The 72,089-nt window shown below is 36.6% G+C and overlaps 3 protein-coding genes and 1 long non-coding RNA gene across 4 annotated transcripts in view; 1 reads left to right on the forward strand and 3 right to left on the reverse strand.

Moving 5' to 3' along the window:
• LOC149619020 (uncharacterized) overlaps positions 1 to 1,410 on the reverse strand; it is a 3,271-nt gene extending 1,861 nt beyond the window's left edge. The window contains exons 1-2 of the mRNA XM_089854547.1: positions 550 to 1,410; positions 1 to 486 (exon numbers count right to left, since the gene is read on the reverse strand). The exon at positions 1 to 486 is cut by the window's left edge and continues 367 nt beyond it. Coding sequence (XP_089710673.1) covers positions 1 to 315 — 315 coding nt within the window. The 5' untranslated portion in view covers positions 316 to 486; positions 550 to 1,410. The remainder of the gene's footprint in view (positions 487 to 549) is intronic.
• A 12,712-nt stretch (positions 1,411 to 14,122) lies between these two features.
• On the reverse strand, positions 14,123 to 27,398 carry LOC149619021 (uncharacterized). Its single transcript, XM_089854548.1, has 6 exons — positions 27,324 to 27,398; positions 26,314 to 26,475; positions 25,956 to 26,076; positions 24,311 to 24,552; positions 16,772 to 17,025; positions 14,123 to 14,468 (listed from the first exon to the last, which is right to left on the reverse strand). The coding sequence occupies exons 1-6, from the start codon at positions 27,396 to 27,398 to the stop codon at positions 14,123 to 14,125; spliced, it is 1,200 nt and encodes a 399-aa protein (XP_089710674.1).
• A 2,653-nt stretch (positions 27,399 to 30,051) lies between these two features.
• LOC149619022 (uncharacterized) lies at positions 30,052 to 32,092 on the forward strand. Its single transcript, XR_016375286.1, has 4 exons — positions 30,052 to 30,228; positions 30,298 to 30,349; positions 30,424 to 30,475; positions 30,534 to 32,092. It is a non-coding gene; the product is annotated as an uncharacterized LOC149619022 (long non-coding RNA).
• Positions 32,093 to 43,415: 11,323 nt separating this feature from the next.
• LOC149619023 (uncharacterized) lies at positions 43,416 to 52,356 on the reverse strand. The gene is made up of 6 exons (XM_089854549.1): positions 48,722 to 52,356; positions 47,021 to 48,650; positions 46,862 to 46,924; positions 44,061 to 44,353; positions 43,830 to 43,940; positions 43,416 to 43,491 (listed from the first exon to the last, which is right to left on the reverse strand). Exons 1-6 carry the CDS (start codon positions 52,354 to 52,356, stop codon positions 43,416 to 43,418), a joined length of 5,808 nt encoding a protein of 1,935 aa, XP_089710675.1.
• Positions 52,357 to 72,089: the final 19,733 nt, after the last annotated feature.

The following is a 72,089-nucleotide window of genomic DNA, read 5'->3' on the forward strand; positions in this document are numbered from 1 at the left end:
ACTAATATTAGCATTATCATTTTGTACATTATTGGGTTCCTCATTAATAGATATGCCTACGCTTACGGTACTTTCAATAGAGCTTTTATTTAATGCGTCATCTTTCGCAGAATCATGGCCAACTGGCCTCGCGGTAGGACCAACATTGGGTGTGCTAGAACCTGTTCCCGAAACAGCCTTTTTTTCAGCTGCTAACACTCTTCTCCTTTCATTTTCTCGTTTCCTAAATTCAGGATCTAACCTTTTTGCCCTCATTCTTTCCCTTGCCTTTCGTTTTCTGATTTCCTCTTTACTTAAATTATTATCTTCCTCCATTTACTTATTAATCAGTTAAATACTCACAAACGTTGGCAAAATCAATCTCCTTAAATACTCACACAGGTTGGCAAAATCAATCTCCTTCAGTAATACGTAAGGCTTAATTAAATTATTTGCCGAACAAAATTAATCGAGCAAATCTAACACTTAACTTCTGCCTTCGAAATTCTATCAAAGAATGAATCAACTGTTTAAAAAAAGGTTTTTTTCGCAAATAGGGCGCTATCATACCAACAGCAATTCCGTCATATTTAAAAAATATACATTGCCAACACTTTTTTCAAATAAAGAATGATAAAAGTGCGTAAAAAAGGTCTTTCACAAATAGGCCTAGGGGGCGTATAAACTAAACAGCAACAACGCTCTACAGCTACACTAATCTTACACAAACAAGGAGTACTATAAACCCACTACTAGAAGCGGTATTTTTATTCAAACGTAAAACAATTTCGCTTAAGCTTAACATCTCTAGACATCGGTAAAAATGTCTCTATCACTCCTAGGTAACTGTATGCACAGGATTTTACGACATTATAACTCAAATTCATCTGATTATGTTTTAACAAGGTTAAATCTAACTGGGAGTAAGATGAAAGGAGTAGAAGCTTATCTGTCTTAGGAAATATGAAATTTTATCTTAACAGTTCGTTAAATCATAAGTTTATAACGAAAAAACGCGGAAGGGGAAAACGAGCAGACAACAGCGATTTTTGGGGGTAGAAGGTTAAGAGCGCCATCTGTCGTCCGTGCCAAAGTTGAACTTCCACTCGAAACGCAATGAGAAAGTGGATAAAATAATGCCATCAGCTATTTAACTGCGTCGATATATTTAACGACTTGACCCATGACATGCCTCTGTGGTTGCCAGCGAATTATTTTTGCGAAATAAATATTATTATAACACTGGCTTCTATGAATCCTATATATTCTTGGATGCTAGGAAACTTGGTAGACGTAACAGTCTGTACCAAGTACCCAAGCATCCTTCAATAAACGCCTGGCAACATTGTGGTACGCATGGTACAACTAAAAAATAGGATGTGTATCTATCTTTCCAGTCACTCCAAGTCGTTAAGCCCTCATTACAGAGGATTTGAAACACTATCGTAATTCCAAGTGTCTCGAATCTCTACGTTCCTGTCCATTATGAACAGTGCTGAGAGAATGATACATCATAAAGAGCCATTCAAATCGAATTGCCGAAAATATTATCCATATTTTCATTTCATATAACAAAGAAAATAAATTATTATGGATACAGGAGGCAATGTAGGAAATATAACGCAATGCACGGGCCTAAAAAGATATAAGAGACAATGTACGAAATATAACGCAATGCACGGGCCTTGATAGATATAGGAGGCAATGATTTAACGACTTCGGTACTTGGGTTTATCTTTAATATTTAAATAAATATAATTATTTTTAATTATTTTAATCGCCAGTAAATAACTTTAAAAATAGTTAAATCGTTTAAAATAAAGTTGTTCCTATTATCTTTCGAAACTTTGCTAATATTGACGTTTAAAGTGAAGGGTACCCCTCTTGCCCGCTTTTTTCAAATTTTGGGGTATATATACGTTTCGTTTCCATTATAATAATAGATAAAAACGCATTCGCGTGAACCTTTGGTGGAAGCCCTGCCATTGGGAGGCTAGACGTTTCTCGTAACCCTAGCCGATCGCCGCGTATATCTTAAAACCAAATAATAGATAAAAACGCATTTGCGTGAACCGATGGTGGAAGCCCTGCCATTGGGAGGCTAGACGTTTCTCGTAACCCTAGCCGATCGCCGCGTATATCTTGGAACCAAACGATGACGGAGGAAAAGAAGCCAGAATGGACTGACTGGCGTCCATGTGGAATGGACAAAAGACCTGAAGATGGTGGTGCATTGAAGCTGGTGTCAATGTGGAATTGACGAAGAACAGAAGATGGTGGTGCATAGAACCTGGTGTCAATGTGGAATTGACGAAGAACAGAAGATGGTGGTGCATAGAAGCTGGTGTCAAGGTGAAATTGACGAAGAACAAAAGATGGTGGTGCTTGGAAGCTAGCAAGTACAGACTAGTGTCCATGTGGGATGGACAAAGACTAGCAGATTGTGGTCCTTAGAAGCCACTTAGTAAAGACTTGTGTTGGTAGATGAATGGCCAAATTTCCGTGAACCGCGAACGCGTTCCGGAAATCGGGTATTTGTTTGCTCCAATACGCAAACTGCGAACGCGGTCACGTGGGGTCTGACAGACACACAGACAGACACACAGACACGACCGGTGTAATACCTCTCCGTGACATACGTCACTCGGAGAGGTAAAAATATAATGTACTCTGATAGAGGAAGTAATCAATATGCATTAGAAATGCAAGTCGTTTCCTTTTTTTGGGAGTACTTGGAATTGTGTGCTGAAGTGGGAAGTCAAGTGTCACTTGAAGATATTTTAATTTTCTCGACTGGTGCGAGTTCTATCCCCCCGTTAGGGTTTAATACGCAACCAAGCGTTGGTTTTGTTCGAAGGCCTTTAGGTTACGTAGAACAAGACGATTCTTTGCCGTCAGATCCAAATAGTGAAGTCCAACCTAAGCGATATTTACCAACAGCGAGCTCTTGCAGTTTGACAATCAATTTGCCAATTTACAGTTCTTTTGAAAAATTCAAGGAAAATATGGATTTTGGAATTGGAAACACAGCTGGCTTTGGTATGCCTTAGGGTTAACAACGCAATTTACGTCATAAATTGTGATTCGAAGACGCAGAAAAGGGCGTTACTGCTTTCATTGAGATCTGGAAAAATGTTTTGCAAATAAGTTATTTGCCGTAATTTTGGTACAGAAATGACTGTCTCGCCTGCGTCCAAAATTTCAGACTAGATGTGATGGTATAGGAGGATATCCGCTTCGAAATGTTGGATGTGAATGAAACAGTCTATTATTATGTGGCCAATTATAGTCTCGCCATAAAATTATTCAATTTGTTTTAAATACTGTAACCCCCTATTTTTGCAATTTCAATAACTAAAGCGACAATGGAAAGTTCCATTTGATATTGCTCTTCTGAACAAGCATTTCAACTTGACAAGTGTTCGAGTTTTTTTTGGTTTTTAGCCATATCGTAGTATACGATAGGCTCTTAGTTTGACCCGAGCCGTAGTAGTAACAGTAGTAACAGTAGTAACAGTAGTGGCCGGAGTTTTCGCTATCGTTATCGTTATATTTTAGCTTAAAAGGAACTTTATATTACCACAACCCACCCATAGGGGTAACTGGGCTCGGTTAGAGATTTAATTTTAATTAAAATTTTTTCAGGTCAGACCCGGGAATCGAACCCGGGTCGCCGGCGCAGCAGACAGAGATTCTACCACTGAACTATAGAGACTTGATAGAAACCCCGAGTTTTTTATTATTTATTTTTATCTCTAAAATGTCGGGGTGATGTGGGGTGGGGTCCAACAACCTTGGGGTGGGGTACCTCTTAATCTGTGGGGTCGGATACTTTTGAATTTTTATCTGTGGGATCGGATACTTTTGAATTTTTATCTGTGGGTCGGATACTTTTGAATTTTTATCTGTGGGGTCGGATACTTTTGAATTTGTATGTTTGGGGTCGGATACTTATGAATTTGTATGTTTGGGGTTTTTATATTTATTTTCTTTTTATGTATGTGTTAATTAAATAGATAACGATTTTCCCCGTTTCCTACCGCGCTTCTCATGTGTTTCGTTGTGGTTCGGTAGCTATCGTCATCTATGTTATGTTTGACTGGAACGTTTTGGCGGTTAATTCAAATGTGGGTTTAGATAGAGCTAACATAGTGTTAAATGAGCGTTATGCGTTTGATCATTTTAGCATTGCTAAAGGTAATTCGAGGGGACAATCACTAAAATGCGTAATCACTATAACTAAACTTTCTCTTTCAAAGGTTTCTGGGCATAAGTCCTTGTTAGAAATTTATAATATGCGATAAGTGTGAATCGGCATAAGTCTATGTTGTAAACTCATCGAGGGGATTATCACTAAAACTACCTGTTCTTCGATTCGCCGGAATATTAGAATTACAGCATAAGTAAATTTATACGGTTATAATTTTATCACTGTTTAGAGTAGGGAATCGAGGGGCTATTAACTCTAATTTTATGCACGGTACATCATTTAAGCATTGAAAAAGATAGCGCTATACACTCATTAGGGTAAGGTATAGAGGGGTTATCCACTCATTAGGGTAGGGTATAGAGGGGCTATTCACTCGTACGATATGGCTACTATTACGAGCCCTTGGGCCGTCTTGTTTTACCTATTTCTTAGTTTATAGTAGCGTTATTTTTTCCTTCACTTATAACAAAGTTTTTCAAACTAGACAACTGGTCAAATGTCTTTTCTGCTGTACTTATCTATCCAAATGGACATTTAAACGAAGTGAATATTAACAAACATTTCAGAAAATACAAGTACAAATACAAATAAATCAAAACATATTTTTGCAATGCTAATTGCAAAATCTATTTAGCAATACGGTTTCAATATAAATGTAAAGCACAACATTTAATAAAGCTACATTTCACTTTGTTTATGTGTATGATAGCACTGAAGCATTATTAAAATAGAAATTGATATAAAGAACCAGACATCAAAACCTATTTGAAATTTAAGTATACGATGTGGTATTTTGAAATATACTACGTCTCTACGACAAAATTTATAAATGTAAAGTTCTTATTAATAAAGCTAAGGAACATTCATAAGTTAAACACTACAAAGAGTATTTTAAATATAAGATTGGAAGGTCGAGCCCCTGGCAAGACATTTGAAAAGAGGAGCTGTATTTTTGTTGTTTCTAGATCCGGTTATTCGTCACTGTCTGTATCACAAAGCTTGGCACTGAATGAGATATTGTGTCTACTTTATTGTGTTACCTTCGTTAATTAAGACCTTGCGTGGCGCCAGAAGTAAATGAACCGAAGTTACTTAAGACTCTAAAAACTGTCCAACACATTTGACATAACGCGGGGCTTTAAAAAAGCAGAACCTTTCATCCCCCCTTCGTCCTTGGCATAATTATTGCAGAGGATTCTGGGACCAAAGACTATAAGTGACTGTGCCATTTAAGCCCGACTATATAGTCTTTGTTCCGGTATTTCAGTTGTTTTGAAAAAGTCGTCTGCTTGATCGAATTGATCTTGACGTCCGAGGCTTAGGCTTAGTACCTGTTGTTTACTTGCCGTTTCGGAACTGTATACTGTGAAAATGTCTTTCCCTATTGGTTTTAAAGGTAATCCGGCATTGTGCTTAGATGAATTTCCCTCGGAATCGTCAATATTAGAATTAGATTTCACCGTTTTTTTAGTCAAAGATAAATCTCCTAAGAAACATTGCGTGGCAACGGTGGCTGTGTTTACACTATGCAAAGGCTTATCTTGAACTTTGATTTTTTGGCGAGATTCGACTCTATTTGTTTCTATATGACACATTACCGATTTATTTTTTTGTTGAACTTTCGCTTCTAATAGCGAATTCCACTCACTGCTCTCGGAGCGCCCCCATGGAGCCATATAAATGGGAGAAGTAGTTCTCGGCTTCGTTAAAGACTGTTTTTGCTAAATCAGCGTCTCCTATATTTATTGCTCCATGGGGGCGCTCCGAGAGCAGTGAGTGGAATTCGCTATAAGTAAAAATTGCACTGGGTGCTAACATTTTTGAACGACAAAACCATATCTTCTTTCAATTCTTCATCGATAAAGAATAAATCTTCTCGGAAGGAATCCGCCATTTTAAAATATACAAATTTCCGACAACCGACTTCCGTTTCCACACAGCGACCGTTTGGTGGCGTTTTTAGAATAACGGCGCTTGAGAATGGGGTGCAGGAATGGGGGTTAAATAAGGGGGATTATAAGTAACTTGTGTTTAACGAAGAAGCAATGGGACTCCAGTAACTTCGGTTCATTTACTTCTGGTGGCGCCGATTTTAATTTTTCGTTTGGCAATTTAAGTTGCCGAACTGAGAGCGCTGTTAGCTGAACTTAAAGAATTTGAAATATTCATTTTCTCGCACTTGGAATTTAAAATGTTTATTTTCGCGCGCTTGGAATTTTAAATATTGATTTTCGAGCGCGTAAAATAGAGTCTCGTTTCTTAAAAGTCGCCCCCTTCGAAACTACCGCGAACAGGCCAGATAAACGTAGACAACTTTAATAGTAAAGGCAGTTAGGGCAAGGAAACTAGTGGTTTAAAATTAGGTCAAGTGCGTACGGTTTTTAAGTACTACAATACATATACCAATTAAATCTTCACAAAATTACGATTATGGGACTATAAATTAAATAATTACCAACCTGAGAAAGCTTAGCACATGATCATACAGAGTAGACGGGCTTGACTAATTTGTAAACATCTTGTATCAGATCTACCACGTCTGTACTATTAAGCTAATTTTTGCACCGTGTATCTAAAAAATACTATATAATGTAGGTCCGCGGTTTTGTCAAACAGACCCTTTTTTAGTCTACACTATTCAGAGCTAATTAATTCGGCAAAAGTTCTAAAAAATAGTTGGACGGTCTCGATCGTATGTAATTTTGAATATCCACTGTTCAGATTTCATTCTTCTTTTGTAAGAATTTTAACTTTTATTAGTTTAGTAAACGATAACAGAGTCTACAGATTAGTCAATCACAGAGAAGATATTTATAATAACGTCAAGACACCGGAAGAAGAAAAGTAATACTTATAGATCCATTTAAAACGTACCCTTGTACTCCAAATTCAAAAGGATTTTAACGATGAGTATTTTTGAATTAAATGATGATTTCAAGAACATTTGCGGCACTTTTAATTTAATTTCGGCGTGCTAACGTTTTAAACAAACTTTAACCTCGTTCAAACGCGAAAAAAACACTAAAGAAAATAGAACAGAGCGCGCAGGTTGTGACTCTTCCTTGAGATACGCCTATGCCAAATTCTCCCGTTTGGTGACGTACGAGCGTTATTTTCGGGAAGAAGAACTACAAATCTGATTGGCTGATACCATTTGAAACACCTCTCGCGTGCTTGAGCGTCTCGAAATGCATGTCAAGCTAAGGCAATGGCAATGGCAGGAAAATATGGCAGTCCGACACTTTCCCCTACTTATTTTTGATAATATTTGGTTCAATTACAATGTTTAAACTAATAGATGCAATTAATTTTTAATTTACAGCGAAATGATTAAAATTACAGGTAATTTACCATGGGAAAATTATTTAATACTATTAAGCGTTAGTGAATTACATCAATATTCACAAAGTGATTGGTGATATGTATTGCACATCGAAATTACGTATGTGCAAGTCGATTCGATCGTTGTAAAAAACATGTTTTTCAAACTAGTTTTGAATATTTTACCCTAACTAAAGCTAATTTAACTAAAAAATATAACTCGGAGACGTTTAATTTGGTTTCCCAATTAGGTTTTTCCGATATGATAATACCTGCTGCCTTCCTCCGCCTCTTGTATAGCACGATGCATAATTACCTCTCCGTGTGACGTAGTCCAGGAGAGGTTCTGTAACGGCCGTGTCTGTCTGTGTGTCTGTCTGTCTGTTGTTACACCCACGTGACCGCGTTCGCAGTTTGCGTCTCGGAGCAAACGTGTTCCCAATTTCCGGACCGCATTGACAGTTCACAGAAATTTGGAAAATTGTATTTTTCTCCGTTGGCTACTCTATACTTGAGTTCTCACACCACCATGTTTGGTCTTCGTCCATCCCATATGAACACCAGTCTGGTACTTTTCTGGCTTCCACCACCACCATCTTCTATTCTTTGTCAATCCCACATTGACACCAGTCTGCATTTACACTGGCTTCTAACACCACCATCCACTGGTCTTCCGTCTATTCCACATAGACACCAATCTGTATCATTGGCTTCTAACACCACCATCCACTGGTCTTCCGTCTATTCCACATAGACACCAATCTGTATCATTGGCTTCTACTCCATTATCATCGTTTGATTTTAGGATATACGCGGCGATCAGCTAGGGTTACGAGAAACGTCTAGCCTCCCTAAGGTGGGATCGCCACCAAAGGTTTTCGCAATTGCGCTTTTTCCTTACTATTATAATGGAAACGAATCGTATAAATACCCCAAAATTTGAAGAAAGTGGGCAAGAGGGGTACCCTTCACTTTAAACGTCAATATTAGCAAATTTTGAGATGATAATAGGTATAACGTTATTTTAAACGATTTAACTATTATTAATGTTAATTATTGAAGAATAAAATAATTAAAAATAATTATATTTATTTAAATATTAAAGATAAACCTCTCGTGCAAAGAGAGAGATTATCATCGCCTCCTATATCTGCCAAGGCCCGTGCATGCGATATATTTCATTCATTGCCTCCCATATCTATCAAGGCCCGTGCATTGCGATATATTTTTCAAAACAACAACCAAAATGGGAAGCTCCTCTCAGAAACATAATAATATCTTTTCTCTGTATATGAAATGAAAATATGGATAATATTGCGCTCCTTCTTTAATGGTATCAATCCTTGCCTGTCTATTAATATTTTACGTAGTAGTAATACGTTTTTAGCGAAGTCTAGAGAGGATAAACATAAGCGAGATTGTTTCGGAAAACAAATACTGCTTCCACTAATGGGTTTATACTCCTTGTTACTCTTTTTGTCTGTGTGTGTCCGTCCATTGTTACACTAGTGCGTCGCGTTAGCAGTTAGCCTTGTGTTGATGTGTTAAGAAATCATACAGAACCTTAATATTCCCTTTTTCCATAATATAAAGTGAATATGTGGAAGTATTTTTCGTAATTATGATGCATTTAGTACTTTTGTAGCTTTAAAGCTTTGTTTCATTTTGATATTCCAAAGATTTTTTTAATATTGTTATTTGAAATGGCTGTTTATATATTACTTAAGCTATACTACATCTGTATATAGAATAATCCTTGGTTTAGTGATTTCATGAAGAAAACTAAGACCTAGACTCCGGCGCGTATAACAAGTATTATCCGCAATAGGCTTAGTGAAACAAAGAGTAAATAATTGAGGCCTGAGGTAAAGTAAACTTATGGCTTTGATTTTCGTGTCTGAAATGCACAGACATCAACGGTTCAGAGTGAGCCGAAAGTTAAATACACTCTTAAATAATAATAAGATTAGTAAAAGGGCTAATGGTAAATGGGTAGTAACTACAGACTTATTATTCTCTTTATGGTGCGCATTGACTATTAGTGCGTCTAGCTACAATTTAGCTTTGGTGTTATTTAATGTTAACATTCATGTTGGCAAACTAAGAATATTGTTGAGGTGAGACGAGACGATAGTGTTTACACTGCAAACCAGTTGTGAATGTAGCTTTCAGAATATAGGGTTAACAGCTGAAGCGTAGACTTCATTTCCTGTTCTTTTCCCCATTGACTGATTTCCATGTGTCCAAGATTTATCCTTATTGGATGTGAAATGTCGTCTGTTTTACTGTACATTCGCTATGTTTGGAATACTGCTTCAATATTTCGTAAATTTTTACTTCAAAAAAGTGAAATAATTCCATATCTAGGTAAATACGTTTGTAGTAGTAGACCTCTTGACACGGAGAGGTAATATTTTGGTTTTCCCAACTTGTTTTATTCATGAGATCGTAAGATGTGCTTACGTACGATGTGTTTACGTCACAACTAGGAGTGCAAAGAATGAGCCCAGCAAGGAGTATCAACCTTACCTTTCAAATTATATGTTTTAAAAACCTTAAAGCAAAAACCCAAGAAAAGTTTAACTTTTGACCGTGACTGTAAATTTAGCGCAATAGCAAATGGTAATTCTAATAGCGCCTTCAATTTTGAATTGTAATGTTCTATAAACTTCCCAAAGATTCTACCTCATGACTCATTAGTCTCTCTGTACCTAGTCGCTTGTACTCTTTGTCATACCTGTCCACCATCGCTTGGCCTCAGCTCAGCTCACGTTACTTTTTAGAAATTAACATCGAGCTCACCTCAAGCTCAAAATTGAAACAATGTTTCCATAGAGATCATTGTGAGCTCAAGCTCAGTTAGTTTTTATAAATGAGCTCACCTCGGGCTCGGGTTCATTCACAAAATTTTGTAGGGCTAAGCTCGCGCTCAAGCTCTCTCAAATCAAATTCAAATTCATATTTATTTTAATATAGCATTTATACATTGGGTGGCGTGGGGCTAAGTCACTTCGTGACTTGTAAGCCCCACACTTGCTCTACTTGTATTTAGTTATTTTATATTTAATGTAACAAAAACCAGAAATATTAACATTACAGGATAAACAGGAAAGAAAAATAGAAAACATGAGTAAGTAATTTTACATATAATAATTTAAAAAATATAAGTTAGAATATCAAAGCCTAAAATTATATTAAAAATACAACTTAAAAAAAATTAAAATAACAAAAGTTAACTTAACAAAAAAAGAAGTTATGAGTTGAAAGCAAAAGTTATAATCAGGGAGTAAGGAACGTTAGAGGGAGTGTTGATCTAATGCTAAAAAAACCGTCATACAGTGGCAAATGGGAAAGAAAGTGGGGGGGGGGGTAGGAATTTTTATCTCCGTTCCTCAATTTTAGCTAACGCGCAGGTGCGAGTGACGTCGTTTACTACCGCCAGCAGAGAGAATTTAAAAATTCTCTCTGCCGCCAGCGACAGCTTCCGCTTCCATCGACTGCTTCCCCACTCACTCTGTTCAACCAACAATCAACACCAATCTGCAACATTGGCTTCTAACACCACCATCTACTGGTCTTTCGTCTATACCACATAGACACCAATCTGTAACATTGGCTTCCACTCCATCATAGTCGTTAGGCTTAAGATGTACGCGGCGAGCGGCTAGGGTTACGAGAAACGTCTAGCCTCCCTAAGGTGGGATCGCCACCAAAGGTTCACGCAATTGCGCAATTTCTTACCACTGAGTGTGAATCAATCGCCTTATATACCCTAAATTTAAAAAAGTTCTGATATAGGTGTTCCCTAGAGGTATAACGTTAAAGATAGCTATATTTAAAATTATTTTAGGAATTAAGTTTCTTAAACCGACTTAACTATAATTAACGTAAAAAACTGACGATTAAAATAATTAATATCAGTTATATTTAATTAATTATTTAAGATAAACTTCTTTCTATGTAATGGCAAAAGTGAGAGTTTATATAGAACGAGAAATGAAGATTGCATCCGAATCGAAACACTACACGCTTATCAAAGTTAATAATAAGCGAGTAGGATGATAAGATCTCTTACTAAACGATAACATTTCCTTTTTGCAGAATATTAAATGGAAATATTTTAAATAATTTTCGGCATTACGATTCTTTTAGTAGTTGCGTAGCTATAAAGCTCTGTTTCATCTCAATATTCCAAGAACATCTTTTATATTAACATTTCAAATTTGGTGTTTACTTTTTAATTCAGCTTTACTACATTTATATATAGTGTAAACACAACTTTTAGCTTCACTACTTTATATGGGTTTTAATACTTCGGCCCTCTATAAGTGTTGAAGCTATTGGGCCACCTGGCTATGATTCTGCAAACCCTCTTAAATATACCTAGTCTCTATGGGAGTAGTTCTCAGACCATCCGCTAGTGGCGCTGATTAGACATATGGCCAATTTGAACTACGTATTTCCGGTTTTTCTCACTGGCTGGTGGACCTGTGTTTATATTAGAAAGTAAATTCGTCTCGGCTCGGAGAGGTAATATTTTGGTTTTCCCAACTTGTTTTATAAATTCTATGCCTAGTTTGATAAACTTTTCCGTTTTTTAAGCTTTTTGCGCATAGCAAAAGCTTTATACGGAGAGCAGGCTGGCTGGCTATAGTCTGTCAAACGAAAGAAGAGCCCTGAGAAATTTGTCCAAATTGGTGTCGCCACCATCGACCCCATAGTACTTTATCAACTTGTTTTGTTTTGTCAATAGTCGTCTGTAATATAGTCTGCTATAAACAGATAGGCTTAATCGCAATAGAACCAATACATTTTGCAATATATGACAAGTACTTTTACTTATGTCATTAAAATATATTGCAATGCTAGTTCAACAAAGAAAAAACTGGTGTCTTGTCGTTAATTTTGTTTTATATTCTTTAATACTCGATGATCGTAAAAAACCATGAAACATAAACATATTAAATATATATTGCAAAATGTATTGGTTCTATTGCGATTAAGCCTATCTGTTTATAGCAGACTATATTACAGACGACTATTGACAAAACAAAACAAGTTGATAAAGTACTATGGGGTCGATGGTCGCGACACCAATTTGGACAAATTTCTCAGGGCTCTTCTTTCGTTTGACAGACTATAGCTGGCAGGACGGCTGGCTGTTTCGCGTTCGCGTACATTTTCGTAAATTTAAATTACGCGGCAGAGCTCGCCGGAATTTGATTCTCCACCGCACTAGCGACATCTATACTAAATTCGATCATATTTTCGACGAGAAAATGCGGACTCTCGGAGGTAGCGGGAATCGAACTGACGTTGCCGGTGTGGGATGTGGATACTTAACGTCTGCGCCACTACGATTGTTGTTTAGTTATAGATATTTTTCCTTTACCTTTCCACGCCTTTGCTTATTGGTAGCGGGAATCGAACTGACGTTGCCGGTGTGAATATCCCTAATTTCGGGTTTTGTTAAAGACAATATCACACTGCAAAAAGCGTTACTATGCCTTGGGGCATATCTTTTCTTTAAACATCTTGTTTTGCACAGGATGTAAGATTTTTCTGTTTATTTCAAAGTTTTTTTTATTATTTCTACATAACATTTTCCTTTTTATTTTTTCATTAAACATTTTGTTTTGCAAGGGGGTAAAAATTCTTAACTTTTCTCGATCATTTATTGCTTAATTTTATGTCGTTCAAAGAAATTCTGCTTCACTTTTCCAATCAAATAATGCGGTATGATTAGCCACTGAATATAACGTTTCGAATTTTTGCTTTTTTGAGACGTGTAAATTCCGCTAAGCGATTTGCCCCAATTAGTCAACAAAAGGGTGATTTCAAATACAGCCATAGTTAGTTAATATTTATAAAATATTTCACTGTTACGCAATTAAAATTATGATTAATCCAAACTGTATATTTATTTTGATCAAATGTTTGGCTCTTTTTTGAACTAGTATACGAATAGATAATGATAACAAAGATGGATTTGTTTATTAGCAAGCATCATCCTCACTGATTCATTAAAAAAAAAAGATAATAAAATTCAAAATCCGTTTATTTCAGTATGCTAAGAGCACGCTGTAAACCTCAGCTTCTATTAAACTTCCTCTAGCGTTTGGGATCGTCCATGTAATCGTAGGGGTAGACTTGTTTCCTGAGTATCAGGTCTACCTCTTCGGATTGGTACACGGAATTTTAACATTTAAATCTGTCCCGCCCGCTCTTGACGAAATAACCGACGATCGTTTCCAAGGATACCTGTCACGTGCGCTGGTATGGTTTTGCCAGCCCCATACTGCCCTAACACCCTTCACTAATTACAGCTCAAGAGAGACGGCAAAGGAGAAGTGAAAATGTATATACACAGTGGAAGTTAAATATATAAACAGGTAGATTACGTGAATAGTGTCGTTATTGTGAATGCTATTGGGCAATTCCTTTACTTCAACCACATCAAAAGCCAAAAAAACTATATATATCTCTATCCTAACAGTAGCTTTTCAGACTTAACACCAGTAGCTGATCCAAGTGGTGAAAGTAAAGGGGTGAATTAAGGCGGTTGTTAAAATAAAAGGCATATCATAGCGTTTTTCAGATACTATTTCCGTTCTAAGGAAGCGGCACGGTATAAGGGGAGTGGTCTAAGACGCAAGGAATGGGAAGGGTTATATTCGTGCCCTGTGGTGTTTCCCTCCTTCCGTTCCGCCTCTTGACGAACACTAATTTGCGTTTTTCGTGAAATACTGGCTTCCGTAAAAACAATTCAATTAAAAGCACAATAATGGTTAAAAGCAAGCCTCCAATTGTTAAATTGAATATCCTTTTCAAATCTATCATTGAAATATACGACGTGCCGTCAGTTGGTTTGGTTGTCAGTTGACGTTTGATCTTCATTGGTCTCAAAGTTTCTTCCATCCATTTGCGTAAGAGTCCCGTGTCCCTCAGTAGTAAAATTCTTGAAAGATAATATAAAAATTTATAGGACATTAGCACACTTCGAAGATCAATTAAACTTTTTACCTCTCCGAGTGACGTATGTCACGGAGAGGTTCTGTAATGATCGTGTGTGTCTGTCTGTCTGTGGGTGTGTGTGTGTGTGTGTGTGTCTGTTGTTACAATCACGTGACCGCGTTCGCAGTTTCCAAATCGGAGCAAACGTGTTCGCCATTTCCGAACTGCATTCACTGTCATGGAAATGGCTCATCTACTTGAGTTCTCACACCACCATCTTTTGGTCTTTGTCCATCCCTTACGGACACCAGTCTGTACTTACTGGCTTCTAATCACCACCATCTTTTGGTCTTCGTCCATCCCACATGGACACCAGTCTGTAAATACTGGCTTCTAATCCCCACCATCTTCTGGTCTTCGTCCATTCCACTTGGACACCAGTCTGTACATACTGGCTTCTAATCACCACCATCTTCTGGTCTTTGTCCATTCCACTTGGACACCAGTCTGTACATACTGGCTTCTAAACACCACCATCTACTGGTCTTCCGTCTATTCCACATAGACACCAATCTGTCTCATTGGCTTCTAACTCCATTGTCTTCAAGACATTCGCGGCGATCAGCTAGGGTTACGAGAAACGTCTAGTCTCCCTAGGGTGGGTTGTCCACCAAAGGTTTTCGCAATTGCGGTTGTTCTTGCTTTTAACTGTAGTTCGACACCCTTATATACTACCTATTTCAGTAAGGCGATGCAACCGGCGTATGTTTCATTTCAAACGCCAATATTAGTCAAGTCTCTCAAGAATGTTTATTTGTTCTTTATCAAAACGATGTAACGCTCAATAAGGCGGACAACTAACGAAGAAAATATTTAATATTAATTATATTTATTTTAATATTTAAAATAATCTTGTTTCTCAACTCAAAATTAATACGAAAAGAGTTAAAAAGCAGTCTATGTTTTTGTCTGTGTGTGTCCGTCCATTTTTACACTAGTGCGTCGCGTTAGCAGTTAGCCTTGTGTTGATGTGTTAAGAAATCATACAGAACCTTAATATTCCCTTTTTCCATAATATAAAGTGAATATATGGAAGTATTTTTCGTAATTACGATGCCTTTAGTAATTTCGTAACTTGAAAGCTCTGTTTCATTTTGATATTCCAAGGAAATTTTTTAATATTATTATTTGAAATGGGTGTTTATATATTACTATATACTACATTTGTATATAGAATAATCCTTGCTTTCGCTATATCAAGAAAAACTCTAGGGCAAGTCTTATCCGTAATAGGTCTAGTGAACTAAAGAGTAAATAATTGAGGCCCAAGGTGTAGTAAACTATGGGTGTTGATTTTCGTGTCTGTATTGAAGAGACATTAACGGTTCAGAGTGAGCCGAAAGTTAAATACACGTTTAAATAATGATGTATAGATATTATAATAGGAGAAAAGATCATGGTGGCAATTAGACCAGTGAAAGGACCGTCTAATAGTAAACGGGTATTAGCTACGGACTTTTTATTCTTTTTATGGTGCGCAAGACTTTCTGTGCGTCTAGCCACAAATCAGCTTTGGTGCATGTTGACAAACTAAGAACATTGTTGAGGTGAGACAAGACGATAGTGTTTACACTGCAAACCAGTTGTGAATGTAGCTATGAGTATATCGGGTAAACAGCTGAAGCGTAGACAATTGGGCCTTTACAAACACATAAAGGTTATATCTCTCAAAAATTTATACACTTCATTTCCTGTTCTTTTCCCCATTGACTGATTTCCATGTGTCCAAGATTTATCCTTATTTGATGTAAAATGTCGTCTGCTTTACTGTCTATTCGCAATGCTTGGAATACTGCTTCAATAATTCGTAAATTTTTACTTAAAAAAAAAGAGAAATAATTCCATACCTAGGTAAATAAGTTTGTAGTAGTAGACCTCTTGACTCGGAGAGGTAATATTTTGGTTTTTCCAACTTGTTATCTCATGTTCAGCGACTTGGTTTTGATAATACGTTCAATTTGAGCGATGGACATTTTATACAGACTGAACCAGCTCCATTTGTTTTTCACATCATTTAGTACATAGTTTGCATATCATATAATAAAGTGTTTAGTGTTTCGTTTTTCCCTTCAGAAATTATTAAGCTGTTGAAAATCCATCAACAAACTCACAATAAAATAAAAAAAAACGATTCGAATAAACTATCAACATTGTAGTTCCCCTTTTACGCTGCTCCCCACACGATTATTCGAAATCTATACCAATTAACGTCACTTTCGATAAGTAAAAAATGGTTTAAATACTTGCATTTTAGAAAACGGCTTTACGCAAGTGAAATTTCTTTTGGTTGCAATTGCCATGTACTGAATTTGAAATGGTTCTTCCACTTTGTAATAGGAGTTCAACTCTTTTTCCATATTGTAAATGAACAAGTCAAATCCATCAAAGACAGACAAAAGGGCAATTTTTCCTTCCGTGAAATTGGGCCAGAAGTCCAAGCCATTGGTTGCTATTAGCGATTTTTGAAATATTTTCCCATACTCTGTACCTAAACCTAGTTGCTATAAAAAAGATAGTAAATTGATAAATTAATAGCAAAAGTATATAAGGGGATAGTAAAGCTCGAGGATGGTCCCCCACCTTTGACTGTGGGTTTCCTCTAAGTTTAGAAGCTCTCTCTCCTCTCCCTTACCCCCTATGCGAGTTAGCCAATGACGTTTGAGAAAACACCCCAACCCCTTATCGATTTTTTGAGGTAGTTCATAGCGACGGTATCGTTCCTTTCAACCGAATTCCCAATGGACCGAAATCCCATTCGACCGAATATCCCGCAATGATTTTAGATTTCCAGCCCAATGGCTATATTCCCGATGGACCGAAATCCCAATCGCCCGAATATGCCCCTAAAAATACATGAATATAACTTGAAACACTGTAGCCGTCAGCGATTTGGTGGTGTAGTGGATACGATGTTGGACTGCAAAGTGATAGGTTGTTGGTTCGAATCTTCGAAAGGTGTGTTAATAATATTACAAGTTGGGAAAACCAAAATATTACCTCTCCGAGTCAAGAGGTCTACTACTACAAAGTTATTTACCTATATATGGAATTATTTCTCTTTTTTGAAGTAAAAATTTACGAAATATTGAAGCAGTATTCCAAGCATAGCGAATATACAGTAAAGCAGACGACATTTTACATCCAATAAGGATAAATCTTGGACACATGGAAATCAGTCAATGGCAAAAAAAACAGGAAATGAAGTTTACGCTCCAGCTGCTTACCCTATATTCTGATAGCTACATTCACAACTGGTTAGCAGTGTAAACACTATCGTCTCGTTTCACCTCAACAATATTCTTAGTTTGCCAACATGAGTGTTAACGTTAAATAATACCAAAGCTAAATTGTATCTAGACGCACTGCTAGTCAATGCGCACCATAAAGAGATTAAAAGCTCTGTAGCTTAGCCCTACTAATCTAATTGCCACCATGATCTTCCCTTCCATTATAAAATCTTAACCTGATTATTTAAGAGTGTATTTAACTTTCGGCTCACTCTGAACCGTTGATGTCTCTTCATTTCAGACACGAAAATCAAAACCCAAAGTTTGCTTCACTTCAGGCCTCAATTATTTACTCTTTAGTTCACTAAGCCTATTGAGGGTAATACTAGATATGCCCGCCGGAGTTTAGGGCTTAGCTTCCTTCATGAAATCACTAAACCAAGAATTATTCTATATACAGATGTAGTATAGCTTAAGTAATATATAAACAGCCATTTCAAATAATAATATTAAAATAAATCTTTGGAATATCAGAATGAAACAGAGCTTTAAAGCTACAAAAGTACTAAATGCATCATAATTACGAAAAATATTTCCACATATTCACTTTATATTAAGGATAAAGGGAATATTATGGTTCTGAAGGATTTCTTTACACATCAAAACAAAACGAACTTCTAACGTGGCGCACTAGTGTAACAACGGACGGACACACACAGACAATCAAATAGACAGCTTTTCAACCCTTTTCGTACTAATTTTGAATTGAGAAACAAGATTTTCTTAAATATTAAAATAAATATAATTATTATTTAATATTTTCTTCGTTAGTTATTCGCCTTATTGAACGTTACATCGTTTTAAAAAAGAACAATTAAACATTCTTGAGAGACTTGACTAATATTGGCGTTTGAAATGAAGCATACGCCGGTTGCTTTGCCTTACTCAAATAGGTGGTATATAAGGGTGTCGAACTACAGCTAAAAGCAAGAACAACCGCAATTGCGAAAACCTTTGGTGGACAACCCACCCTAGGGAGGCTAGACGTTTCTCGTAACCCTAGCTGATCGCCGCGAATGTCTTAAACCCAACGATGACGATGGAGTTAGAAGCCAATGAGAAAGATTGGTGTCTATGTGGAATAGACGGAAGACCAGTACATGGTGGTGTTTAGAAGCCAGTATGTACGGACTGCTGTCCAAGTGGAATGGACGAAGACCAGAAGATGGTGGTGATTAGAAGCCAGTATGTACAGACCGGTGTTCATGTGGGATGGACGAAGGCCATAAGATGGTGGTGATTAGAAGCTAGTATGTACAGACTGGTGTCCAAGTGGAACGGACGAGGACCAGAAGATAATGGTGATTAGAAGCCAGTATGTACAGTTTGGTGTCCTTGTGGAATGGACAAAGACCAGAAGATGGTGGTGTGAGAACTCAAGTAGAGGAGCTATTTCCGTGACTGTGAATGCAGTTCGGAAATGGCGAACACGTTTGCTCCGATTTGGAAATTGCGAACGCGGTCACGTGGGTGTAACAACAGACACACAAACACACACACAAACAAACAAACAAACAAACAGACACACACGATCGTTACAGAACCTCTCCGTGACATACGTCACTCGGAGAGGTAAAAAGTAAATGTTTCGTGATACTAATTAAAACGCTCACTTTCATTCAAGGCAATAGATCTATAGAATTAATAAACAAATTGTGCTTAAAATGAAGTACAGTCTTAATGGTAGTTCCATCAATGTCTTTAAGTTTTAAATTAAAATTTTAATATTTTGGTTTCGGGTGGGTTAGGTTAGGTTAGGTTAGGTTCGGTTAGGTTAGGTTAGGCTAGGTTAGGTTAGGTTTGGTTCCAATAATTCGTTGACACCTTTTCTAAAATATGTTCCTTTTATTTAGCTACCACCTTTTCCAAAATATTCTACCTTTAAATAGCTACCACCTTTTCCAAAACATTCTCCTATTAATTAGCTGCCACCTTTTCCAAAAGATTTTCCTATTAAATATCTGCCACCTTTTCCAAAATATTCTCCTAATAATTAGCTGCAACCTTTTCCAAAACATTCTCCTACTAATTAGCTGCCACATTTTCCAAAATATTCTCCTTTTAATTAGCTACCACCTTTTCCAAAATATTCTCCTTTTAATTAGCTACCACCTTTTCCAAAACTATCTCCTATTAATTAGCTGCCGCCTTTTCCAAAATATTCTCCTATTAATTAGCTACCGCCTTTTCAAAAATATTCTCCTACTAATTAGCTGTCACATTTTCCAAAATATTCTCCTTTTAATTAGCTACCACCTTATCTAAAATATTCTCCTATTAATTAGCTGCCACCTTTTCCAAAAGATTTTCCTATTAATTAAAAATATATTTAATGCAAAACCACACAGTATGTCTTCTTCCAGTTCAATAGAATTTCGGTCCAATGGGACTATAATAAAATCGCACCTTTTGGCTACGTGCGGTCGAATGGGACACCGCAAAAAGCCGTTCTGTCGAAAGGGAATTCGGTTCAATGGGACCAAAGCATAGCGACGGCAGCGACCCGGGACTGTAGCCGGTGAAATTGTCTGCTCTAAAGGAAAATTCAAATCGACCAAGTGTTACATCGTTTAAAAATTCGGGGCGCAAATTTTTATCCTTTAATTTTTGTATTTCCCTATGTCACATATAATTACAGGGTCGAGCCCATTTTAGTTGACTAATCCACCTAGTCCAGGCAAAAAGAAATGCAGAATAACCACCACTATCTTCTTCATGTTTTGACTTAAGAAGATCACACTGGCAAATCATATCATATAACAGTTCATTCATGGATCCATTACCTTTCATAGAGTTAAATATTCTAATTCTACTTCCAGAATCGTCCGTGGTAAAAAGATTGTCATTTATTAATTTTAACGTTTCCACTCACAGATGTTGCTTTACCGTATATCCGTATGCAATCTTGTTAAGCCTTAGCTAGTATGAGTCCTTTTAAAACTGTTTACAGAACTATTTTTCAGTTGCAAATAGGCACTGGCAATGTGCAATGCCTCTCCTACACTGTTAAACAAAATGGAACTGTTTGAAACCTTTAGAGGTGTTTCCTAATGCATCCCCAGGAGCACCTCTATTGGTGTTTAAAAGCACCATTCGAGAGGATGTAAATACGCACCTTTCAAAACGGTGCGAAATAATACTTTCTCTGAAGGTGCTTTTTAAACCCTGTTAGGTGTTTTAATCGCTTTGAATAGAGGTGTATATTAATACCAGAAAAAGTGTTTATAAACCCTTAAAAAAAGGTCTTTTTGAGACTAATTTGGTGTTTTTAAATTCCAATGACGTTGGTGCTTTTTAATTCCTGTTAGGTTTAAAACAAAACCCTAAATAGAGGTTTATAATTATACCAGAAAGGTGTCTATAGACTCTGTAAAAGGTGTTTTTTGAAATTTATTTTTCAAAACACATGAGTTACCATAGATTAGTCGCTCAAAATCTGCTGGATCAGTGGATTAAGGGTAAACGTTTTTTCTGCTGTAAGCCTTATTCAACTGTGTAAGAATTGATATGCGTGTGAAATGGTTACGTTTAACCTTTACTGTATATCCTCAATAGTTCTATTTAAGGACCTGATTCAAATGTGTATTTAATTTTCGGCTCACTGTGAACCGTCAAGACCTTCTCAAAGACACACGAATTCATGGAACCAATCCGAACAACGCTTACCAAAATATTTAAAAGTAACATTCAGTGTAACTAGGAAAGTTTAATTTCATGTTTACACTGTATATTAATGTAGTAAAGCTGAATTAAAAAGTAAACACCAAATTTGATATATTAATATAAAAGATCTTCTTGGAATATTCAAATGAAACAGAGCTTTATAGCTACAAAACAACATAAAGAATCGTAATGCCGAAACATACTTAACAAATTTTCATTTAATATTCTACAATAAGAAAATGTTATGGTTTTGTAAAAGATAATTTTATCCTACTCGCTTTATATTAACTTTGATATGCGTGTAGTGTTTCGACTCAAATGCAATCTTCATTACTCGTTCTATATAAACTTTCACTTGTGTTGTTCCGAAGAAAGAAAATTATCTTAAATATTTAAATAAATATAAATGATGTTAATTTTTTAAATCGTCAGTATTTTACCTTAATTCTAGTTAAGTGGTTTTAAGAACCGTTATTCTTAAAATGATTTTAAACATATCTATTATTGACGTTTGACTTCTAGCGTAAACTGTTTTCACAATTTGTGGAAAGTAAGGGTAAATAAGGCGATTGATTCAAAAATGGTAGGAATAACCGCTATTGCGTGAACCTTTGGTCTAAGCCCTGAAATTGGGAGGCTAGTCGTTTCTCGCAACTTAACCCGATCGCGCGTACATCTTAATCCCAACGATGATAATGGAGTAGAAGCCAACGTTTCAGATTGGCGTGTGTGTGGTATGTGGTATGATGGTGTTGTCAGAAGACAATAAGTACAGATTAGCGTGTATGTGGTATATACCATTAGAAATACAAGTGCGGCGATAGCGTAATGAAGTAGAATTTTTACCTCTCCGAGTGACGATGACGTCACGGAGAGGTTTTGTACTGGACGTGTCGTGTGTCTGTGTGTCTGTCTGTCACCGCGTTCGCAGTTGGCAAATCTAACCAAACGTGTTCGTAATTTCCGAACAGCTTTCGCAGTATACAGAAACTCGGAAAATGTTTCTTCGTTGCTATATCCATCTTATTTAACGTCAATTATTAACTATCCGTTACACCTTCATCTGCTGTCTAACAACCAATTGTTTCACCCAATGCCAACCGGTATTTAATGGTTTCTAACAACAACACCATGCACTAGTCTTTGGTGTACACCACATACGCCACACGTGAGACATGAGAAACGTCTAGCCTTCTAATGGCAGAGCTTCCACCAAAGGTTCACGCAATTGCGCATTTCTTATATCTTAGTGTGAATCAATCACCTTATATACCCAAAATTGACAAAAGTTCTGATATAGGTGTTTCCTAGAAGTATAACTTTATAGATAGCTATGTTTAAAATTATTTTAGGAATTAAGTTTCTTAAACCGACCTAACTATAATTATCGAAAAATACTGACAATTAAAATAATTCATATCACTTATATTTATTTAATTATTTAAGACTCCTGTTTAAGTTAAACTTCTTTCTTTGGAATGACAAAATTGAGAGTATATATAGAACGAGTAATGAAGATTGCATCTGAATCGAGACACAACACGCATATCAAAGTTAAAATAAAGCGAGTAGGATGATAAGATCTCTTACAAAACGATTACATTTTCTTTTTGCAGAATATTAAATGGAAATATTTTAAATATTTTTCGGCATTACGATTCTTCTAGTAGTTGTGTAGCTATAAAGCTTTGTTTCATATCAGACACACAGATACGTCCAGTGTAATTTCTCTCCGTGACGTCATCGTCACTCTGAGATATAAAAACCTGTGTCAAGGGGAAATTCAAGTGATTTTTTACGAATTACTCTAATTCCAAGACATTCCAGCATATTTAACTATTCGAGAATTATTTTGCAATGATTGAAAAATCAAAATAAGTATAAATTCCCTCAAATATTAGAATAAGCTAGTCCTAAGAAATATAAAATAATTTTGATTTTTAAAATCTTTCGGATATTTTTAGGATGCTGCACTATGCAGGTAGAATTAGTAGATTATTTCCCTCTAAGCTCATATCAATAACCTTTCACTTAAAAAACACCATATCAGCTAAAAATGTGTAAAGTAAAGCCCAAAGGTGTTTATTCGCACCAATCGAACAGATTTAATTTAATAACACTATTTCCGTTTAAAAAAAATATTAACTAAGGGTCAATTAACACCTTAAGGTGTGTCTACGTGCCTGTGAATCGCCATTTCCTTAAAAAATACCTTAAAAGAGTCAACTAGCACCTTTTTTCGGAGGAAACACCATCACAGTTAAAAAACACTCAAAAAAGAGTTTATAAACACCTCAAGGTATTTCCGAACACCCATGAAACACCTTTTTTTCTAACAGTGTACGCGAGGGGGTAGGAACTGTGAGAGAGAGGAAAGGGGGTTTCTAGGTTTTCATGGCGCGGGGGATCTTCCAAGTGCTTTACTTTCCCCACTCTCTACTTTTGTTAAAGGCCGGGAAACGGCGAGAAGGGTTCTTGTCAAACTGAAAACCGTGCATCGAACTAACAATGGGCGACCGTGCTTCAAACTTTTTAGGGGTTCTTGTCAAACTGAAAGCCGTGCAAAGCGGTTCTTGTCAAACTGAAGATAAACAATGGACAGTCTCTTAGATTTTGTTTCCCCGACTTTTTGCATCCCCCATTTAAGAGACTGTCCATTGTTTATCTTCAGTTTGACAAGAACCGCTTTGCACGGCTTTCAGTTTGACAAGAACCCCTAAAAATTTTGAAGCACGGTCGCCCATTGTTAATTCGATGCACGGTTTTCAGCTTGACAAGAACCCTTCTCGCCGTTTCCCGGCCTTTAATAGGCATTATTTGTATTAAGTTTACTTACTTCATTTGCCATGTATTCATAAAAGATTGAATTCTTTTGGGCCCCAATATTCATTTCGCCATTTTGAACAACATTGGCCAGTTGCACTAAGGTAACTATGTTACATTTATCGACGTTGCTGACGGTAGAAGTTAATTCGCTACCATATAGTAGAACGAGTAGTTTGGTAGTTAATATAGAGATAGTCACTACAAAACCAATGGCCAATTTCGGAGCATGGTTGAACGTCTTCATATTAACACCTGAGATGGAAATATCGTAAATCATAAGTTCATTACAGTAAATCTCCATCTACAATAGAACTCTACTGCAGCACGACGAGCCTTACTGTCCTTTCAATCGGGTACCACCGACTATGGGACGATACGCGAAGTAAGACGAAAGGTGTAGCGCTAGGTTACGTAATCTAAACTGGTTGTTCTTTCCATTTCAGATTCAGGCTATACATAAAATAAGGCCCTATTCTCATATACTCTGATGACGCCGATATTACGCTGCTAGCATTGATATGTATAAGCTCAACGTTTTATGAATAAAGTACCATTACATTTTTTTCTCTGTGCAGGGGCGAAATTTAAAACTACGACTCATCACTCTCCGGAGAGCTTTCCTATTTCCCACGGGACCTAATTTCCAATCACGTTAAATCAACGTGTCAACTGCTGGTTACCGTAGACCCAAGGCAAGCTTTTGGGTCAAGTTGGAATCCATAATACACAGAATTTATACATAATCATTCTGCTAGTTGGAAATTTTCTGCTTTAAAACCATGTGGTTAGCATTTTTACCTCTCCGAGTGACGATGTCGTCAGGTAGAGGTATTACACTGGACGTGTCTGTGTGTGTCTGTCTGTCACCGCGTTCGCAGTTGGCAAAACGGAGCAAACGTATATGTTATATCCGGACCGCGTTTGCAGAAAGCAATATTGGCTTCTACTCCATTATCATCGTTAGGGTTAAGATATACGCGGCTGCCGCGGCAATCGGCCAGGGTTACGAGAAACGTCTAGCCTCCCACTGGCAGGGCTTCCATCAAAGGTTCACGCAATAGCTGGTTTTCTAATCATTTACTGTGAATCAAACGCACTATATACCCTAAATTTGCAAAAATCATTAAAGAGGCATACGCTAGAATTCAAACGTCAACAATATATAGCTATGTTTAAAACTATTTTTGGAATTGCGTTTCTTAAAACGACTTAACTATAACTAAGGTAAATTAATGACGATTAAAAGAATTAATATCAATTATATTTATTTAATTATTTAAGAAAAACCTCCTAATTGCGTCTCGACTCGGAGAGGTTTATTTTGGTTTCCCAACTTGTTATAACTAAATATTTCTAATTTATGTAGGCGCTTCAAAAGATGGTAGAGATGAAGCCTAAACCAGGTTTTGATTTCAAGTTTGTAAGTTTCTTCCCTCATTTGATAATCTTTTTTTTTCAGTTGCCATAATATATTGCCAACAATATTGAATTCTTTCTTACAAGAAAATGTGAAAATTCGTCCGAAAAGTATCCGTAAAGAGATATTGCCATAAATAGTTTAACTCGACTCTGGCTTCGTGGTGCTGCAGTTTTTACACTATGTAACGTTGGAGATTTACGGACACTAATCTATGACTTATCATTACACAATTTACTTTGGTTAGCTATCGATCCTAAAAAGTAGAAGAGCATCGAAATACATTTGTTTGTCTTTCTATATAAAAGACTTAGAATAAATACTATGAGCAGTTCGCAGATGATCACGTATATCCACGTCTGAAAAGAAAATGAATAATTAAATGGTTGAAGCCCGCTTAATTAAACCTCTAAGCAATATTTAATATCAGTTCATTCGTGATTTCCTTATTTGCCAATAAATAGTCCTTGGCAGTGAAATTGTGACTTCATACTAGTAACATACTGCCAGTGCTATGATGAGGATCAAACTTACCCACATTTAAACAGGGGTTAGTCTCGGTGAGTTATTAAGAGTTAAATGGCGCGCAGTCTTACCATTTTTGAAAACGGTTTGAGAAAGAAATAGCCCTCTGGATGCGCTCGTTTGCCTGATTTCACATGAAAATGAATGTTTTCTTCTAAATGTGGATGCGTGTATTCGATAGCTTGAAATCTTTGATGCGAAATTGAGGTAGCCCCAAAGCCAATATCAAATTCCTGCGTTATTCCGTATCATTAACAAATAACATTTATAAAGTGTGTTCCTGGTAAGTATGTCATATATTAAAGAGTATGCACTTCGGGCCAGACTGAGTGAAAAGTGTCAAATAACATGGGATCTAAAACATTTCGTTACAGACTTATGGGCCCCCAAACATTGGCCCATTACAAGAAATTGGAACATTTGAGGAGCAAGACATATCAGTCTCCCCATCTTGTTTAAACAATTTCAATAACCTCCAATCTGAGAACGTAAAAAAGTTCACTCTGTAGTAGTACAGGCTTTCCCCAGTTAATGTTTCTCTTTTATTCGTACCAATTATGTTAACATCGTTTTTTAGAGTTATTGTTCAAAATGTCCACTCTTACTTTATTACACTATTTTTTCATTACCAGCTTATGAACACTTCGGCCTTTGAAAGTGCGCTTCTTATAGCTAAAGGCTCATTTACGTTCTTAGATTGGAGGGTATTGAAATTGTTTAAACAAGATGGGCTGGTATGTATTGCTCCACATGTGTGCCAATTTCCCTGTTTTAAGGGGCCAATGTTTGGAAGCCTGTACCTCCGAAACTTAATTTTTTAGACCCCATGTTCTTTCTCACCTTTCACTCAGCCTTTAATTTATGACAAACTTATCAGAAACACGCTGTATGTATACTACGAATACTCTCAATTACATTGTGTAGGGGGTCACTTCTGACAGGCGCACCCTATCTCATACACGAGAAGTGAACGTTCATAAATTAAATTACAATATAATAAGTTCAGAAGTAACACTTCGATGCGCCAATTTGCCCCATTGTCAGTTCGTCAAGTGTTGAAGTGGAAAAAAATGCAACTTACATTTCTAACTAAGCTGCCGACGAGTCCAGTCCAAGTACCATTTGGTAATAACCTTCCCCAATCGCAATACTTCATTTTGATGACGTTGTATCTGAGATTTTATATGAAATTAGATCTTTGTAAGGGACAACCATGGTCTTAATATTTGTAATCACGAGTTTTACCGAGGTGGTGTATGCTGTAGTTTATCAGTTTTGAGCAGGGTGGAAAAAAGGTCGTGTAAATTTAAACTAAATTTTAATTCTAAACTCAAATTAAATTTCTAATCATAAGTTAGGTTCAAAACTAAAGTCTTTCAAGTATATTATACACAATACCAGAAGTCCATTAAATTAACCTACACTGTAAAAAATAACCGTACTGTCTAGTACCTTTAAAGGTGTTTTTCGATGCATCCCCAGACGTACCTATAAAGGTACTACAAAATACCGTTGTGTAAAGGTACTCTAAAATACCTCTTTATCAAGGTATTTTTGAGGACTACAAGGTATTTTGTGATACCGAAATAGGTATTATTTAAACCCGAACAAGGCAACAAAGGTCAGAATAATACTTTAAAATTTTGAAAGGTACTCCTTATTACCGAAAAGGGTACCTGTTAATACTCAAAAAGGTTCGAAAATATACTTTTAAAGGTATTTTGAGCTACCGAATTAGGTGTCAAATAAAACCCACGAACAGGTCTAAATTATATTTTCGCGCCATCAGAAATATTGGCGGCACATTTGATACCGGTAAGCTTTTCCTTAATTACCACGGGCTTGAATCATTCTCAGATAAGGTAAGCAATAGACAACTTCGATGTTACTGAGACGGAAAGACGCGAGGGTAAATTTTGCCTTCCATCTCGTCTTTTACGCTGTAGGCTCGCAGTACGAGTATAAAATTTTGTCATCTATCTCGCCTTTTAGTGTCTGTGCTGTAGGCTTACAGGATCATGAAAGTAAGCAAGGGATCAACCGCTATAGATTTCCCCAAGTTTTGCTTACCCATAGTTAAGGAAGGTGTGGCACTGTTACATTATAATAGTAATTGGGGGTCACATATACATGGATATTTTCTGAATGGCGACTCAAGGCGTACGCTCGGATTCAAACCTTTATATTAATTATGTATACCTTATGTCATAATTGTACCACATTTAAATGATGTAACGTACGCTTATGTCCATAACTGTAGAAGAAAATAATTAATTTTAATTATATCTATTTAAATATTTAAGAAAAACCACTAGCTAGGATGCTTGCGATTGAAATTTAAATCTCGGGTAGAAAACCACTACCCTATTAAGTGAAAAACCTAAAACTAAACCTAACCGAACCTTTTCTTTATGCTTATATATAATATTCCAACAGAGATTCCTTCTGCGCTGTCATTACAAGTGCTAATGGTGAAGTGAGCAGTGTTAGAGAATTTGGGCTAGAAGCATTATATCATGTATTTTACTTTACTCTAGTAGTGTTAGAAATAATAAGCAGACCGGAGCTAAAAAATCCCTCTAAAGGGATCTGTTAAGTCCTTTTCTACATCCAGGGTACGATAAAATACCGCTAGAAGCGCTGAAACTCTAAAAGGTTTCATTACATACCTTATTTTCCCAAAATACCTTTTTCGAAATCATTTAATACCCGCACTGTGAGACAACTAATAAAATACGTTCATGGGTACTAAAAAGGTCCCGGAGGTAATTTATAGTACCTTCAAAATACCTTTTTTTTTAACAGTGTAGGAAGCGAACAATTACAATGGCTGGTATAGCGTTCGTCTCTGCTGGGATAAAAACTCCTAACTCCATGGATAGGGGGTTAAATTTTTTCCCCTTTCCTAACACAGTTTTAAATCTCGAGCTCCTCTCTAGAAAGTCTTTCTTGACGTGAGCGGGGCGTGACTTCTTCAGCCCATGAACGCTGCATCTCTAAAAAATTAAAAAAGGAACGGCCACGGTTGTTAAAGGGAGGGTGTAGTAGAAAATCAAGTGGTTCTTTAATCGATTCTTCTACTCATTATAAAAAGCCAGTGGGTTACGCGATTGGTCGGACGTCATTTAAAATTATCTTTTAAATCTGACCCTAATTTGAATTTTAAAATCATTCGGAGCTAGTATTTCCTGAATGTTTGACTATGCAGACTGGTCTTGTAAATAGTAGGGGAATCGATAAAAAAACCACTTGATTTTCTACTTCACCCTCCCTTTAAATAGTTTTTTTCAATAGGTTTATGAAGAGTCATAAAAAACTGAATGACCTTGACTGTTCCAAAATTCACATCCCCATCCCTTCTCCTATTCTACAGGGCCGGTAGGCCCTTGTAGATATGACTTGATACCCGTTTGTAATGCTAAACGAAAAAATCACCTTTTTAGGGTTAGCGTCCCATAGAAAAAGCATTACATTTTACCCGGTTTTTTAGGGAAATTGTCATAGGCGATACGGAAAAACTACAGCGAAGTTAGTTTTCGGAATACTTTCAAATTAACAAGAACTTACTAAATGAGAAACTTACCTGTTTAGTTTTTAAATAAATGAAGCCTAATTTTTGTAATTTAACTAATTAATTATGCCTTGAATTCCCTATTTCATAGCAGACGACAGAAAGAAAGATTATCTCATAGCAGACGACAGTAAGAAAGATTATTTCATAGCAGACGACAGTAAGGCATTGCTAAATTAGCGATGCCTTACTGTCGTCCACGCTAATTCATTTTTTGATATTTTATTCGAGCTTGAACACCATTATTTGGATTTTATAATGAAGTATAACGCCCTTAATAACCACTACTTTGTTATCAGGTCCAATTTTCGTCTAAAAAGTAATTCAGGTAAATAATTACAGTTAATAGAGGTTTTAATATCGTTTGAAGTAATTTTCCGACGTTCGTTTTGGCCAAGGCTTAAGTTGAATTTTGGTAAGTCTGTGTAATATACTCTTTATAGCGTCTTTCGTCCTTTAAGATTATAAAAAAGCTGATTTCCAGCTCCGTTTTGGAATTTGATATAGTCTGCTTCGTTTCATGCTAGAAACATATCGTAAGTTCCTAACCCAAGGTTTTACACTTTAAAATACTACTTGAAAGATGACAAAAAGTGTTTTCGCTTGGCAGTTAAGATAGTGGTGTTTACGTAAGCGCAGTAAATTCAACAATTCCACATGAGGTATACAGGGTTTCACTATTTTTTAATTATAAATTAATTTTATTTTGGCTATTCTCAGTGAGCATTCACATGTTAGAACGCAATTTCGGATTTTTGTGGTCTCCCAAGTCTCCAAAACTGTAAGTTTAACATTTTAGGGCAAATTATTATAATAATCAAGAATATTTATAGATCATCAAGGGTATAAATAGGCAACCTAAGACCCATTTAATTTATGATGTGATAGATCATGTAAGGTTTAGATACAGGGTTAAGCTTATGTTAGGCTAGGTTGTTATGAGCGGCTAAATGTTCATCTGTTTTTGGAATTATCAAGTTTTATCAACTGACTTTATTTCCCCTCTTCCAAAATTTTACTAAAATTGGATTGTTTATTGCCACAAATTTTCTAAAAAAATGGTACTTTAGTTTCTTTCTACCCTAAAAAGAGGCCCACATTTAGCCATTCGTAGGTTGCCTTTCTTTTAGCCATAATCAATGCACCCATGATCTTCTTAGAGGGAATTTACATAGGCTGATTGCAAGCATGATTTTACAGACAGCTTCTTAAATAGATTATAGCACATTCCTTTTTTTTGTAGTTTAACACACGTAACTTTCTCAACACATTTATTTAAGAAGTAAACAGTTCTACGAAATTAAATAGTTAATAATTTTACGATTTTGAAAAGGCTATTAATTTTAATTAATACTCACTAATATCTCGTGCCATCATTATCAATAATGTATCACAAACCAAAGAGGATTTCGATTTATATTTTATTCAAAACCGCTAACTAATAGCATTTTTGGTTCCTTAGATAATAGGGACGGGAAATGACCCTTTTCAGCCTGTTAAGAGTTGACTACTGCCTTAAGACTGAAGTGACAGATATTATACAAAAACGTCTTTGTTTGGACCAAGACCGAAAAAACCAACGATATGAGTGAGGTTTATCAATTGACTGAAGTTCAGATATTGAAATTTTTCTTTAAGTATTTGTAGGAGTTTAATCCTTAATCACTATTTAATTCAATCAACTGATTTTACTCTTAATCGATCTATTCCCTCTAAATTTATTCAAAAAATTGCATATCTCCGCTTTTTCAAGAACAATTCCATTTTCCGAAAACATTTTATCATGAAATTAATTATTTTGAAGGGATTTCGTGTCGATGTTCCTTAACTTGTAAGCACCTTGACGGACATTGGTTTAAATATTAGTGGCTTGAGAAATTTTCAAGTTTGCAGCAAAAAGTTTTTTCAATGGTTACAATTTGTTGAGAAGACTGATACTCGATAAAATATGATTAAGAGTAATTTATTTTGCTCGGACTAATAAAATAATGTCGTTTACCAAAGGAAAAGGAACAACTTTTGTCCCATGTGGTTGCTTTTAGTAGGTAGCTCTCCTTTCATGGACTGGAAAAGTATTATGTAAGCATAAAAATAACCAAAGGTTCATGTAAAGATTCCATAAAAAGAAATATTTCTCAGTACTGTACAATGTCATTTTATATTCTATTCAGCGGAATTAATACATAAATCACTTCACTCTAAACGAGTTATGATAAAAAATTTTGCAATCATCCGTGCTTGCAGTGTATGGGTGCTCTTCTTAGAAATTCAGTAGAATATTAATTATTGATCCTTCTAAACGTACTCCCTTCAAAATAATTTACCGATTCAATCACGGGTCAAGTCGGTTGTTGTTTCGTCTGCTTTTTGTACCCACGTAATCGTAACCGGGAATGTTTGCTGTTCTAGCGGTTACGGCGAGCTCAGCCGCCGGCGGCTCGGGAATCGGGATACCGCTGATACCTAGCCAAGGCTTAGTGTAGTTTTCGTCGAGTCTACTATAATTCGCAGAGCTATTTTTCTGTTGGAATTAGGGAACTACTATAAATATTGAGTATAGTGTCTGAAATATTCTTTAGTTAAAACTATTCACAATACGAAAGATTATTTGGGAGTAAGGCACGAAGATCTTATCAATCTGGGTAGCTTTTGCTTGGCCTATTTAAGACGCCGTGTATCTGTTTTTTTACGAGGAATGTTTTCTATTCCCGCGGCTACGGGGAGCTTAGCCGCCGGCGGCTCGGGAATCGGGATTCCGCTGATACCTAGTCAAGGCTTAGTGTAGTTTTCAAGTCTACTATTATTCGCAGAGCTATTTTTTCTGTTGAAATTAAAAAAAAAACTTATAATATTTAGTTGAAGACTTTAAATGACTCGAAAAGTTTCGAAACTTTAGCTTTAAAACGTTGAATATAACGTATGCAAGTTACCAACCAAGTTGGGAAATAAGAATATTTTTTCAAACTAGTCCTTTGGACCAGTGACCCTCTAGTGTCCTAAATAATAAACTGGTCTCCAGACGAGTCCCCGCCTTTGTTCTCCTATAGATTTGCAATTAATAAACTGGTCCTGAGGACCAGTAAGCTCCACTTTTCGAATTTAAAAACTAGTACAAGGAATTAATAAACTGGTTTTGGACCAGAGGAAGTGTGCTATTTCCCAGACTGTTACCAACCCTAACAAATCATACGAAGATTCTCAAACGTCTAAAGTTGGAATCGACATTTTTAAATTAAAGTTCCCGAGGTTACCACGAGATGGCAAAATTTCTATAAATCTACTTCCGAATTTGAATCGGTAAATGAGCTAAAAAAATAAAATCGAAATCAAATCTGGCAGCCTTGTTGGTAACAAACGTGTTTCCCTCTTAGTAATGTAAAGTCTACGAGTTTGATTTATCCCTGTTAGTTTTTTTTCATCCATGGTTTTACAGTGGAAGGGGGCGTTTTCGGCCAATAGTTTTTTCTCTCTCGATAGGGCAAATTTTGGCGTACGAGTCGCACCTAAACCGGAGATCTGAGAAAAACTATCGCGAGGTGGCGAATGTGTCGCCCTTCTTCAGTATTGCTACACAAGAGTACCAAACCCCGCTTTTGGTTACTTCCTAGGCTAATTTAATGGACTTCTGACAATACCCTTAAGAGCTCCAAAGGACTTTTTTTCGAACCCTACAAAGCCCTTGGGATATTTTCTAAAGGAACAATTTCCAAGGACTTTCTTGGAATGTCATTCTAGGTAACGCCTTAAAATCCGTTTTAAGTGCCATCGGTGGGTTATAAATTGGGCCTTAAGCCTTGGCGTTTTACGCCAAAGATTGAGAAATCCGTTGTATTTACTTTGCCGCAGATAAATGTGGTTCTCTAATAGAAAATCTAGATTTTTATAACTTCATTATGGTCCACTCTGTTCATCATTAACTATTTTAATAATTTTGTTCTTGACACCAACCCCAGCACTCCCAGACCAGGGAGACTCCATTTTCCGACACTGTCAGAACTCGGAAACGCCAAATAAATTAATGATAATCTAGACTCTAGAGGGCGCTAGAAAATTCCCAAAAATATAGACCCCTCCCTCATATCATGAAAAGTATGACTTCATGGCGCCAGCGTTGCCTTGTTTCAACGTTCTTATGGTATCCTGAATTCGTTCTTGACGACGCCTTAATTAATTTAGCATTGCCTTTCAGTTCCTTATTTAAATTTAAGCCGTCATCCGTAAAACACTAATCATAACGCTTGAATGGTGACCCTTAAGGCAAAATGTCATAGAAAATTTTAGACTCAAAAGGTCCATAAACCCCACTGTGTGTACTTCGGTCCAATCATCTTTTTTGAACACTCTGTATAAATAAGTGCAAACAGAAGTGAGATGAGACTAGAAGTGAAGGGCTCTAGCATTGGTAATAGATCCTGGCATTAGTGAACAAATTTAAGGATTTTACGCCGCTTTAATCGCGCCTACGCTAGAGAGAAAAAAATTGGTCGAGTTCCAAAAAAATTCCTTACCCCCTTCCCCTCAACCTAAAGCGGCGAAACACGGACGCGGGTGCTTGAATCTAGTTCGGCCGTCTACCACCGCGAGCGTCTCACGTTTAGGAGGGGAAATTCTGAAACCGCCACTAGAGGTCCAACCGTTGGTGTGTTATCAAGAATATTCACTTTCGCCGAGTGAAGAATTTGGTTAGCTCAGTACTTCTAGTCTCATCTCACTTCTGGTGCAAAGAATAAGGACACAAAACTATTGTCCTATTTCTCATTCATTTCATTATTATTAAGTCGACCTTTCAAATTATCTACCGTCCACGACTTATCTGGTGAAACTTAAGATAATTTTTATTTGAACAAACACTTCAGATGCTATAAAGTAGCACCCTTCTTCTATTATCACCTTCGGTTTTTACCTAAATTTGAAATACGTTGATAGTACTTTTAGTATTTCATATTCATATCCTCCTAGAAGAAAGCTGTTGTCGCTGAGCTTCTTTGCAGAAAAATATATATTCTAAGAAATTCATGCAATGGAAATAATATGGAAAAATGCATTTTTAAATCCGCGTTTACACGAGACACTTTGAAACCGTTTTAAACAGTTTTGGAATGTACAAAAAAGAATATTAAGCTGTTAAAACCAGGGATCTTTCACGAGAAAATGCAAATATTATTTTTCAAAAAGTGTTAGGCCTTTCCAAAACGGTTGAAAACGGTTCCAAAGTGTCTCGTGTAAACGCGGCTTAATTGCTTTGGAACCGTTATCAAAAATGATTGAATATAAACAGTAAATCACCTCAACGACGCCGATTGAAAAATGCCCCGAACATTGACTATGATTTAAGTAAGTTGAGGCCGTCATCATTACGAGTGTATAACGTTCCAATTGCTATTTCCAAAATTTATTTTTACGTTCTTTTCTTCAGAAATAAAATGTTTTACCCTTCGAAAAATATAAACGCTATATCGACTATTGTAGGAAAACTCTGTTTTCCATAATTCTGCCCCCAAAAATAGATGCGCAAAAGAACTCTCTGAACTTCGCGTTCCGAAACAGACTTTGCGTATTGTAGTGGTTGAGGTTATTGAGACCGCGTTAAGTTATAACAGGGATAGATTTAATTTTAGAAGAAGGAATGGAGAACGTTTAGTTTTTACATCAGTCCGACTCATAGCCCAGTATAGAGGCCCTCCCTCCAACACGTAACGAAAATTTCAAATTATCTTATTGGCTCACTTAAACTACGTTTTGATGACGTTGCTGACGGGGTAGACGAAAAATACGCAATTCCTTTTTATCTCTGCCGCTATGACCCGCCTCTTCTTTCATACCCCCCCCCCGTCCCGTGGAAGGGGATCCGGACTTTGACGCGGGCCCAGATTACTCTGTTCTCAATTAATTCTTCTAAAATTAAATCTATCCTTGGTTATATTTAAAATATTCAACGCTGAGTAGCCACAGCCCCTTATAATAATATTTATTCTACATCCAAATAAAAAAAGAACAACCCTCCAAGCAAGTAAGCCATGTTCACACGTACATGGGAAACCGGTTCGAATAGATTCAAACCTCTTCCAGTGTTATGAGTAAACTAATAATCTAATTAATTACAATCGCGGTTTTCTGCATGTAGTTGCTTCGACTACCAACTTGACGCTGGGTTGAAGGCTAGTTTCTAGTTTTAAGGGTATTTTCAACTGGGATGAGTCTATTCTTAATGATTTTTCCACCTTAGTTGCGAATATGACAAATTTAGAAAACAGCTGTAATGGAAGCTTTAGCAGACAGTTCTTGTAGAAGACTCTTAACACGAATATGTATAAAAAGTGTGTAAAAACCTACCTTTTCGGGTTTTTTATACACTTTTGGTATACATAGTTTTCAGGCGACTTAGAGCGTAAAATAGCAGACGATTTTACGCTCTAGTCGCCTGGTCTCCTTGTGTTAATGGTAGGAATCCTCCACGCCTGTAAATTATGTATTTTGGATTTCCAACTTGGCCAAAAAGCTATCCGTAAAAAGTACGGTACACCAACGGGTGTGAGGTGGCTCTAAATTTAGTCGGAAGTATAGGTTACGTGGAGAAAATCCTGAGTGGTGAGTTTGAAATTTCACCCACGCGTAGTAAAGAAGAAAAAAAAATTCGTTTCCATTCACAAGGCTGGGGTTATAGGATTTAAAAGTCATATTCTGAACCCGTTCCCGTGCAAACATGGATACTACCGTATTATGGATTAACAGAGAAAAAAATTACTCGCAACCCCTCCCTCCCTTTTTAAGCCTGTGGGTTAAATTTGTAATTTCAAACCCACCTTTCTGTATTCTAGAGAGCGCTATAGTTCCTTTTCTCCACGTGACCTAGCTACTTTCAATTCAAATTTAACCCAACTCACATCCGCGGGTGGAGCTTATATTTGTTGAAATAGTTGGGAATCCATAATACGATTTTTTTTAATACATATGCATTAAATTAAATAAATAACTTTAGTTAATTACTTTATAGTAAGTAGAAACGCAATGGCTTAACTTATTTATTCGTATTATAATGAATTAATGCAGATATGCTCATGAATAAGGACCATTGTAAAATTGCCTTCGATGTCTCTAAATTCTTCTACATCTAAAACGTCACGACTGCTTACCTCCTGACTGATGCTGTTCTAACTTTGAAATAGCATAACATCCACGGTCAAAGGCAGGAAAGAAACCATGTTATAAACTCTTTGGTTTTTTTTTCATTCTGGCAACGACGAAACCATTACTATTACCATTATATTTCACTTGCGCAATTAAAATAGATGGCCACTTTTCGTGCAATTTTTAGAAATGTGCAATTGAGCCTTTTATTTTACAAAAATTGTTGTTATATCGGAGAAGCGTCTGAAATTACATGAATCCCTGATAAACTGCATCTCCGATAACAGCAATTTTTATGAAATATAAAGCTCAATTGTACATTTCTAAACAATGCGCGAAAAGTGGACATCTATTTCAATTGTGAAAGTGAAATTTAATTCCGCAATACAATTTTCAACTCCAAAAGCGACGCACGGACAAATGGTATCGGAGATAAAAGTGTAAAAGAAATGAAAGAAATATAAAACAGATGTTCTTTGTCCCAGCGTAACAGTACTCTAAATAAAACACTGTGTGCGATAATTGCGGTTTCCTTAAACAAGGCCCAATTGTACAGTTCTAAACAACATGCGGGATATTGTAAATCACCTATCATAGACCGATAAAAAAAATTCGCCTGTAAGTTGTTTTTCTCTCAGTAGTACTGGTTTTTGGAAGTGAAGTCAGTTCTGTTCGGTTCATATTATCCTCGAGCATACTAAAAATCTTTGAACTCCGAAGATTTTTTTTTCTTTTTAGTTTTCATGTACTTGAGTCTTTGTTGATATCAGTTTCAAAATAAAGGCTAAGCCTCGGACACGCCGGCCTACAGCTCTACACGACTCACGAGTGTAATATAATACTACTTGAAGAGTCGTGCGTTTCTTCTTTATCCAGCAGAGCAATACTCAAAACCTTATTTCCCTGCCTGATCGAAAAACGTTGAAAACATCTGGCAACGCGTTGTTTTTGACGGTCAACTACACGTAGCGTTATTAGTATAACACGCTCTAATAAGCTGCCCCCAAATTCTGACCAATCATGAAAGTTCACACTTTTCACCGTTTCGAAACGGTGTGTATTGCGGTAAAAACGAGTAGACGAATATTTTTATCGGTCTATTAAGGGCAGTAGAAACCTTGGATTGAACAAGGAAATAGGACACGCACAGATCTCTGTTCTCTGGAAATATTATAATCCCTTTGTGTTGGTGGCCTTCGCCGTTTTCTACATAGTGACCTATTATTCGCCGCGCCAAACGAAAATTAAAAAAAACGCAACAATTTTATCACTGCTAAAGCATAGACGAAAAAGAGATAGCTTTCAAAAGAAAGTTGTTTAGTCCTTGTTTGAAAAGCAACATGGTTGTCAGATTCGAACTTAAAGTCGTAAGGGCGTCACACTCACAACAGTATTTCTAAAGACAACGTTTTTGATTAAATTTACAAATAACTAAATACTCCAAAACTTCAATTGTTGTTTGGAATGCTCGCGAAAAGAATCCCAAACTTCAAACCCGTCTTGACATCTACCCTTTTATATTAAAGCAATTAGTCCAGTTTTCGAAACATGCGCAGAAAATAGACCTTTTCGGTGTAGTCATGGATGAAAAATAACTAGCCATGGCTGGACTTTACTAATTCGTCATATGAATAAAAAGATAGGAAGAAACACCCTGTATGGTATGTTCTAAAGTATCTGAGTAAACGGTTTCCATTATCACTTTCTGTGGGACTTAGAGGGTTCTCAATTTTTTAAATTTAAACAAATTGAAATATCTTGCGAAATATTAAAGTTACAAGGAAATTGATGACACTTTCAAGATAATTTGACCCCGCTGATAACGAAAATCATATTAATTTTCTCCAAAAACAATTACTTAAGAAGTTGCACAATTTCAGATTTGAGTAAAATTTGCGTTTTTAAGCGCGTGCTAGGACTTACGCCTACGAATTGTGTCTCGTTTAATGGGCAACTATAATACTTATCTTACAGTCAGTTATCAATTCTCTGCCGTCAACTGTTTTTGAATTATTGAAAATTTCCCAAAAAAAAAATATTACTTTCGAAACAATACCCTCGTTTCTTAGAATATTTATTTTGAATTTTCATTTTTATTTGTTTACTTTTAAAATTTGAATCGAAAGAATTAATTTTGGTTATGAATGTTGATAATTCTACGTTGCAAATTTGTGCGGCACCAATTTAGTCAAAATCACAACATTGTTTGTGTTTGGGAGCTTAAGTGTAGACATAAATTGAACAAACCCATTTTTTACCCAGCAACATGTTTTTAGCCATATCATAGTATACGATAGGCTCTTAGTTTGACCCGAGCCGTCCGTAGTAGTAGTAGTAGTAGTGGCCGGGGTTGTCGCTTCGTTATCGTCACATTTTAACTTAAAAGGAACTTTATATTACCACAACCCACCGATAGGGGTTACTGGGCTCGGTTAGAAATTTAATTTTAATTAAAATTTTTTCAGGTCAGACCCGGGAATCGAACCCGGGTCGCTGGCGTAGTAGACAGCCATTCTACCAATGAACCATAGAGACTTGATAGAAACCTCGAGTTTTTTATTATTTATTCTTATCTCTAAAATGTCGGGTTGATGTCGGGTGGGGTACCTCTTAATCTGTGGGGTCGGAAACTTTTGAATTTTTATCTGTGGGGTCGGATACTTATGAATTTGTATGTTTGGGGTTTTTATATTTATTTTCTTTTTATGTATGTGCTAATTAAATAGATAACGATTTTCCCCGTTTCCTACCGCGCTCCTCATGTGTTTCGTTCTCGTTCGGTAGCTATCGTCATCTATGTTATGTTTGACTGGAACGTTTTGGCGGTTAATTCAAATGTGGGTTTAGATAGAGCTAACATAGTGTTAAATGAGCGTTATGCGTTTGATCATTTTAGCATTGCTAAAGGTAATTCGAGGGGATAATCACTAAAATGCGTAATCACTATAATTATGAACAAATACTGAAGTTAAAATTTATGAAATATTAAAGCATATACAAAGCATAGCAAATGTACTGTAAATCAGACGACATTTTACATCCAATAAGGATATACTTGTACACATTAAAATCATCCGATGGGGGAAAAACGGGAAATGAAGAGATAAAACTTTGGAGGGATATTACCTTTACGTGTTTGTAAAGGTCCAATTTTCTACTCCTCAACTGTATTACCCTCTATGTTCAAAGCCATATTCACAACAGGGTTGCCATGTAAACACTATCCTCTCGTTTCACCTCAACGATTTTCTTAGTTTGTCAACGTGACTGTTAACGTTACATAACACCAAAGCTTATTTGTGGCTACACACACTGAAAGTAAATGCGCACCATTAAAAGCATGAAAACACGAAGCTATAATCCGATTACGATCAGACCTTTCATTGATCTGGGCTGCGTTCAGCAGAGCTCACCAAAAAAGACAGCGGATTTTGGAAAACGTTTACCGGTGAGCTCTGTCGTCATAGCTTTTCTCCGGTCATTGGTGTTTTAAAAATGACACTAGCGCAATAAAGCGTGCAAGCAAAGAGGATTTCTTCCCTCTTTGACGTCACGTTATCCAAAAACCCGACTATTTTCTTCGGTGACCCCGCTGGCTCAGCGCTGAGCACCGTGACGTCAAAATTAAAGACCAAAATCCCGTTCTGTAGGACACTGCTAACAGCACTGAGCTCTGCTGAACGCGGCCCAGATTTCCACCATGATTATAAAATCTAAGCTTGATTATTTAAAAGTATATTTAACTTTCGGCTCACTCTGAACCGTTAACTAATTAACCAAAATTCTGTGGATTATCTTGTCCAAACGCAGACCACTAGTACTTCCTGGCTTCTAAACACCACCATCATCCGGTCTTTTGTCCATCTCACATTGACATTAGTCTGTACGTACTGGCTTCTACACCACCATCATTCGGTCTTTCGTCCATTACACATGGACATCAGTCTGTACTCACAGGCTTCTAAACACCACCATCATCGGGTCTTTTGTCCATCCCACATGGACACCAGTCTGTATTGACTTCTATCTCCAATATTTCGTAAATGTTTACTTCAAAAAAGAGAAATAATTCCATATCTAGGTAATATCTAGAGGTAATATTATGGTTTCCCAACTTGTCTTGTCTGTAATGAAGGGACAATAACGGTTCAGAGTGAGCCGAAAGTTAAAAACACGGTTAAATAATAAGGTTTAGATTTTATAATAGGAGAAAGCATCATTGTGGTAAAACTGGTAATTAGATCAGTGAAAGGGCTATTCGTAATCGGGTTGCAACTTCGGAGATTCATTCTTGTTATGGTGCTCATTGACTTTAATTGCGTGTAATCACAAGTCAGCTTTGGTGGTATTTAACGTTAACATTCATGTTGGTTTACCAAGAATATTGTTGATGTGAAACGAGACAAAAGTGTTTATACTGCAAACCAGTTGTAAATGTAGTTATGAGAATACAGGGCTAACAGTTGAGGCGTAGACAATTGGGCCTTTTCAAACACATAAAGGTTATATCTCTCCTAAAGTTATACACTTCATTTCCTGTTTCTTTTTACCATTGACTATTCTCAATGTGTCCAAGACATATCTTTATTGGAGTACTGTTTTAATAATTCGTAAATTTTTACTGAAGAAAAAAGGTAAATAATTCTATATCTAGGTTAATAACTTTGTAGTAGTAGTCCTCTTGACTGGGAGAGGTTATATTTTGGTTTTTCCAACTTGTTATTACGTTTTAATATTTGCCTTTTTATGGAGAAAATTTTATCGGTGTGAGAATGAAAGTTTCTATAATAATATATTAATCGGAGCTAGGTCTCCTTACTCTGCCTTTCCGGTAGGTCCTTGTAGATATGACCTAACACACTTATGCAATTTTAAACGAAAAATTTACAGATTTTCACTAAATTTACCATAGAAAAAGCAAGACGTTTTTGCTGGTCCACTCCATCGAATAACTTAAAGCTACAGGCGAGTTACGTTTTGGAATACTTTTAAATTAACAAGTAACCATTGAAGAAGTGCTTTTTCTAAATTTGATTAACAACAACTAAGTCTAATAGTTTATGAAATATCTCGTCAAAGTTACCTTATTTTACCTCATTGGTCACTGACTCACTTACTCAATTATCACCCTTTAAAATTCTAAGTTACTTCTTGTACTGGTTCTGTCAAATTTTTACCTTTAACATGAAGGAAAATTGTTACAAAACATTAGTCCCATTTTGGCTTCGCTCCTGAGATAAAACTTATGTGGAGATTAATAAAATTGAAAATTTCCCCGCTATTCTACATTTTGTACATTAATAATCATATGTGAAAGGAGTAGTCACAATTAGGGCATTTAAATTTCAAGTTATTTGTGTAGACGATAGCAGATTTATGACAAAATTTGAATGTTTTAAAGACTTTAGCACAATAGACGTATCAATTCTAGGAACATCGAAACTGACGCAATGAGTGTACCTAACGACCAAACGTAAAATGCGACAGATAGCTCATTAGCACTCATTGGTTTTGGTAATCGAAAAAATGTGTCTCCGTCAGTTGCCATCAGATTAGAAAAATATCGTTCCGACGATCGAATGCACCTTGTATTCTGGGCTGTTTCGATGTATCTTGTACCCCTGTAAAGTATATAACATCTTATAAATGCAGAGACTAAAACCAATAAAGGAAAATAGTCAAAAGCGTCATTGGTGAACAATCTGTAGATTTATCTAAAACAAAAACAATTACGCATATACCTTAAAAGTCCGAGACTTGACAGTGCTAAAATAATTAAACCTAACCCTTTGTCAGCGTGCAGGGAATCTGATAACGGTTAATGCAAGAGAGCGATCCAAAAAAGCATGCACTTGTACAGTATTATGTCGGAAATATTGCTAACAACAGATAAAACCAGTCTTCTCCATCTGATTTCCGACGAATCATGACTTTTCTTTAATGAATACATAATTTAATATTTGCGCAATAACTGGAGAAGGAGAACGACGGTTGTTTAATTTCTCCGAGGCCACCTTTATTAGTTTTTTACGACAAAGGTGGTGTCATCTTGTATCAGGTTCCAATCACGATAGGAAATAAATTTGAAATTAATGGTTTTCACGCCAAAATTCAAATTGAGTAAGGCTTGGTAGTGTTAAATTAGAGTGATATTATGTTTGAGGTAACAATGGTGTTTGAGACAAGAAGGGTAGATAAGTTATTAAATAGAGGAAATAACAAGTGCATGGCTTAGGATAAGTGCATTTTGTTTATACTTTTAACTTTTTACAAAATAATTACCTCTCCGTATGCCACGAAGAAGTATATCACAGGACAGTCTCTCTTAGGTTGTCTGTGTGTGGGTCAGTCACCGCGTTCACAGTTGCTAATCGAAGCAAACGGTTTCGCAATTTCCGGACCGCTATTTAAAGTTCACCGATAATTTTAAAATTTCATTTCATTACATTATCTATCAGGGTTAAGTTCTAATCATCATTTAGCCATTATCTTCTGGCTGGCTATAGTACACGGACCCCCACAGTATTTATTGGCTAAGTCTTTGTCTATTCTACATAGAACCAATTTGTTACATTAGTTTCTAACTCATTTTAAATTAACTTTTCAGAGTTTCTATGATTTTAAATGAAATGAAGTAACGTTTTAATAACTCGCTCTATATAACCTATAAAATGCATATAATTTATAGACTTCTTACGCAATATTTATTACTTGTCCTACATAAACTTTGGCTAGAGTATTTTCGGTAAGCGAGATTTTCCTAAAGTTCTGGTTTTAACTTTATTGAAGCTAGATCGTTTTAAAAAACGTTAGTCCTAATATCATAAGCTATTAATTAATGTGGTATTGGCAATAACTAGTAAATTGAAGCTTTTGTGGGTTATTAACCGGTGAAGGATCAATGGATAGTTAATATTTGGTGCTACAGTGAAATGCATGCACAATTTTCCTAAATTATGTGTACTGTGAATGAGTTCCATAAATTGCGAACACGTTCCTCTTGGGTGTAACAAGGGACAAACCCACAGGTGGAAGACAGAACCTCCCCGTGACATACGTTATTCGGAAACCATAAAATGTATTTAGCTCAAAAGATTTCTATTGAAATGTGAGACTTACAAGTAGTCGATGCGGTGAAGGATTCTTTTAGGCAAATGTTTACTGAACATTATTACACCGTAGCTACTTAGGTAAACATTTTCTCCGATAAAAAGTTTTTTCTTCGTCTTTATTAGGTATTCTTTTATAAGTGGATTTTTCAATTCAACTTTAATAGTATTAAGATCATCAATTATGGCATATTTTAAAGTGCCATTTGGAAACGAGCTTAAGTCACTCTCATTAAGGTCTCTATATAAAGCCGCATTTTCCTTAAGTTTAATCATTTCTTCGTCTTTGTGAACCTCGTTTCTCTATAAAACAGGAAAAGTTCACTAAAATGCGAAATTTTAATTTTAGCACACAAACTCATCAGTCGATAAAAGAAACGTAAACCTATGAAATTTCGTTAGGGGCCAAAATAATAAAATATATTGGCCGACAGCGTTTTATATTGTATTTTTGAGTGTATTTAGATTCAGCCGACCGCGCTCCATTTGATGGCCCTATTCTGTTTTATTTAAGTCCAAAAAAGCGGACCAGTTGGTCGACTCTTCTTTGATGGTTATATTTTTCTTGAATTCAGTTCAACAAACAAAACAATAAGCCAAATCTTCTTCTAAGCTCCCATTTATTTATTTCAGTTTAACAAACCATAGTCGGCCGACTCTCCATTTAAGGGTAATTTTTAAAGATATGGAGTACTACGGACTCAGCAGTTAAGCAAAGGAACAATTATTCGTCCCAATGGATAGATGTCCAACAGGACCGAAATGTGCCTAAGAAGTTAAAAAGACATTGGAATGGCAGATTTTGAATCCATTGAATGTATCTTATAATCTCATTCATCTCAATGCTGGTGGTAATGGGCGGATTATGTATGATGTTCTCTCTGCTGAGTATGACAATTTGCCTACAGCAAAACTGGGTTAGACCGACTAGTTGGTTGGCAGTTTGCCCGGCACTCAAACGATTGGCAGAGTACAAAATGGGTCATGTGTATGGCTCGTAAGTAGTGGTCGGCATTTGGATAGGATAATATCTGTTTGTTTTACATTATTCATAATTTGAAATTATCCACGGGAAGTCTATGATTAATGCAATGTAATCACGAATAATTATCTGATTATTATTCATGAATAACTAATTAACCAAAATTCTGTGGATTGTCTTGTCCAAACGCCGACCACTACTCGTAAGGAGTCGCAAGACTTCTTTAATCTTGAAGAAAAACAAAATACTATCCTTCGGTCATCTTGGCTTTAAATAAACGATTCCATACATCCGACCAAAAGTTACATTAGCCGAATTTATCTTCTTGGGTCTGCACACTGTTGGTCGTTCGAAGTCTAACCTTGTGCCATTATAATAATAATTGGGACCACAGAAAATAATTTATTTTCTGTGTTGGAACGACTCCGCTCATAGGTTGACCGACTAAAAAGTTGTTTTACGAAACACTGTTCATAAGGAACCAAAAGTATTAAATTCTGTATTTTCTTTGGCTGCGTAAGGTAAGTTGCGCTAGACAAAAATGGGGAATAATTGTAAAAGATGAGTGTAGAAAAATAATTGCCTGAAGTAACAGATATTCAAATTTTGACTTTTGGCGACCTGATTATAAAACATCATTTACTAATCATTCTAATCTCCGTTTTTTTTTCACCAAAATTACTTTAATAAAATATTTTATCATGAAACATGTGTAACATTTCAAAAATTCTACTAGTTTCCATTTTATTTTCTGTCAAAAATTTACAATAAGATTTGAGTATTAGGCCTTATAAGGATGGAAAACTTAACAAAACATGTTCGATAATATTAAAGATTTTGAAGTTTCTTGTATAGCTCACAAAAGAACACGATCAGTCTTCAGATCTTTTCGACAAACGGCGTATGTAATTTTCCGCTCCGAAATATTTCAAATTTTAAAATATAAACATTTAACTCATCAAGCTCATTTGATCAAATATCCTGGTATTTGAACCTTCTAAGAGCAAATACTCGAAAGCAAAACACTAAAAAGTTCTTGAAGATGCCATTTTTTGATTTTTTTCTAGAACTACTATTGTGAGCAAAACACTTGTGTAAATAATATTGAAAAAATATTTTGGTGAAAAAAACTAAGATAAAAATTTTTTTTAAAATTCATGATGTTTTAAAATCATGTCTTCAAAAGTGAAAATTTAAATATCTTGTACTTCAAGCAATTAATTTTCTACACTGATCTTTTACACTACAAAGACAGTTTTTATTAATATCTGTACTTAAGTCTTAATGTTAATTAAAATTGTTTAGAAACTTTACGAGAGATAAAATCTTAGAGCGTTGCGCGTCCATTAATTAACGTGTTTGAACTAACCAACCATCACTATATAACTGTCATTCCTAACTACTTGACATCACAATCAACGCCCAGTCAAACTCAAATTGCTTTTCCGTCATTTTCACATGCAAATCAAAGAGGTTGTAGCAGATTAATTGTCTTAGAGCCGTACGCAAAAAAACAACTCCGTCGTAAACAAACAAAATTATAAACTTTATTCCCAAAAATTATTTCCCGTAGACCGTACACGTTTTCTCTCCAAGATATCCACGATAGAACTGACTCTCCCTCTCATGTTTTTAAGATTACCCTTTTTTCTAGTTACCCCCAAAAGCGTTTACTTTTAATGGTGCAATCCCTTCCCTCCTCTAGCCCGTATACAGAATATCTAAAAATTCCACTACCTTTCGATCGGCTAGTTAACAAAGGACAGGGGACACAATACTTCTAGAGGGAGAGTCAGTCAACACGCGTACATGTACCTTTAAAAATGTACCAAAATAACAAAATTCCAAAATTCCTTATTCCCCTCTACATCACACTCCCACCATGAACTTAACTAAGTTCATTAATCAGTTTAATCATTAGCATTTAATTCTAGCTTGTATATTAATTGGATGGGACGCTTCAATATAGTCCCATTCGATAATCTCACACTGCATGATCTAACTATTCCGTCGCGTCCGATGAACAGTTCTTTAATTAAACCAGTTTTCCAAAACATTCGTGGTGTTTTGTCCTCTTGGATCATGACAAAATCGTCGGCTTTGTACATCGTGCCCCTTTTCGTTGTTTTTCTTTCATTTGTGTTTCGAAGTTCTAACAAATATTCCTTATGCCATCTTTGCCAAGCGCGTTCTAGGAGAATTTGCTGATATTTCAAGCGCTTAGTTAATTCTTTTTGCGACGATGGAATGACGTCACCCGTTGGAAATTTTCTTGATGGTAGCGAAGTCAACCGCTCTCCAATGATAAAATGAGCCGGTGTTAAAGGACAAGGTTCATCCTTTTCGTTATAGGTAAAAGTAAGCGGTCTTGAATTTAGGAATGCTTCGACCTCCGCTAATAAGGTTCTCATTTCGTCCTTATCTAGTTTAGCCTTTCCTAAAACCTTTTTTAGTGCTGTTTTCGTTAATCCGACCATTCTCTCATACCAGCCTCCCCACCAGGCTCCCCTTTCAATAATAAATTTCCAAGTTATTCTGGCTTCAGTTACAAAATTCAATACTTCTGGGTGACGGATCCTTTTCCAAAGTTCTTGCAAATCTGCCGAAGCTTTTTTAAACGTTAGAGCATTATCGCTGTAAATGGTTCTTGGCATTCCTCTTCGGGCCGCGAATTGTCTGAATGCTTGAAGAAATCGTTCTGTTGTGAGATTAGATACCAGTTCAAGGTGAGTCGCTCGTGTGACGGCGCAAGTAAAAAGCGCGATATAGGATTTTTCAGTCGTTGTCTTTCCAGTTTTTGTGTATAGCGGGCCTGCAAAATCCACTCCTGTCACTTCAAAAGGTCTTGAACGTTGTATTCTATCGGCAGGAAGTATTGCTTCGGTTTGTTTTCCAGGTTTCATGGCTAATTTCCGGCAAATGAGGCAACCATTTATTCTAGTTTTAACCACTTGACGTGCTCTAGGAATCCAGAACTTTTCCCTCAGGTGTGTCAGTGTCATGCCTTGACCTCCATGCATTGTCGTTTGGTGGCAGTAGTCGATTATCAAAACTGACAATCTGCTTGAAGGCGCTAAAATCCAAGGATGTTTCTCTCTGTATGTAAATTCGGAATGTTCTAGTCTCCCACCAACACAGAGTAATCCATCTTTATCCAAAAAGGGATCTAATTTATGTAATTTAGAGTCCTTTGCCAGTTCTAGATTATTTTTTATTTTTCCGATGTCAGTTCCAAAGTCTTCCAATTGTGCAGTTTTGATAAGATACTTTTCAGCTTGATTCAATTCTTCCGCATCCAATGTTCCCATTTGTACCTTATCGGCCTTGCCAGTAGCTCGTGCTCTGACGTTCCCTACAAAGCGGTGCATCCAGGCTATCGTCCGCAGTGCTTTCGTAAAAGTACTGACCCTTTCCAGATTAAGAAGGGGTTCGATTTCTTCTCCAGAAACACAGGCTCCTTGGTACGTTTCTCTGAACGCTGGTCGCAGTTCTTCTTCGCATTCTTTTGGATAACCGAAAGTCCTTTGAGTTTCTGTTTTCCAATCTTCGTTGCTTTTCAGAAACGATGGTCCCTCCCACCATAGCCTTGATTCTAGCAGTTCATCTGCCCTTTTTCCTCTTGTTGGGAGGTCTGCAGGATTATTTACTCCCCTACAGTGTCTCCAAGTATCTGGATTTGTGAGACTTACCTTACTCGGTTGCTAACGTACGGTAGGTATTTGCTTGGAGACTGTCTTATCCAACCCAATGCAACATTGCTGTCGGTCCACATAGACAACTTTGGCTTCTCCTTAGCAAAGTCATTCCTTTGTAGGTGATTCGTTAGCCTTGCTCCTAGAAGTGCTGCAGTTAATTCAAGCTTTGGAAGAGTAATCGTTGGTTTTTTCCTTTTCTTGTCAGTAGAATTGGTCTTTCTAAGTGGTGCAATTCTGCTTTTTGCGGCTACCAAGGTCGTTCCAATGTGTCCATCGAAGGTTCGGTATCTGAGATATACCACTGCGGCATACCCTTTCTCGCTCGCATCGCAAAAGCAAGCAAGTTCCGTCTCTACTATTGACGAACCTTCAATTCTTTCTTGGTAGAAATACCTTGGGATTTTCAAGTTACGAAGGTATGGCAGTTCGTCACACCAATTCTCAAAGAGTTTCCTCAAATCGTCATCCAAGGGTTGATCCCACTCAACTCCCCTTTGCCAGAGTTCCTGAAAGAGGAACTTTCCCCTCACGGTAAAAGGAGATAATAGCCCAAGTGGGTCAAAAACCCTTGCTATTGCTTGTAGTACAAATCGTTTTGTATTACGTTTCTCGGTTAGAAACTCAAGCAAGGAGGATACGTCAAAGGTTAGATGGTCAAGATCGGGTATCCATTTTAAACCCAAGATCGTGGTTTCCGGATTTCTTGGATTGGTCAAGACGAACTCTTCCTGGCCCTCGAATGTTTGCCCCCATAGGGTTTTCAGTTCGCTTGAGTTGGTTTTCCACTTCCGTAACTTCATCCCGGCCTTACTCATAATTTCATCACTTCCCTTCGACAGTTCAAAAGCCTCTTTGGTGTCATCGCCGCCAGATATGAGGTCATCAACATAAAGACCTTCACGGATCGCATCGCATATTTCTGGTCTTTCTAATTGGTGTTGATCCAGATGGTACCTTATGGTTGCAGACAAAAGAAAAGGGCTTGAGGAAACCCCAAACGCTACCCGAGTAATACGATATTCTTCAAATGGTTCCGTCGTATCACTTGGTGCTCCATTTCTCCACAAAAATCGCTGCGCGTCTCTGTCTTCCGGTTTTAACAAGATCTGAAGAAAGGCTTTTTCTATGTCCGCCGTAAATGCTACTCGATGTTTGCGGAATTTGACTATAAGATCCAAAAGCTCTGGGTTATAGTTCTTGCCGACGTGAAGACAGTCATTTAGGGATGTGGCTCCCTTAGCCTTGGAAGACGCGTCGAATACAACGCGAACACGTGTTTTTTCGCTTGCATTTCTGATAACGGCGCGATGTGGTAGGTAGTATACTGGATTGCCAATTCTTGGCTCTTCTGTTGCACGTTCAATAATACCAGCTTCGAGTTGTTCATTCATAATTGCCTTGTAATCATGATGCAATACGGGATCTTCTCTAAACTTCTTAAATAAGTTTTGGGTTCGGCGGTGCGCTACAGTTTTATTGTCCATCAGAGAGCCTTGATTCTCTTTCCATGGAAGGCATACTTCATAACGCCCGTTCTGATAAGAAATCGTTTCTTCAAATTTTCGAACGATTTCATTTTCCGTTTCCTCTATAGGGTCGCTTCCCTTGTCTTTGATCCCTATAGCGTCTAGTTCCCAAAACGCTTTGATTTGGTTAGAGATTTTCTCTTCCAAGCTAATTGCTGTCATAGTTACTGATGAGTGTGCAACAACAATGTCAGAAATTGACGTAGAAGCCAGACCATGAAGAGTCCATCCAAGAATGGTCTCCACAGCAGCCAGTCTTCCAGATAGGCGCTCTACTCTTGTTGTGGCTAGTGCCCAAAACCAGTCGCTACCAATTAAAACTCCAATTTTAGCTTCGTGACCATTTGGTAACTTCTTTCCCGTGTTCGCTAGCTTTATTCCTTTATTTTTCAATTCTAGCAACGTTTCTTCTTTGGGTACGTTAATCGTGGCGTTGCAAATATCTGAAACCACCAGCGCTTCTATTTCTATCTCTTGCTTAGCATCATGCACATTCCTTAAGAGGAATTTGACTTTGTTCATTGTATTAACTGTTCCCTCAGTGTCTTGAAACTTATATTCAGTAAGCGTTTCTTGACCAGTAAATTCCAATCCCAATTTATGAACAATATCTTCTCTAATGTACGTTCTCGTACTGCCTCCATCGAAAAAACATCTAACCTGATAATCTGGTCCTTCCGTTGTATCTCCTTGTTGAGAAATAATAGCGCTAGCCGTTTGTAACACTATATTTTTCGGCTCTCCTTCTTGTTTCAACACTGTAGAGCACTGAACGACCTCTTTCGGAGTAGTAGGGTTAGTAGCTTCCATATTTTCAGAGTTATCGGCTTCCTCTTCGTCGCAAACAGATACGTGATGTAAGCGATTACAGCGCGAACACTCCTTTTTATTCGAGCAATATTTAGCTATATGTTTTTTCGTAGTACATATAAAACACCTTCCCTTTTTTCGGAGAAGAGCGCGTCGATCCTTGACAGAAGATACCTTCGGACATTCTTCTGGAGGGTGATTGGAATTGCCACAATAGCAACAGTCCATTTTCCTTTCTGCACAAACTGCTAAAGAGGCGGCTGACGGCAACCCTTTAGATTTTTCATTGCGCTGTCGATAAGTACGTGAACGTTCGTATTCTAACTGTTCGTAACGCGAACGAAACTGACCGCGCGTTTCATGGCTCGAGGTTGGTCCCAGCGCGAAAGCTCGTTCCCGACATTCTACTTCTTTCCTTAAGAATGTTAAAATATTATTCGCGCTTGGCGTGTCACTGTCTATTTCACGGCTGAATTCCACTCTTAAGTCCGCAGGTAAATTTCTCATCATTATACGCCATAGAAGTGATTCATATGATTCAGGTGTTTGGCCTAAAGCTTCCAAACTTCTAATTTGTACTTCTACATCATCATAAAATTTTCGTAATCCAGCTACATCCGAAGTTTTAGTAACTGGACTCAAGTCCATTAAATTGTTCATATGTTTCCCGACAATATGATCGACTCGGCCGAACCGCTCTTTTAACTTGTTTACCGCATAGTCGTAGGTTTCATCATTCAAAGATAATCCTTTAATAGCTTTTAGCGCGATTCCTTCAAGGCATCCTTTTAAGTAATTAAACTTGTCCGTATTCGTAAGCGACGCGTTATTATGTACCGCGGATTCAAAAGTACTCCAAAAACCTTTCCAATTTTCAACGTCCCCGTTAAAAGTTCCCATTGTTAGTTTTGGCAGTTTCACTATCCCTTGACTCGCCCCGTGACGGACCGGACTGCTTCCCGCAGAGCTTGCCTGCGCTGCTACCGTATCAGCCATTCGTATCGCGCGCATAGCCCTTGATTTAGCTGAGATGATCCTAGCGGCTATATCAAGATTTTTTCCTTCCTCTTCAGCCAGGTTTGCCATCGGTATGTATTCTTCTAAAGAGTCATTTAAATTCTCTAATGATTCTTCCAACTTAAGAAGAATGTTCAAATTTGCTTCCAACTCAGCAACGTCCATTTGAGTTGCACGAAGCCCATTATCGATATTGATAATTGTGACTTCGACCTGATTTCTGGTTCTATCTCTTCTAAGCGACAGCCTAGCTTTCAATTCTTGGCCCTCGTTCATGATGTTTATTTGTCTTTCCTCAATAACTAATCCGTACACTTATCTAAACCTCCCGGGTTTCGGCACCATAAATTGTAGCAGATTAATTGTCTTAGAGCCGTACGCAAAAAAACAACTCCGTCGTAAACAAACAAAATTATAAACTTTATTCCCAAAAATTATTTCCCGTAGACCGTACACGTTTTCTCTCCAAGATATCCACGATAGAACTGACTCTCCCTCTCATGTTTTTAAGATTACCCTTTTTTCTAGTTACCCCCAAAAGCGTTTACTTTTAATGGTGCAATCCCTTCCCTCCTCTAGCCCGTATACAGAATATCTAAAAATTCCACTACCTTTCGATCGGCTAGTTAACAAAGGACAGGGGACACAATACTTCTAGAGGGAGAGTCGGTCAACACGCGTACATGTACCTTTAAAAATGTACCAAAATAACAAAATTCCAAAATTCCTTATTCCCCTCTACATCAGAGGTAGCGGTAGTTAATAAAAAGATTTTGTAGACCCTTGCACAAAAAGATGTCATAGGTTTGTGCATCAACACATGTCATATTAATACTTATCTATTTTAATTACCTTTGATCGGTAATCTAGTTTAAAGGGATAGAATCAATGTTTTCCGACTAGTACAAGATGAGGGCAGTTTTAGGTAAAAAATGTGCCTAAAATTATGTGTGCTAAAAAAAATCGAATTAAAACGTTTAAAATTAAAAAAAGTACGTTAGATATTTTGAAATTCAAACTAGCCGCGAAATACCGCCCAACTTGTTTTTCACACAGTGACGTTGCTAATGTCTCTTGATTCATTGGTTGTTTGGAAATAGGAGAACGTAGGGAGCTCTAGACCACTGTATAGTAGCTTTTCACCTTAACTGGGGAAGCGGCGCATTATTGAGAAGACCCTTGTAAACATAATTCTGATTTTTCATGTTTATTATCCTTTGTTCTCTTAACTCTCGGTTACGTTGTAGAGAAAGGATGATAGAGATTTATCAAAATTGTTACAGGTAATGTCCAAAACACCATATTTTTGCGGTATTTTGGCAAAGGCTTAGCTTCCATGTATAATAATGGTATGACTTTATTTTAGCCTAATGGCCCTAATCTAGGCTTTAACATATTTTTAATTGTAATTAAACATAGTAAAACTATTACTTTGAACACCAAAATTACAGTGAAACTATTTACGTTCCTTTATATTTTTCAAAGCATCCGTATCGAAATGAGTTATAATTCCCTTCTGGTTATATTAATTTGGCGAAAATGCAGAATAGTATGAAAACTACTTTTAGGAGTAAATCTACTGTACCTCCGAGGGAGAGGAGGGTCGCGGGAGTAATTTAGTTTTTTCGCTCATGTTTTTGCAAACGACTGTAGAGGGGGCCGTGATCGGAGCGGCGCCGAAAACTAATACATTTAAAAATTAATTAAAAATAGTTAAGCTTAAACTATCAATATCTAAATATTTTTGAAAACGCAATTTTAGGTTCCATCTGATTTAAAAAAATGAAAGCTTTTCATTAGTAGACAAAAGATTGATTCTATCCCTTTTATTCCCTTTCATCGGTAATTTAGTTTAGTTTCCTTTAATCGGTAATCTACCGCTCTCTTAGAATACTATCTGTGACGATAATCTTTTCCTAATTTCTACCACTGTTTCTTCCCCAGAACTAGCAAATATGCATCATACGATAAGGCTAAAAACCGACAAGAGTTAGACTATTTTCATTCAAATATGGTAAGTCTTAGGGGTTTATTAAAACATTCATTTATAGTTTCTAATGAAGTTTCAGATGGATGTTCCATTTCAAAAGTATTCAGTCCAAAACATGCAAAAATAGCCCCATAAAGCCTTTTTTTATATGTAAGTCTAAAAGCACAAGTACCTTTCTCAAAAAATTATGGAAAACCGATGGCACTCTGATTTTCGGTGTTGTTCCCAAACTATTAGCAAGATCTTCGAGAGAATTTATTCGATAGGATTTAGATACTGCTATTTCACTTTTTAGTATGCTTAAATAAGACTTTGTCAAAACAGACATGCTGAATAGCCATCCTAACAAAAGAATCTTCATGGACAGACGATTCGTAAAAGCATTTGGAGCTGTTTGAAATAAAATAGATTAGATACGAGCATTTTTACATGTAGCTATTGTATTTATCTCATGTTCTGCATTTTATGGAAAAAAGGTTTTCATAAATTTATATAAATCTGCTTCCTAACCCATTCGGAGTGACTTTTCCTTTACCCACTAATAGCCCCGTTGTTTATATTTTGAACATTAATAACGATGCTAAATCGGTTCGAATAAATGAAACATTAACTTCAAACTCTTGCGCTGATACACTTTGAACTACATTACATTACCATCTACTTCTACCTTTAAACGTACACTTCTGCTAGAAAAAGGCTAATTAAAATTCTCAGATTTTAGGCTATTGATATTATCTGAGCAAAATTGTCACCGTAATGGATCATTCTCTTTAGATTTCTCCAGTCAAAAATAAATATCGTCAAAAATATTTGGATATACTTAACGATTTTGCAGAAACGATGCGGTGTAAAACCAAAGGTATTCTAAAAACAACCAAACACGAAGCCTAGGTACTTTGAATAATCTTCTAATAATCATGGACACGAAAGCCAAGATAACGATAGACATCAGTGTGAAGATCCAGATTGACGTTGCAAATCCCTTAAGCGAGAATTTTTCACTAATGCTGTCCGAATTTACCGCAGTCACAATTCTAACTTCACTTCTAAGGAAAACCGGGCTAAAATGGTACATTTCGAGGTACGAAGGTGAAATACCAACGGTTTGCATTATCGAACATAGATACTGTAAAAGAACATGTTCATTGATAATTTAAATTGTTTCATCATTATCGAACATAGATACTGTAAAAGAACATGTTCATTGATAATTTAAATTGTTTCATCATATCAATGAGACCCAATTGTTTTATTTTTGTGCAGAGAAAAACATTTTTTAGTACTAGAAACTAGAATATAATGTCGCACCAGCTTGCAAAATATTACTGGCACGCGACACGAAAATGTATGCCAAACATTGTTCATTTAAAGACCTAAAGAGGTGAAGGCTGTGAAATTTTCATGATACCACTCAAATTCTGCATTATGTTTCTGGTCTCCTTTCTTTCGGGGATTCAATTGCGAAGAACGGATACGGAAATGAAAATAACATGATAAACAATCTGTAGGTATCACTTTGTATGCGGCATTGCACTTCGTGAAACACGGAATTTTTGGAAATAATAAAATCTTTTCCCACTAGAGATCAGTCAGGCCTTGCTTTCTAATTTCATGATTTGATTATAATCAAGCCTTATACTCTACTAAAATTAATCTCATTTTTAAAGGTAACTTCAATCGAAAATACCAAGTTGTGCAAAACCGAGGACAAATTTTCTTTCTTTCTTCGTAAAATTCTGCCGAACACAACATTCATATGCCTGGAAACTAACAGATGTATACCTAGCTCAGTAACTGGATAGTACTGCATTGACTTATTGTAATTTCTGATAAACTAAATCACACCACCTTATCGGAATAGGATATTTCTTTTAATTCATACGAAGCCAGTAAAATAATGGACAGCCACGACTTTTTATTTTGGTTAATTTAAATTAGTGTCTTCGACTAATCGCGACTTTCTGTTATCAAAATTCTCATGGCACGCTCCATGTCTCGCCCGAAAATTTTATCAAAGCTCGCGATACATTTCATTCCACACGGAGTGTGTCACGAGCATTTTGTGACTACAATGGCTGGGCGTTACGCGATTGTTCAGAGGTACTTATTTAAAACTATCCAAGGAAGTTCGAACCAATTGTAATTTTAAAATCATTCGGTGTTGTTTCTTGGATGTTTCACTATGAAAATTGGATTCATAATTAGTAGAAGAATAAATAAAAAATCACTTGATTTTCCATTTATATCTCTAACTTAATTTACCACATATGTTTATATTAAAGTCATATTATTTAAAATTAAACTTACACCTTTTTGAAGGCCTTTAAAATAATCCAAATTTGATTTCTTCAGAAGAATTGGGGATACGTATATCAGTCTATACAGAGTAAAAAAGTAATTAAGTAAAAATTAAAAATTATTAAAGGTTTTTTAACACCGTCCAAAAGCATTACCAAAGGTGTTCAACATAGTTTTGAAGAGAGATATTTTCTTTAAGCTTAAGTTTAATTAATCTATAATTAAGTAATTAGGTTTAATTTTATTTGCTTGTATTTTAAGCTTTCAATGTATTATTAAATAATCTCTCTTCCCATCGGCGGTACACTTTCTCAAGCCAAATTTAAACTAAAGTTTTTTGTCTTAATAATTGAAGTTAACTGTCTGGAGGCAGTAACGACGCTATCGCCACACTTGGTGAGGGCCTGAAAACCTTCTCCGAAGGTCCACTAGAGCAGAGACTTGCTCGCATCCTGATGCACTCTAGACGAAAACCTCTAAAAGGCGGAGAGTCACCTGCCGAACTCATGCTTGGGAGAAACATCGTCACGTGCTTAGATCTTTGTCACCCACGCAACCAACGTAAAGGCATAGAGAGACACGTCACAAATCCATCCAAATTCCAAGTCACAGATCCTGTGTTTATGCGAAACTACCATCGTGGTCCAAAATGGATGCCCGGCGTAATTGACAGAAGAATAGGCAAAATGATTTACCAAGTGACCAGTGGACATCTAACTCTTCGCAAACATCAGAATCAACTTAGAAAGCGGCACGCCACACCAGGAGGCAGAGCTTATATACTATCTAGTATATAAGCTGTAGCCACAATACCAAATCTTGGCAGTGTATCCCAGTATCTCCGTATCCCCCTAGCTACTTTTAATAATGTAATTCGACGATCATAACTTATGTAATAAACCATTTTAATTGTCAACCAAGTCGGGTTATCGTTACTTGTTGGAAACACAACAGTCATGAAGATTCTTGCGCATGATAATACACATCGACTTGATACTATAAAGTTGCAAGAGGGTGTGTACACTGAGTCGGGGGCTGAGACTCAAGCATATGCTGGGGGTCCATTTTCCTGACTCTACTTTAATCAAACCAACAAGACCTGACTCTCTCTTCCCTGTTCCGCACAGGGAGAAGAGGGAGGACTGGCTTGTAGCCAGGCAGGTTGTTACGTTTCCTAGGCTTCGGTGGGCTGTCAACTGTTTTTAGCCCTACAAGTCTCCGGAACCCGATGGGGTCTTCCCTCTGCTTTTGCAGGAGGGCTTAGATCACATCGTCTTTCCGTTATGCAAGATCTATAGACTTTGCATTGCTCTCGGTCGCATACCTCGTGACTGGAAGCGCTCTAGGGTCATCTTTATTCCCAAGCCCGGGAAGGTCTCCTATCTCGAGGCGAAGGCATTTGGGCCCTTATGCCTGACTTCCTTCTTCCTTAAAATTTTGGAGAAGCTGGTGTAGAGCTACATTACAGACGAGGTACTCTCGGTAACTCCTCTCTCTTCCTCACAATTTGCCTATCAAAAAGGCAAATCCACTGAAACGGCCCTTCACGGCCTTACGAATTGCCTTGATAGGGCATTCGAGTTTCAGGAAATTTCACTGGCCATCTTCCCCGATATTGAGGGGGGCCTTTGATAAGGTCTCCAGCTCGGTTATTACGAAGCTGTTAAGAGATTTGGTATCAGCGACACTCTTGGCCGTTGGATCAAGTCCATGCTTACCGACCGCGAGGTGATGGCGTCCCTCCTTGGGGACTCTCTGGGGGTGACCACCAGCATGGACTGCCCTCAGGGTGGAGTTCCCTCCCCCCTGTTGTGAAGCCAGGTGGTGGACGAGCTCTTGCGGTTGCTCGAGGGTGTAGGGGGCTGCCGGTGCTTCGGGTATGCGGACGATGTGGCGATAGTAATTAACGGGAAATTCCTGGCTACTATCGCCACGCTTATGACCTCTGCTCTCTCTAACGTGGAGCAATGCTGCCGAGTGGTTAACCTCACTGTTAATCCTGGCAAAACTGCTCTTGTTCCTTTTACGAGGAAGAATACTATAGACCTATTCAATGATATCTCCTTTTTTGGTCAGGATCTGACAAAGTCCTCGGAGGTGAAATACCTGGGGGTAACTTTCGATTGCAGACTTACATAGAAGCCGCACCTTCATGGGTGCATCAAGAAGGCCAAAATGCATTTCTGGAGAACCAGGAGCTCTGTGGACAAGACTTGGGGCCTCAAGCCCAAGGCCATACACTGGCTTTACACTGGGATCATCAAACCCATAATACCCTACGGGGCGCTTGTCTGATGGACGAGGGTCCGGCTCAAGACGGTGCAGGCTGACCTGCGCAAGCTTCATAGGCTGGCCTGCATTGTATCACGGGGCCATGAGATCGACCCCGACCGCTTCCCTGGAGATACTCCTTGACATGCTTTCTCTTCATCTCTTCGTTGAGGAAGAGGCTGCTCTGGGGGTCTACAGGTTATTTAATTATGGCTGCTGGGTACCCAGACTTTGGGATCACAACCATACTAAGCTCTTCCGGGAGTATGCCGCACTTGAGCCATCGCTGACGATGTGCTCTGACAAAACCGTTACCAGCCACATCCCAGAACCTCCCCCACTCCCCCCACTTCCCAGTCGGGCCGAGTGGACTAACCCGCTGCCTCTTGGTACCGGTAGTGAAACTATTTGGTTCACCGATGGTTCTAAGACTGATTCCGGCGCTCTTGGCGGGTACTACTGCCAAACCACAAGGGTGGGTGTCTCAGAGAGGTTGGGCACCTACGCAAGTGTGTTCCAGGCGGAAATTGCCGCGATCTGTTATTGCGCGGACTACTGCGTCAATAAAGGGTATACCGGAAGGACTGTTAGAATTTACTCTGACAGTCAGGCCGCCTTGAAAGCGCTGAACCAGTGTCAGATCACTTCTCAACTGGTGCACAGCTGCCTTGATCTGCTTGTGCGACTGGCGTCCCGCAACAGGATGCAGTTGTACGGGGTGGCGGGGCATAGCGGACATCATGGCAATGAGCAAGCCGATAGGTTTGCTAAAAGGGAGGGCGGAGGCCAAGTTCTTAGGACCGGCGCCGGTCGTTCTCATCTCCTACGGGTACGCTAGACGAAGCCTGCATGACAGGTTGACTGTCATTTAAAATCAGCTCTGGCATAATATGGAGGGCCAGAGACAGACGAAACTGTTTTTCAATGGCCCCTGTAGGTCTCGGGCTAGGGACCTTTTTGCGCTCAGCAGATGGGATATTAGGCTGGCCACGATCTTTTGACCGGACACTGTCGGCTAAATAGACACCTCCATCTGATGGACCTTGCTGACGACCCTCTCTGCCGGTCGTGCCGGGAGAAGGAAGAAACTCTTTCTCACATACGTGCGATTGCGATTACTTCGCCTCACTCAGATTAGATCACTTTGATTCCCATACTGTGGAGCCCTCGCAGGTCTCTTCCATGACGGTGGAACGAATTCGCGGCCACAGGTCTCCTTGCCTCTGGCATCGGTGCTAGAGCGTGAGCCCCCCTCCCCTAATTATAATAATAGCACCTAATGTCGATGATTTCAAAATGATAAATATATTGTTTTAATGTATAAAACAACGCGCAAACGTTTTATTTTAACCGTCTTTTTACTGTCCTACTTAAATTAATCGTTGTTATTAGGACAACATCTATTATCAAAAGAGACACCGAAGACTAGAAGAATTACCCATATGAACTAAAACTCTTACGTAACGTTGGGTATGTTGACCATTATGTAATGAGCAAACATGTTTGTTTGACTATCGGAATTCCTTCCAACCAAAAAATCGTCAATTTCGTTCTTGCGAAAATGGTGAGTGGTCTGTTTAAACATAAATTTTATTTCAGAATTACCGTCTACCTTAAGTTTGCCAATTTATCTTCCTTAAACTATGTTTTTTGATACCGAGAATATTTCTATTAATTCGAAAATTCGGGGTCACAGCACTGTTGATTTAGCGTGTTTGGCCGACTGAAATTGGGCACAACACTGTATTATATCCTGCCGGCTCTGTAACATCACAACTACCTTTTGTTTGAAGTAGATAACAGAATAAGTACACGGGTAAATTTTTCTGACTATGACCTTTCCTATGACTCAACGTAACAAACTGAAAGTGCCCAGTTTTTAGTATTTAGAACTTATATGGCACTGAATTTCTTTTGTAGGTAGCTATGTGATAAGGGGAAACATGGATCGCTATATGGTCGTACCATGTATTTTAAACTATATACCTGTCTATATAGTAACTTGTTTTAATTTGTTTTATTTTTGAATCCTGTAAGTTATTCCTTTTATTCGGTCAATTCACTTTATTCGCTGAAAAAGAATACATCGTAACTGCCTCAAAATGAGAATAATCGTTCAGCAAGCTTTAACTACAAAACTGTTTTGCCTAAGAATCTATAAATTAAGTTGGTTCAAGATAGAACTAATAATCCTGTTTCTCTCCTGGAGTTGTCAGACCTTCGATTTTCACGGTCAAACTATCATTGAGCGTTCGCAAAAAAAAAAAAGAAAACGGGAATTTTATAAAATACAAATTCAAGTGGGTCTTATTGGGTTTTTTATCTTTAGCAGTTGCGTGAATTGTAGAAATTGTCATTTAAAAATCACTGCTCAATAAAAAAATTTTAAAATGTTTCATAAAATATAATAAATATAATCAAAAGTAATATAAGAAACCTCCCTTCGGGAGGAAAGTATACAAAGGCGAATCTTTCCCGATACATCCTCGTACCGCGAATGTCCCTGCGCACTTTTACAGCCGTAAACAAAGTTTAAAAAATAGGGCCGCGCCGCGTAGAGCGTAGGAATCAGGCTGGGAAATAGCACACTTCCTCTGGTCCAAAACCAGTTTATTAATTGCTTGGACTAGTTTTTTAATTCAAAAAGTGGGGGTTACTGGTCCTCGGGACCAGTTTATTAATTGCAAATCTATTGGAGAACAAAGGCTGGGACCAGTCCGGAGACCAGTTAATTATTTCGGGGACTAGAGGGGTCACTGGTCCCAAGGACTAGTTTAAAAAATATCCTTATTTCCCAGCCTACTAGGAATACATTCCCTTCCCTGATCTCGCGATTGCGTCGGCTGCTTAAGTTAAGTCAATTTCACAGACTCATTTTAATTTTAAACTTTTCCAATGAAATAATTCATGCAGCATTTTTAGATTTTGATGACAATCAATCATTAATAAACAGGCAGTGACTCGATTATAGGATTTCCATAGGTCTTTGCATAAAATTTGAATTAAACCCTTACCTTGCCTAGGTATACGACTAACACTATACATAGATAGATTTTAAAATGGTGTTATTATTTATCTCGAAATTTTGTTCCTGTATTCGTAATTTTCATCTTCTACTTTGCTTCACAACAAACTAGATTTTCGTTCCGAAATTACCGTATGTGAATATTTATTAGCAAAATCAGGAATCTTCTATTTCTTTACGACAGACGGCTAAGCAGACTACACTAGTTTGAAGCGCTTTTTGCTCTTTCCCTTTCCAACGACCATATCAAAGGACTAAGATCTACCGTACCTTGTCCATGAGCAATAGTGTCTGAATATGGTATTTGGCGGTTCGAGGATGTCTCGCGTGTTTAAACGTTATGCCTATGGCGCCTTGTATACTTCACTCCCGTAGGGAGGTTTCTTATATTATTTCTGATATAATTAAATAATACTTTTGAAGTTAAATTAATAAATATCTTAAACTATCTTTAAAATTAAATTATTCTAGCATTCAAATAAATCAAAATTGTAAATCTTAGTGATGGGTTCCATTAAGTGGGTTTTTATGGCGGATAAAACCCAGAAAAACCCACGGCTTTTTTCGGACTACGTTTCTTAATTCGAACCCAGCTATCATCCCTTTCAAGTAACACCGTACTAAAACGCAGGTTACGAACCAGAGCTGTACTAATTAGCTGACAACTAATTGAATTATAATTAGCAATTAGGTAAATATTTATGAACTAATTAATTAGCCAATTTGCAACTAATTAAATTCAATTAGAAATTAGGCATTTATTTATCAAAATAATTAATTATAATTACTAATTTCTAATTAATTACTTGTCTAATTAAAGTAGAAAAGAAACTATAAGTAAACAAAAAAGTTTAAAAGTGCCCATGGATTTAGTACTTTGGTAATGCAAAGTTTAATGTTTTAATGCCATTGAAAAACGGGTACGGAAGCGGTGAATTATTCTCGAAAAATTAGACGAGCCTTCCGTCATGTTAATGTTAAAATTTGTCTCATTTCTTCATTTTCTTGCCAAAGTTCCCATAATGGACTCCTGAGTAGTAAATACATTCGAGTAGGAAAAACAGTCGAAATTTCGAAATGGGGCATTTACGATTTACGAAATTTAAAACTAGTATACTAGTATTCTCTCATGTTTTTAGGAGCTGAAAAATTTAGAGTACCACTAAGGTTTCCTCATCGAAGACCTTTTTCATATTCAAATAGATGAATCAAGAGTAAATTCCTCGATTTTTAGTTTTTACCACAAATTGGCGTAAAAGATTAATTGGAAATCCAATTGGCTAATTAGTTAATCCTAAATCTAATTAAATATTAATTAGATAATTACCTTTCCGATGCACACTAATTAATTAGAATTACTTCTCAATTAGCACTAAGGTAATTAAAATTCAATTACCATTTTCAATTAGAAAATGTTGCTAATTAATTAGAAATTCAATTAGCTAACTAATTAATTAGCACAGCTCTGCTACAAACAACCCTATACTGTTTGTAAAATAACTTTCACCTATAAAAAACTTGAAATTTATCACAACGTCTGATTGAGGTAGATATTTATACCTTACTAAGATATTGTGCTTGATAAAGCCATCATTTCTTAAATGAAATTGATCTTTATGACGCATTTTAGATACAATACTTGTCCCATGGGAACTTGGTGATTAGCATCCTCTCAAAAAAACCCTGTTATTTTGATTTTGTGTCACTTCCACATTTACCATCGTCTTTGCGTGCAGTTTTATGCCCAGAGCAAACTATACTTTTTATACTCGTTAAATTAACGGTACCACATTGTCTAATATTTATATTGGAATTGAATTTACTCAAATGTAACTTACCGTGAAGGGAAACAAGAATTTTTTTGAGGACATTGTGCCAGAAGAATGAATGACTTCAGAACTGGTTTTGGTTCTAGTGGTCGACAAAATTGAGAAAAGAGAACAGTTTCTGTTAATATAGTGAATTAAAAATAATTAAGAACTACAGAAGTACTCATTAATGGCGATGATATTTATATATTTAATTGCTTGCAAAAGTATATAGATACAAAAACCAAAAGTACACTACACTTCATTAACAATTCCCAGTATTTGGCTGTAGACGACATGTGAACTGAGAAACAAACTACTCTCCGTTCAACTTCCTGCAGTATTTTCTTAAATACTTTTTAACACTTGTCTTTCTTAGAGTGTATGATTAGCAAATTAGCAATTAATAAAGTTATACACAATTTTGCAGAAAGTAATCTTTCTCTTGTATATAAGGCACTCATCTAATGAACGCCTAGGCAGAAAGGATTAACAAGCAACATTGTGGTATTTTACCAGTTCAAAGAAAAACGCTTTAATGTTATAACTCTAAATATTATTCCAAGGGAGCGGGATACTGCCTTAAATATACAAGAATAGTTTTATGATTGAATGTAAGATTTTTTTATAGTGTTTTCTTTTTCTTTTCTTTTTTTTAATCCACTGAACTAAAATCTCGGACCTTAATGTATGGTTAAAATTTCAACTAGATCAATATAATAGTTTATTTCATGAATAATAAATTTGCTAGTGTAATAATTATCTCAATGAAATTTTTCACGAATTTTGACGAAAAACTGGAAATTTTGCGCAGAAATAACATGGGAAACTTTCCTTTCCTTACTCCTACAAAAATTACTCTACATTTTTTAGATTTGAAAACTGTCTTAAATGATTAAATGAAAGCCTCTTCTTTAGAGTTGACGAACATTTTTTCATTAAAAACATTTAAGTTTAAGTATTGTTTTTCATAGTTTTAATTCCATACTCTGTCTTAATTGGGCTTACCATGAATTAATTCTGTTTAGCTTACGACGTTTTTTCATGAGTTAAGTCGTGTAGAAAGTCACTCTTGGACTTACGTCGTTTTACAGCGGATATAGCAACTTTAGTTAGTCAAACTGTTCTGCAATACGCTCGCCTTAAGAGTAATTTTTAAGCTTTGTGAAATAAATGGTGGGAAAATAGGTCTGATGTCAATATTTTACGTAAATAAATTTAGTCTATTAAATATAGATTCATCGATTTCGCTGGTACAAAGTTCAAAACAGTAGTAGCAGTAGATTGTATTTCATTAATATTCTTACAAAGCATCCGCATTGTACTGTCATGGGTAAATCATAATCCTTTCTCCTTTAAAATCACCAATGAATGAAAAATATAACCTTAACACAATTTATCCCTTTTCACTCCAAGTGTGTTAATTTATACGTGTAGAGTACATTCCCAATGCATTGTTATAGGCAAATCATAATCCTCTCCCTTTGAAAATCATCAATCACTCTTTTCATTCTCCCTTTAAAAAGACCCCTTACAAAAACCTTCTTAAGAGTTCTAAAGGAATTTCTTTGGAACCCTACGGAGCCCTTGGGATCATTTTCTAAAGAAACTATTTCCAAAGACTTCCTTAGAATTTCCTAAAGAATTCTTGAGATAAATTTCCAAAGAATGTCTTGGGATTATTTTCTAAAGAAATTCTTTAGGAATTCTAAAGATAAATTTCCAAAGAATGTCTTGGGATTATTTTCTAAAGAAATTCTTTAGGTATTCTAGAGATAAATTTCCAAAGAATGTCTTGGGATTATTTTCTAAAGAAATTCTTTGGGAATTCTAAAGATAAATTTCCTAAGAAGGTCTAGGGACTATTTTCTAAAGAAATTCTTTAGGAATTCTAGACATAAATTTCCAAAGAATGTCTTGGGATTAATTTCTAACGAAATTCTTTAGGAATTCTAGACATAAATTTCCAAAGAATGTCTTGGGATTCTTTTCTAAAGACATTCTCTAGGAATTCTAGAGATAAATTTCCAAAGAATGTCTTGGGATTATTTTCTAAAGAAATTCTTTAGAAATTCTAGGGATAAATTTCCAAAGAATGTCTTGGGGTTGTTTTCCAAAGAAGTTCTTTAGAAATTCTTGAGATAAATTTCCAAAGAATGTCTAGGGAATATTTTCCAACGAAATTCTTTGGTATTCTAGAGATAAATTTCCAAAGAAGGTGTAAGGTTTATTTTCTAAAGTAAGGAATTCTTGAGATAAATTTCCAAAGAAAGTCCATGGTTTATTTCCAAAAGCAATTCGTTAGGAATTATTGAGATAAAGGTCCAATGAAGCTCTAGGGTTGGTTTTCCAAAGAAGATCTAGGGTTTATCTTCCAACGAAATTCGTTTGGAATTCAAGAGATTAATTTCCAAAGAAGGTTTATTTTCCAACGAAATTTGTTAAGAATTTTAGAGATGAATTTCAAAGGGCCAGATATATTGCAATTATGCTTTACATATAATTATCTCAAAATATTTTTACCCAAATTGTTTAGCTAAAGTTTTCCTAGATAGACATTAACTTGATGGTTAAAAAAATTAAAAACGTTTCACGAAGGCCTGTCCCGTAGCTAAGGCTAGGCAAGCGCTGAAATGAAATGTTATATTTACCTATTTTTTTATTATTATTTTTTTTTGCCTTCAATAATCCGTGAGGTGTTTATGTAAAGGATAAAATAGATTAAAAGTAAAATAAGAGTAATTAAAATCGTTATGTTTAGATTTACAGGGAATCTAAGCTGTCAGTCGGAATTTTTGCTTAATTCTCTTTTGGCATGTTTTATCTTTATTTCGAGCGTAATTAGAGTCCAAAATAAATATTTTTTTAAAAAACATTGTAGAGAAAATTAGGTTAAACGCGTTTCTGATACTCGAAAAACTCTCAGTGAATATACATTATTAAATTTAACAACGACGTCTGTATCTACTGCTTGGCCGTTAAAGCCTCCAAAACCCACTTAGTACCCCATACAATTGCACTAGGTTTAAAACTTTCTGCCGTTTACGGATGTTTATAAGTCGATTAAATGTCTGACTTTTAAAGCAATTTCACTCGGCGTGCGAGAACTTCCCTCTCTATAAGGGGTGTAGTTCAGCATATAAGAACTACACTTCCTGTATTGGGATATGGTTCTGCATGTAAGAACTATCCTCGTTTCAAGTGCCTAAATTAATTTACCCACTTCTCTATATTTTTCCCAAGAAACTTCCGTAGACATTTCCTAAGTAAATTCCAAAGACATTTCCCAAGAACATTCCAAAGATATTTCCAAAGATATTTCCCAAGAAAATTCCAAAGATATTTCCCAAGAAAATTCCAAAGATATTTCCCAAGAAAATTCCAAAGATATTTCCCAAGAAAATTCCAAAGATATTTCCCTAGAAAATTCCAAAGATATTTCCCAAGAAAATTCCAAAGATATTTCCCAAGAAAATTCCAGAGATATTTCCCAAGAACATTCCAAAGTTATTTCCCAAGAACATTCCAAAGTTATTTCCCAAGAAAATTCAAGAGTTATTTCCCAAGAAAATTCCAAAGTTATTTCCCAAGAAAATTCCAAAGTTATTTCCCAAGAAAATTCCAAAGATATTTCCAAAGTAATTTCCAAAGAAAAAGAGGCCAATATTCCCCAATTTCCTAAAGAACGCCTTAAGGATTTCCAATGAAATTTCCCAATGAATTTTCTTAAGAGTTCTTAAGAAGATTTTTGTAAGGGACGAACGATATTTCTTCATCTTCTTCTTCTTCTCCTCCTCCCCCTTCTACATAATCATCTTCTTCAGACCAAGTCAAACTAATACCCCCATCGTTAGATGTTCATCAAACGATGTGGCTAAAAACCCCCAACGATACAAATTTAGAAGTATCCGACCCTACAAATAAAGAGGGTTTCTCCATCTCCCATCCCCTACCCTTAAGATATAAACTGAAGGAAGAAAACTCGAAGATCCTATTGAGTCTTTATGGTACAGTGGTATGGTCTCTTACTGCTGCTCGAGCGACCCGGTTTCGACCTGGAAAAGTTTTAACTAAAATAAATTCTCTAACCGCGACGTCAGTTCCGGTTATGGGTGGGCTGAGGACTTGAGGTACTTACTATCAAGTTCCTTTTTAACGAAAGAAGAAAACTCCGGCATCAACTACTACTACTACTACGGCTCGGGTCAAACTAAAAGCCTCATCGTATACTACGATGTGGCTAAAAAATAACAAAATGGAATGGCTGATGTCCCAGATTTAAAAATTTTATTTTTTATTTTACTGATGTATAATATTTTTGTTGCACCCTAGGAGCGAAGGCACTCGGCGTTGTCCGTCGGGACATTTTTTATTACTTTACGCGCGGACATTTGAGAAATCCATTGAAACGCGCGGACTAGGTTTGAAATTTTTACATTTCTGGGCGCCATTTATTAAGATGGCGACGGATTCCAAAAATCTTTCTTAGTACGTGCCTACTACTTATGAGTAACGTTCCTGCAAATTTGCAGCCTTCTAGGGCTAGCGGTTTGGGCTGGGCGTTGATTATCAGTCAGTCAGGACTTTGATTTATATAGACAGATTATAAAATATCAATTATTTTTTTTAAAAAATACATATCTTAATTTTTTCCTCCATAATTACATTTGCCCAAAATATTTCATCATGCAACTTTGCATTATTTTCGAAAGGGTTCGTACCAAAGCATTTTTATATAACAAATATACGCAACATCGTTTACATTTACCGCTCGGCATTTTATATCCATTATCAACATATTGGTGGATAAACCGATTACTTATAAGCAAAGTTGTGATATAACACGACTTAACATGTAAGTTCTGTGGATAATTTTCGAGTATGGATAAAGATAAAATTATGTGGATAAAGAATAGATAATGCCGAGCTCTATGTATTCCTTGAAAGAAAAAATATGCTGACTGGTGATAAAAAAGCAAGTTGACGTCATACAAAATTTACTATAACTAGAACTTTTAAAATAGTCATCAGAACATGCAATATTATATCAAAGGTTATTTTTTTATAATATGTTTTATCCAAATTTTAAAGACCGTTTACCTGGATAGTAGCGTATAATGGAGAACGATGACAGGTACTTGACGGAACTAGAATGACAACCAACCTCGTTTTAAGGCCTCGACCAGCCAGCAGAATTCAGAATCCAACTTTCAATAGAGATTATTTACCCACCAATTTTCCAAATCGAATGTTTAAAAAACTTAACACAGCTCTATACAAAACGTTTTTCGGTTGCAATGAGAAATGTGGGTCATGTTTATCAGTATAACAGTAGCGTGCCTCTATGAAAAATAACAATGGTATAACTTTTTCCATTTAATTTAAACCCCGCCTAAACATAAATCTCATATTGAAGTAGTTTCATTACATTTTCTACTTAAGTAAAACAAACTAATCCCATCAAAAGTAAAAGAGATTTATTAACCAAAATACACAATGCTTAATGCGATTCAAAGTAAACGGTATTGGAAAACCTAGTTTCTTTTTGTTAGTTTTGTTACCCACCCTGATTTGTGCAATTAAAGTAGGCCTACCTGTTTTACTAGTAATAAGTGGTTTGAACCCCTGATTGCTTTTTGTTATTTTTGTTCGTCACAATAAAGGTAAACTAACTATAAAGGAAATCGTTAATTTTTCGTTTGTTTTGTAAATATGAGTATAAAGTTCAAATCATTAAGTAGAAAAATAATTTTTTTAATGATTTTCTAAGTTTGAAGACTGGCTGATAATGACAGAAGTTTCAGTAATAGCAATAGAGTTCCGAGTTGTTTAACTGTACGTTTACCCTTAATATTCTTTCTCATTGTACTATTAAATTTTGATAAAACTTCAGCATTGTCTTTCCTTGTGTCCCGTTCGACCGAATCCCATTCGACCGAACGCGTTTCCCATTCAACCGAAAACAGCCCAAATGTGCGGTTTTGGGAAAATATATATCAAAATTTAAAAAGCAAACCTTTTTTACTTTTTTTAAGGAATTTTTTTTACCCTACAGTTTTCGTTGTATATTTATATTGATGTTTGAAATGCACATTTAATTTCAAGAGTGATTGATAATGGAGAAAGTTGCATTGTTTTGGAAAATGTGGCAGCTAACTATTAGGAGAATATTTTGGAAAAGGTGGCAGCTAATTAGTAGGAGAATATTTTGGAAAAGGTGGCAATGAATTATTGGGACCATTGTTTTGGAAAAGGTGGCAGCTAATTAGTAGGAGAATGTTTAGGAAAAGGTGGCATCTAATTAGTAGGAGAATGTTTAGGAAAAGGTGGCAGCTAACTTTTAGGAGAATATTTTGGAAAAAGGTGGCATCTAACTATTAGGAGAATATTTTGGAAAAGGTGGCAGCTAATTAGTAGGAGAATGTTTAGGAAATGGTGGCAGCTAACTATTAGGAGAATGTTTAGGAAAAGGTGGCAGCTAACTATTAGGAGAATGTTTAGGAAAAGGTGGCAGCTAACTATTAGGAGAATATTTTGGAAAAGGTGGCAGCTAATTAGTAGGAGAATGTTTAGGAAAACGTGGCAGCTAACTATTAGGCGAATATTTTGGAAAAGGTGGCAGCTAATTTGTAGGAGAATGTTTTGGAAAAGGTGGCAGCTAATTAGTAGGAGATTGTTTTGGAAAAGTTGGCAGCTAATTAATAGGAAAATAAACTAATGTGACCAAACCTATCCTAACTTGCAATTTCCTTCTCTGGATTTGAACCCGAGCCTCTGAATTAAAAGCCTGATATTCTACCATGCTGCTGCGGTGATTCGAAATCCTCATAGAAATTTAATTAACTAATTCTTTCAAATAAATTCCCATTCAGCTGAAACCCGCCATTGGGCTGGAAATTTAAATATATTCCCCATAAAAAACCAAAAAGCTGTTTCGGTCCAATGGGATTCGGTCCAATGGGACTATACCTTGTCTTTGGTAATTTGTAGAACCAGACAAAAATATGTAAAATAGTTTTTTTAAATTTTTTTGTGGATTATTCGACATGTTTCAAGGTTCAGCTCGTCTTTCTACCTTTACAGCAGGTTCTATAATCTTGCCTCCATTGCATGAGAACTTTCTCTTTCCAACACCTACTTTTAAACTCTTTCCGAGACCTTCTTTTAACCTCCACTAATATATTAAATTACCAACCGCCTTCCACTCGTATATAAAGTTACCCACCACCTTCTACTCATATATTAAGTTAACAACCACCTTCCAATGGTAAATTTAGTTATCAACGGCCGCCAACGGCCTTCCACTATATATTAAGTTACCAACCTCTTTCCATTATGATGATGTAATTACACAGAAATTCGCGAACGTGAAGCATCGATTTCTGCCGCAAGTACGTATTTATATGGTTTTCCAGAGCTACCGTGGAACAATTTCAACCAATTATGATTTTCACCAAAATCAATGTCATTTTGAACCAGAGCGTTTACAGAACTAGAGGAGTGATTATTCATAAAGGTGAATCGGTGCGTCATTATATAAACATGGTTCGAAAACAGAACAGTTGCTTTACCTGCAGGCCTCGGTTTCTGTGACTACTGTATTTCGGAAATTTACTTTGATAATTACATAAATAGGTAATCAAGATCACGACTGAAAACGGAACTACCTAGTTAACATTGTATAAACTAGGGCTTAAAACACCAATTATCAAAGGCAAGCAATGTAATCGAAGCCATTTTCATTAAATTACTTAAATGTCCAAAGTTTTATCTCGTTTCTTGCTTGCATAACTTGAAGCGCCAATTTTTGTTGTGTTTTTTATGGTATTCGTTCTAGTTATATTCCGACTTTGACAAGTGTCTCAAATTTATTTTGGGAAGAACGACACAGCGACATAAATGACTGTTTCACTTACGCCTTCATTCGAATAATGACCAGTATCTCATCTGTACTAATCGGGATTACGCTAACTTTGCCACCTCACCATATGACTAATAAATGATGAACAAAGTGGCAAAATATGTACTCTCCAAACGGTGAAAGTGTTACGCTGAGAGCGTACAAAAGTTACCATGGAAAAGGAATTTGTGTGGCAAAACCGTTTTGATAGAACAAATCTATCGAGTATAGAAAGAACAACAAATTTCGTAGGAATGAAGGCTGTGTTGATAACGGGTGCGTCTTTTTCACATTTGAGATTATAAGCGCTGTAATTTCACCTGAATAAATTTAAATGTTTCTTCTTTCATAATGATTTCTTTTTTAGTATTGACTTGAAACATTTGATTATATTATCATAATAATATTCGAATAATCCATGTGTTAAAGATTTTCAAGATGAGTCGTGGCAATTTAGCCAACATATCTCATGTGAGAAGATGAGCTCATCTGGAAGGACGAATGAGGAGTGGCAAAAAGTATGCTTGTGGTTTCCAATTTTTCCTGTTCTGAAGGGCGAAGGCGAAAATATACCAGATCTATACTGCGTAACTCGCCCGCTAACGACAATATTCTTTAAGTTTTCCCTTTACAAAAACAAACTTTTGAACTTCATCAATAGATGGCGTGCAATTGTAAATATTTCTTTGGGAAAACAGCGTCGAAAGTTCCCCTCAT

The sequence above is a fragment of the Phalangium opilio genome, unplaced genomic scaffold (genome assembly GCF_054372755.1).
Source record: "Phalangium opilio isolate 3A_F unplaced genomic scaffold, DU_Popi_V2 ptg000209l_1, whole genome shotgun sequence".
Classification (NCBI taxonomy): Eukaryota; Metazoa; Arthropoda; class Arachnida; order Opiliones; family Phalangiidae; genus Phalangium; species Phalangium opilio.

Excerpts from the sequence above, each read along its gene's own strand:
- LOC149619023 (XM_089854549.1), bottom strand. The coding sequence starts at position 52,356 with ATGAACGAGGGCCAAGAATTGAAAGCTAGGCTGTCGCTTAGAAGAGAT. Across the intron at positions 46,925-47,020 it reads GAATAGTTAGATCATGCAGT|TTAAGTTCATGGTGGGAGTG; the intron begins GTGAGATTATCG and ends TAATGAACTTAG. Across the intron at positions 43,941-44,060 it reads CTTCACCGCATCGACTACTT|AGGAACGTGTTCGCAATTTA; the intron begins GTAAGTCTCACA and ends GTTACACCCAAG.
- LOC149619021 (XM_089854548.1), bottom strand. The coding sequence starts at position 27,398 with ATGAAGTATTGCGATTGGGGAAGGTTATTACCAAATGGTACTTGGACT. Across the intron at positions 24,553-25,955 it reads AGGATCGATAGCTAACCAAA|GTGTTAATATGAAGACGTTC; the intron begins GTAAATTGTGTA and ends TTTCCATCTCAG. Across the intron at positions 17,026-24,310 it reads ATGAATACATGGCAAATGAA|CAACTAGGTTTAGGTACAGA; the intron begins GTAAGTAAACTT and ends TCTTTTTTATAG.